Source organism: Ambystoma mexicanum, chromosome 3p, assembly GCF_040938575.1.
Source record: "Ambystoma mexicanum isolate Mex_15411 chromosome 3p, UKY_AmexF1_1, whole genome shotgun sequence".
Lineage (NCBI taxonomy): Eukaryota > Metazoa > Chordata > Amphibia > Caudata > Ambystomatidae > Ambystoma > Ambystoma mexicanum.
The window spans coordinates 1,218,312,557-1,218,384,645 of record NC_090925.1 but is presented as its reverse complement, the minus strand read 5'-3'; positions in this window follow the sequence as shown (position 1 = coordinate 1,218,384,645).

Below are 72,089 nucleotides of genomic sequence, written 5' to 3'. Positions count from 1 at the left end.
GTGCTCAAAAGCGGGAATGAACCGTGCCAGAATAACATGAGGGAGGGGACATATGAAGAATATTGCACAGGTAGGAGTGGAGAAGCTTATGGAAGGGAAAAGGAGATGAATGAGAAGGATCAGCTCCGGCCATATCAGATACTCGACCTAAAAGACCCGGTGAGACCAGATCTACCAGGCCTAGTCTTTGCAACCCTATTTTTAGATCAGGATAATACCTCCCTCAATCGACCATTCATATTGTCCCTATTGGGACAGATCCTGAATTTAAGTCTGATTGAATCGACCGATATATATCTGGTCGATTATATACATAGGCAGAGGCTGGATTATGTTTGTCTAGTGATACCTTCTCCATTGGTCAGAAACATTATGATGAAAGAAGCTGAAGAACTTTATCGTAGAGGTTTCGATATCTTTGAATATGTCCAGATCCAACCCCACCCAACAGTATCAACACGTAACACCCACAGATCCCAGAAGGACGATACTTCAAATAAGGAGGTGGGGGAAAGGGGTGAAGAGAGGGACAAAGAGGAGAAACAGGACTGGAGATGGCTTGCCTTGACGTTGAGAGAGTCTATTGACACCCTCAAAAAATTAGGGAAGCCACTTTTGCAAATGAAAACTGTAAACTGAAATTGCTAAGCTGGAACGCAAGAGGTTCGGTAAATCTCCTACATAATTTGACTTTAATGGGGGAATTGGCACAATATGATCTACTCTTTATCCAAGAAACTTGGTCAAAGGTCCCCTTATGTTGGGAGAGTTTTACGGTATGTTCTCTATGTGCACAAGGGGAGACAGAGGTCGTCCAAAAGGAGGCCTCTTAATTGCGGTAAAAAATCATTTGAAGCCCAAAAACATGGGGGAATGGGCATTTGCTTATCATTTTTTGGCTGCAGGCTTCTCATTGTTGTTCAATAATAGGGACACACTCTTTTTGTTAGTCAATATATATTGGAATCCGGCTGAACACTCAGACAGGCAACTATGGTTGGAATTATGTAATTTAGGGTTCCTATTGCAGAACTGGTTGCTAATAAATACAGGGGCCAGATAGTGATTGCAGGTGATCTCAATGCAGTCATTCATCAGGATTCTTTTAACGGGGATGTCCTGATTAGTAAATTGGGGGAACAATCCCAATCTGTTGGTAATCCGAATAGTAGGGGGAGAATGTGCTCTCACTTCTCAGAGATGTGGGACATGGAAATACTGGTAAAACTTCTTCCAAACCTGGAAAGCTAGAGGCTATCATTCGATAATTGATTATATCATATGTTCTTGGGACGTGTTTAACCGTTCAGGGAAACTTGACATCATTGAGACCACCTTCAGTGATCATTGTATGCTAGCTTTGGATATATGTATCACTGTACCTATTGAGCCAAAAAATGTGTTTAATTATAATTTAAATGTTAACCAATCAGGGAACAGAATTACATGGACGGGGAAAAAAAGCAGTCAATTTACCGCTTACATGATAGCAGATCTTGAGAACTTTTCTGATCAGCAGAGGAATAAGACCTATTCGGCTATTAATTTTACAGAATATATCTGTAGCTCATTGGCAAAACTGGGGGATAGTACTAATAGGGATTACCCAGCTAGGAAAGACCGATCCCATAATTTTGACTTGGAAATCAGAGATAAAAAGTGTAGCATGAGGAAAGAGATCAGACAGATTAAGAAATCGGGATCTACCCTATCAAATATGGTGGACATGATTAAAAAAATCAAACAAAGATACAAAAATTGGTCCATACAACTCTGAATAAACAGATCTCAGAGTGATGGGGAAAAATGTTGACTTCCCTAAGGGGAGCTAACACAAGAAATTTCTGGTATCTAATTAATAATTGAGACAAACCCCAGAAAGAGTTACTTTTGAATCCCATTAATGAAGCAATGTGGCAGGGTCACTTTTCCAATATGTACCGTCTTAATAATGATGAGGCTTTGGTATCATGGAAGCATGAACCAAAATGGCTGTTGAACTTTACCACATGGGACATAAAAAATCTAATTGTAAAATCCAAAAATTCAGGGGCACCGGGCCCAAATAATTTGTCTAATAAAATCCTCAAGTCTGATCCCGATTTATGGGCAAAAATACTACCGACCCAGAATACAAATTGTTCTCTTCACTTGTTCTAAGAGACATCCAGAAATGGATAGATGATAAACGGATCTTGGATATGAGACAATTCGCCTTTAGGAAAAACATGGGTACGGAATGTGGGGGGCTGATCTTGCACTGTCTGAGAGCGGAAGCAATGATGAAGGTGGATACTTTGGTCTTTGTTGCTTCAATGGACCTGAGTTCCGCTTTCGACCTGGTGGACAGGAACATATTGTGGATAAGACTAAGAGCATTAAACATGCCGGCAATCTTGTTAGATATAGTAAGGGCAATCTACTCTCAGACGGGTGTGAAAGTCAGACTGGACTCAGCGGGCAACGTCTCGGATGAATTTACCATTCATAATGGATTGCGCCAAGGCTGTAGACTGGCTCCCACAATCTTCAACCTTTATGTTAGTGGCGCGAACCTGGCTCTATTAAATAGTGGCCTAGTACCACCTAGACTTGCGAATACGCATATTGCCTGGCTAGCATACGCGGACGACTTTCTCCTTATAGACACCACGAAGGTAGGACTTCAACGTATGCTTATAGGCCTTCGAGGGTTTCATTGCTTCAATAGCACTAAAGATTAATCCGGACAAAACAGTGATAGTTCGTCTAGGTAGAAAGAATAAGAAATCAAATATGTTATCATGGTTATCGGGTAGCACCAGACTTAAAGCAAAATCGGAGTTTAAATACCTTGACTTTTCAATAGTTGGCGCTCATTCTAGACCCCTACTCAGGACACAACTGAAACTCAAGGCTGACATTGCCATTTCTCAAATGCGTGCCTTAGATGCCAAATTTGGGAAATTCTCAATGACCCCTCTGAGAGAATACTACACAAAAAAAGTAATTCCCCGTTTAACATACAGAGCAGAATTCCAACCTGCAAGTTGTGAAGGAGAGTGGTCTTTTATAGAAAGCTACATTTGGAAATCAGTAATGTACTATTTACCGAAATGTATACCGTATCATCCTATCAAGTATGAATTGGGCCTAAATTCTCTTCAAGCGTTGGTGACCTGGAAAAGAATGATGTTATGGAGGAAATGTAACTCTTTAGAGACCAACTCTTTGTACTTTTATGCAGGTCTGGATACAGGAAACCCTTTCATAATTGAATTGAATGAAGAAATTCTAAAAAGTCTGAAGCTATTGGGTATGTCAGTTACCTCACTTAGGAACAACCCGGTTAGGGTGAAAGAAAGTGTTTTGAGTTTTGATTGGATGTATACAAAAAATGCGATTTTGAACACAAAACTGTATCAACAAGTGTGTGCTCTAAACAAATGGCTCCCAGGTATGGAAAGTTATTTAATCAAGTACCCGAACAAAATGATCCGAAATGATTTTATGCGTTTTAGATTCAATGTATTGTCTACTAATCAAATTATTACAATTAGATCAACTGTTCAACGAGCATGGCCATGGTGTAGGTTTTGTTGTATAGAAGGTATGGTTGAGGACCTGAAACACATACTTTTGGTCTGTTCGGCTCTTAGGGAAAAAAGACTCTTATATTTTGCTCAATATGTTCACAACACGGCGGAAGTGGACAGAGAATTCATTTGGTATAAAATGCTACATAATAGTAAAGGCAATTTGAACACCAGGGTTGCAACATTTCTGAGAAATATTTGTGCTCTGTTTTAAAATTCAAATTTCATAGATCATTTTCTAACCGTTAAATTTTCCTTATCTGTGTTTGTGGTTTTATTTTTATGTAAGAGCTTTGAGGATTAACTTGGATTTTGATTATGTGATCTTGTGAAGTTATCTTATGTAAATTAATTGTATGAATTTGGTCTAAGTTTTATTATCTATTATGTTTGAGGATTAACCTGGTTCTTTGATTATGTGATCTTTTGTAACTATGTAACGAAAATGATTTTTATGAATTTTGTAAAGGTTTTCAGAAACCAAAACAAATAAAGGAAAAAAAATATATATACATGTTCTACCCAAGCTTCCCCAGTGCTCTATGCACCAGCCCTGCAGTCTGTGCTGGTTGCTTTGTATGCTGCTGTTGTATGTGTGTGCTTGATTGTACTCAGCATGCTAAGGTTAGTTTGGCATAAAATGTAGTTCGAAGATCGGAGTAACAGTATATTTTTTGTGAGGTAGATCTTTGTCCAATGGTGGGCGGATATTCTTATGTTATTTAATGTGTCAATTAAGACTATAGTTTAAATTGTATTGTGTGTTCGTTTGTTGTTGGTGTGTATTGTAAAGATATTCAGTTATATATATATATATATATATATATATATATATGTTGATGTTAATTTTTGACTTGTTATTTTTCAGGGCCATCACATTGGCATTGCCAAACTTTGCAGACTTTAACTTTTTATATGTGGTAATCTAATCTTAACTTTTTTTAAAAAATAAAACGTTCCCACTAATTTCTTTATTTTTTAAGGGAATATTTTATGATTTATATGTGTGTTACGTTAACAGATTTATTTTGGAATGAGAAATTCTTAAATGCGTGATTCATTTTTCATTTATGTTACTGAGGTTGTTTTGTTGCGTGTTAAATATTTGGCAAATGATTCGGTTTGTAGAACATAGAGTGGAAGGACTCTGTGGTGATGCATTGATGTTTGTGAGTGTGTTTTGGGAGCGGCGGATTAGTGTGTGTGTGTTTATTTTTTTGAGGGCCAAAAACGTTTTTGTTCGTTTCAGGTTGTATTTTCATGTGGCATATTTGTTCGTTTGCAGTGGAGAGCACCACGCGCTTGTTGTGTGTGAAGGATCATCTTGTTGCCTTTGTGGTAAATATTTCATTTTACGGTATATGTTTCATTTCGTTTTGTCCTTCTTGCCCTACTACGCATGTGCGGTGGCTTACTGCATGGTGGGGACAGGGCAATAATCCTGTGCGCTTTGCCAAATATATGTTATTCATTGCATTGTGTTCCTCCCAACCTTTTGCGCATGTGCGGCGGCCCTACTGCACGGTCGTTGCAGTGGATCTTCTGCTGAGTTTCGCAATGCATTTTTCATTCCGCTTTGTTCCTCCAACTCTACGCCATATGACTGAACACTGATGATTTTGTATGTTTTGCATTATTTTCATGATTCCATGTGTCTCTGTGGCTCTGCTGTGCATGTACAGATAGATAAGGCCAGATTCTCAAAACTGTTTTTGGGCACAAGTGATGAGAACTTGTTCCAAAAAAGAAGCAGCCCAGTTCACGAACTACATCTGAATGAGTGCCTCGTACATGCCCCTTTTCTCCCCTTTCCCATTTGCCCAAATAAGGGGCAGTTTCTACACATTTACAAGTGCATCCTGGATTCACAAAAGGATGTTCTTGTAAATGTACATAAATTAGAGGTATCCCCAGGGCTTTAAGTGGCCCGGGGCCTGCCGGGGCCGGGCCCCGGCAGTCTCCAAAAAGTGGGACTGAGCCGGGGCCCTGCCGGGGCCCCCGTCCCACCACACGCAACATTGGCGGGATGCATTATCCCGTCGCGGCGGCAGCCGCGACGGGAGATGCGCCTGTTTTGAAGTCAGGCGATCTGACAGAAGTGGCAGCCAACCACAGCGATGCTGTGCCTGGCTGCCACTTCTGTAAATCATAGTAACTGCCTCTGGGGACCTCTCGCGCGAGGGGTCACCAGAGGCAGTTACTGTCCCTTTGTTTCCCCAGGTCGCTGAGGCGTCTTTAACCCTCGGCGAACCTGGGGATTCCTTGACATTTTTCGAGGTTTATGAAAGATGGCTTGAAAAGTACACAATTCAAGCCATCTTTTATAAAGCTTTGCCGACGGACAATTTTGTCCGTAGTCAAAGCTTTATAAAATATGGCTTGAATTGTGTACTTTCAAAGCCATCTTTTATAAAACCGAAATGTTTAAAAAAAAAATGGCCTGAAAAGTAGGCAAACCGTAAGGTATGCACACACACACATATATATGCATGTTATATATCTGTGTGCGTACCTTACTATGGTTTGTGTACTTTGCAAGCCATCTTTTCTAAACATAGAAATACATATTTCTATGTTTAGAAAAGATGGCTTGCAAAGTACACAAACCATAGTAAGGTACGCACACAGATATATAACATGCATATATATGTATGTGCATACCTTACGATTTGCGTACGTTTTAGGCCACGCCCCCCACAAGCCACGCCCCCAAATGAGGGCCCCCCCTCGATTTCTTACCCCACTTAAAGCCCTGGGTATCCCCCTGCACCTGAACGGAACAGGTGCTGTGGGGGGAGGGGGGGGCAAATCAATCGTGTCACGCTCATTTCTGACCCTGATATGATTTTGTATGTAAGTGTGACAGCCGCGGTTTCAATCTCAGCTGTCATAATTACATTTCCATCCCCTAAATAGGGATAGAAATGCTTTTTCTTTTTTTTTTTACTAGCATTGCACAGAGACTGACCCTTTATGCGCAAATGTGAAATGCTCTCCCATGAACCATGTGGTTGCTGCGAGCCTGTCATACATTGATTTTGGAAGTGCACTCCAGAAGCTAAGGTATGCAAGGGCGCTGGACAATGGATCTTTGGGCCGTTGTGCAGCCCCTCCTGAAATGCACAGGTCACCTCTGAGAATGGTGACCTGTACATTTCAGCAATGGGCGCAAATGAATAAAAAGGGCATTCTCTGCGCTTTTTTTGTTTCAGCTCATTTTCGAGTGTCTGCCTGATAGGTTTTTTTACCTAAAAAGTGACCATCTGGAGAATGACTGATTCAATTTTGAAAAAGCTTTCAGTGTGCACAATTTAGGACTACACGTGTTTCACGAAAGTTCAAGTGGACAATTTTGAGATTTATTGCTAGAAAAAATGATTTTTAAGGCACTATGATTACCTCAAAGGAAAATATATTGGGCATGAAAATATTGATGAAACTTGGCCTTGTCGGTTATGAGTGTTTTTGTCTAGCAGTATCCATTGCATATCAAATATGGTGGACTATCATGGACTAGAACAAATGTTACAGAGAAAAACCTTTTTGCATTTTCCTAAATAAATTGTCATGTAACCTTAACTACGATATATTTATTATTCTATATTTTTTTTCGCATGGGATAGCCTATACTGTGATGCTCATCCTCAATTCTTTAGGTGTGGTAAGGTGCCCAAGAGTACCTTGCCAGGAATGCCGTCTGAATATAGATATGACAGTACAGGGGCAAAAGCACCAAAATGAATGCTTTTCAGCAATGCTTGTCATCCTAGCACAGGACTTCTCCATGGCTGTAAAGAAGTCAATGAAGACAAATACTTTATTTGATACTTAGGGCCTCATCAGAAGTTTGACGGTATCCCGGCGGAAAATCCGTTAGGATCCCACCAATGCAAATAGCGTTACCGCATCTCGGTCCAGTGCTATTAGCGCTGGATCCAAATTTGTCATAAGACTGTTACTCCCCATTTTGTTAAGAATTCATAGGACTCTATGTGGCAGCATTGGCACTATTACCACCAGCGCTAATAGCGCCATAAATGGGTGGAAAGTGGCAAGATTTACCTCCAGCTCAAAGCTGGAGGTAAATCTGCTACTTTCCACCCAAACTCGGGATTGGGCCGAGCGGTAATGCGGCAGTAAAGCTATTACCACTGCATTTTTACTGCTCCGCTCAACCCCTGATGAGGCCCCCAGTCAGACTTTTTTTCCTGATCGCAATCGATGAAGGAAATGGAAAACATACTCTTTACAAGTATGTGGGTAAGGTCTTGTAAGAATAAAACAAGTCCTCTTTACAAAGTATTCTCCTACAGCCGACTACTTAATTCCCTTTTTTATTTATATGAAATATTCCTCTATAGTTAATAGCTGTGGGTAGAATTAAAGGCAAATGAAACAAAGCAAGAGTTGAAAAGTTGCTTCTTCAAGTGTGAGGCATATGATTCAACTATTTGGAGAAGTATTGCGTCGACATAGCAAGTGAATAAGTGCTACCTTTTGTAATGGTCAGAATCTCACATAAGACATGGAGACAGCCTCAATGTAAAGCTGAAGGCACTAAACAAACACATTAGAAATATACATTTTCTATCAGTAACTTGTTTACTTGAGAGCCAGCACTGAAAACAGGGTAACTGTCCCTGCACAATGGATCTGTCCAACAAGGAATACCAAGGCCCAAATGTGTCTGAACAGTACCAGCATGAGAACCCAGCCTGTGCTACAAAAGTATTTATTTTGAAGATATCTAGTTCTGGTAAACCCAGGAATTTCCCAAAATGTTTTCATTTTTTCAAATGTATACAAGTAATGATATGCACCTGTCTATTCACTGTATTCAAATGATTTAGTTGATGTAACAGTGTATTCATTAATCCAGCGCATGTCTGATTTAAGTATAATACAGAACTGTTTAAGTATTCATACAAGAGATCAATGATATTTTATATTGGCTTTGTACATACTTGTTTAGTCAGCCTTTCATTGAACTGAGTGTAATGTGAATTCACCTCAGCTTGGTTTCAACTCGCAGGCATCACCTCCACCTTTGAGAGATATTCTTGAACAAATGTTCGAAAAACAATTGGTAAAGTGTACTAAGAAATAGGCCTCTAGAATTGGTGCGGGAGGGGGGGAGGGCAGACATTATTATCTGAGCTGAACAGAAGCTTGACTTTATAGTCTGCTTCAAACAGGTTTCAATGAGTAATTCATGTATTAGTAGTCAGCTCTCGACCCTGGCCTTAAGCACATCTGCAGATGGTTAGAGATATGTAAAAGCAATTCCATTAAGTCCTATTGAAAGGTTTTATCCATCACTGTTATAAAACACTTACAAAGATTTGTTTAACTGTGCTTGAGCACTGAGGCCTCCAAATGGAAGTACACGGCACGTCGGTTATGTACATTTCTCAGTTGATTTTAATGAAGCATCTATATTTTATCCCATTAACTCTATGTGCAAAATATTATGCATAACTCTAGACCCACAAGATATAGGTGTATGAAACCAAGTGTGTTTAAATATTAAGGACTCTTCTTTGTATATGACATTAAATCCGACTTGTCTATGAATTTTACTAATTGATAAAAATGAGAAACATTCTTAACTTTACAAAGCAATATGCCAAACAGTTGTGTCCCATATCCATACGTGAATAAGCAAAGACAGATTCCAATCAGCTTGGTTTCATTGAGTTTGCATATTACTGTCCTAAATTATGAAAGAAAAACAAAATTGCTGCCAAAAGTATTTGGAGTAGGTATTTGCCCTCACCTTTTTCTGACCACAAATATATAAATAATATTCATCCAATGAGGACTGGGGGGGTGTTTTCAATAGGAGTGTCTAACTATCAGGTATGCCAATGGAAAACTTGGGCAGTGATATAGTGACATTATTATAACATAACTATGACATAACAGTGGACATTCTGGGGACTTTGAAACAGTGTGAGTACAGAGGAGAGGGATTCAGACTCTGGAAAGGTTACAAGGAAGAACATGTGCCTCCATTAGATGAGTGCTGAATCTGGATATATTTAGGAAAATTATTCCTTGCCTTTAAAGGATCCTGAACCAACTTAACCTGGAGCAGATTTGCTTTCCAAGAAGGATGAGAACATGACCAGGAGTTCCTTTGGAAACTCATGAGGGCCCATTTTTGACTCAGTGCCTTAAAAGAACAATTCCAAAATGAGTATCAAAACCCCCAATATAAAGGATAAGCCCCCTAGAAATATTGCCCTAACTCCCTGGATGTTGGTTGTCACTGGTGGGTGCTCCTTTTAACTAGAACAAGTTTGAGATTTTATTTGAAATGCAACAGTAATATATAATATTTAAAGGGTTTATAGTCATTCCATCGACAGCTAAAACATCTAAGGCCATACTGTCATGGTCATGAAGTCAAGGGCAAGGGCATGCAGGGGTCGCATGCACAGGAGACCTGGGTGGACACTGTCTTTGGCGCCAGGCTCATGAACATAAGTAAACAAGAACATCCATTTAACACCAAAAAGCTTTTATTATGGACATAGCACTTCAGATGCATTAACCTTGAACATTCCATCCATTAAGCAGGATGCATTAACCTTGAACATTCCATCCATTAAGCAGCCCCAAGTGTATTCTTGGGTGTGGCTGCTAATGGATTGCCTTCGCACATGCTCACTCTCTAGGAGTGGCAGGGTGTGGCTGGTAATCCGGCCCTAATGGGCGTGCCCACGATCTCAGCTATATAAGCTGCCCCGATCCTCAAGACAGATGCTTCTCGTTATTCTGCACTTGCAAGCAGCGTAACGCTCACCGCCGCCTGAGGTCAGACTTACCTTTGAACATCCTGCTTCCTGCCAGCATACTTACCAACTTAGGGAAGCTGTTCCTACTTGTACATCTCTTCGGTGAACCAAGTATTCATCTTTACACTTTCCGGAACGCTGAACTCTTCATCTTGGAACCGCAGCACGACACGCTGCATCGTCGACAGCAGCGCCTGCAAGGAAAAACAGAAGACAAGGTTAGACATCAAAAAAACTGTCAGTTTAAGGTTGCGCTTCGCCATACTTTGCGTTTTTCCTTAAGCCACCACTTACCTGCCGTCGAACATTGCGGTAGCATCCATCTTCCATCCGGCCGCATCTTGCGTCTCACAGCTGCATTGAGGCTGCATTTCCATTTAAGGGAAGAAAACAGAAGAGAGACATTATTGCGGGCATAAATAGGAGCAACATATAAAGACATCAGAATGAACAGCATCACAAAAAATCATGAAAGACTTACCAATCGTAAGGAGAAGCATAGTCGCAGCTGGACTAGACTAATCCTTATCAGGGATCAGTGAAGGAACTAGATCCCATTCGACGCGCCCCTGCCAGAAGTAGCAGGGCGGAGAGCTTAACTTCCATAATTCACAGGAGCAATATCACCACGTACCAGGGAGAGGCCTGAAGGGGGTGATTCAAGTTCAGGGATGGCTGCAACCGTGCGCCAATGCCTCTGCAGAGACCAGGTGAGCGTAACACATACCATCTAAAAAAAAGCATTGGATGCTATTTAGTTTAATGCTTTTTTTTAGATGGTTTGGCTGTCGATGCTTTGGTTGTCGATGCAATGACCGGATACCATTTAAAGCACAGTGAGATTTGTTTTAATGTAGAAAATATGGCACTTCTGCCCACAGAGCACAAGGGCTTATACATGATATTCATAAGAAAGATAATAGGATATTGCGGTTTGCTAGTGTAGATAGCATTCTGATTTCATGGTATTTGAAGCTGAACAAGATTACATTCAAATAAGTATAAAACTGCTTTATTTGTGGGCAGTGCTGTGTAAAATGGGGAACGTTCCCCTGTGCTGACAGTGTAGCATTTTATAAGGTATATTTAAAATGAACCCAAAGTAGAGCAAAGAAGGGGACGTTGCCAACCAGGGAAGGTATTTAGACGCTTCCTCTGCAAACTCTGTGAGTCCTGTGCCTACTGGAGCCCCCAACACCGTCACACGACTAGCTCATTGTACTCAGTCCTGACCGCTGATATAAGAATATCCCCGGCGATAGCCTGTGTAAGTTTTGTCACCCCTAGAGATTGCCCAGGTGGCCACAGATTCAAAGACGATCTTAAGGCAGTGATCCAAGATGGCACCCATGAGATGAAATAAGGGAGTTCGACTAGAGGCGAGGGTCTAAAGACTGGGAAATCCATGAGCCTACATCAGAGTGAAGGAATGAGAGCTGTCTCTCCCTTCCCAACATTGGATTCCTGGCACTGGATTGACGGGGCCAGAGTACAACGGAAAATGTTATGTGAAGGGAAACAGAAGGTGCTTGTAAGCACCGGATCGAGGGCAAGAGAGAAGTTAATAAAAGGACCACAACTAGCTGAACTAAGGTGAGAGCCTCAGATGCAAGTAAGATTGAGGGTTGGCTGATCTCCCCTCTTATCGGAGGCTCCTGGTGACAGGGAACAAAGTGGACATTGAAGGCAAGACACAGAGCTCCCAGTGGGGAGATCTTTGCCTGAATACGAGAGGTGTAAGGAGATGTAGTGGAGCTGTGGCACACAAAGAGAAATACGATTTGGAGGGGATCTGCAGTGGGAAAAGCTGCAATAAGAGTCATCATGACAAAGGCACCAGCAAAGCAGAAGGGCCCCCAATCAGCAGACATTAAAAGTTTATTGCAGGTGCAGGAGGGCTCCAGAAAACATCAACAGCAAACTGCAGCACACATTAATTCTCTGAAAGAACAGATACAGTAAAATGATGCTCCAGCTTCAAAGACAGACCTACAACTCATGCTAACTCTGAGCTCAAGAAAGATATGATAGTATGGCAAACCTAACAAGATCTATAGCAGATTTGGACAAACATGTGCTGGCAGAAGAAGTGGAGACCACCCTTTGCGACCAAGCACATGAATAATCTGAGTTGTCATAGAGGATGATGGGAATGGAACAACAGGTGGAGTTTATAATTACAAAGCAGGAAGATGCAGAAAATAAAATGCGATGAACAACATAAGGCTACAGGGAATCCTTAAGCAAATCATGGATGTATGTCTGGAGGAATTCGTTGCAGTCCTATTTTGCCATATCTTGCACATGCCGGAACACTCTGAAATAGTTTAAGACCAAACACACCGGATAAAGTTGCCGCACCAGAAAAAGAGGAATCTGATCCCGAATGTCTTAACATGTGTCCACCTCTTCCAACTTAAAGAAATGATCATTGTGATGGCCAGGAAGCATAAGGAGATACAATTTAGAGGTGCTGTGATATCATTATTTCAATATCTGGCACAATCCACCCTACACAAGAGGAAGAGTTTGGGGCTAGATACAGGTTGGCTTTAGGAGAAGGACGCAAGATAAAGATGGGACTCCACGTGTAGACTGTTTTTTAAATATGAGGGAAAGAGTCAGAAAACTTCAAGAAAGGTTGTTGAAACCCCAAAGGCAGAGGAAAGGAGGAAGAAGCTTTAAATAGAACTTGAGTGGGCAGAGGAGACACTACTGTAAGGAGAGTCTAGGGGAACAGGATTTGCAAGAGACAGAATGCTGTTTTGATGTTATAACTGCTTTGATAGGGAATCTTAGGAACGTGGAATAGAAATGGAAGTGGTTGAACGTCATGAAGTAAGCTACAGATGACGACAAAAGCAGATAGTCTTAAGAAATGATGTGGGAATGGGTTTAAAAAAGTAAGATGTGTGTGGATCCAGAGTGGGCATCGGCTTAGGGAAAGCTGACCCCTAAATTCCTTGGAAGATGTGATTGAACCAAAGAACACAAATTAAGCAGGAAATGAAGGAGTACTCTTTGGTTATAGTACACTGTATAATTTAGTGGAGCTTTAATTTTTGTTTATATTTTTGGTTCGATTCTGGGTTGACATGCAAGGGTGGGAAACAAAAGGGAGGCATCTAATCGGAGTGCAGATGTAAGATGCCCAGAAGGATTTAGCGTATTGGGGCTTAATGAATGACCTAGGTTTTGTGACCCTGACTGTACAGGGTCTTAATTCCCCTAAAAGATATGTTCATTAATAAGACTGACTGACATGGGGACTTCCATAGTCTTTGTACAAGAAACATATTTAGTGGAACAGGATGAGGGTAGGTTGAATCATAGATCATACCTAATACAACACCTCGCCTCCAGCGGATCAAAAAAGGGAGGGGTGGCCATATTGACTGCTAAAGGGAAAAGGTCTATTAAGCAATTTTTATATAGGGACCCAAAAGGTAGATATCTAATATTTAAGGGGTTACGTGAGGGACAGCTCTATACACTGGTGTCATCATACGCACCCAATGACAATCAAGTTCAATATCCGACTTCCCCTTTGGGAAAGTTGGGAGGAAAATGTGAGGGCTATGTAGTACTTGAAGGAGATTTTAACTGTGTAATGGATCCAGAGAAGGATAAAATGCTACCTCCCACAGTTAATGATAGGCGAAATTGGTATGCTTTGGCATGTCTGCTTCGATAACTAGGTCTGATAGAGACATGGCACTTCTTCTGTCAGAAGGAGAGTGATTACACACATTTCTCTTCAGTCGATAGGGAATACTCTGGGATACACATGATTTTGATCTTGGCAACCATGGTCCCGGGAGTACTTTCAATAGAAATAGGTCTGACATACCTCTTTGAAGCTGCACCAGTTCTACTGGAGGTCCTGTCTGTCATACCACTAAGGGAACGTAGGAAAGAATGGAACTTGAATTATTTAATTCTAAGAAACGCGGCCATTAGGACTCATGTGAACTCTAGAACTATTTTACAGAAAATTAGGTGGAGGGTATGTATTTGAAGACGATATGGCTTGCAAGTAAAGCTTTTGCTTGAGGTGAAATTATAGGGAAAACAGCAGCATTTATGAAAGCAAGGGAATACACATGAATTGAGCTAGAGCGGATGGTTAAGGAGGCTGAAGAGAAGCACAAAGTGGTTCAATGAAGGCACTTAGGGCGTTTCATGAAAGTCTACAACCAGTTGGAGGCACACCTAGCTGATCGATCGACACAGCTGATCTAACAAGCCAAACAATGTTATATAAAAATAAAGAAAGTGAATTAATTTCTGCCAGGAAAACTCCCTAAACATAAAGAAAGGAATTATATTGCCTAGTTAAATAATGAATCTGCTGTACTATAAAAGGGGGGAATCAGATGAATTAGGGATCAGAGAGGTGTATTATAGGGAAAGCTTAAAGGGTGGAAAACTGAACCTTGATGACTGAAAATAACAATTAGAGAGGGCAAATCTACCTAAAATTATGGCAAAAGATAAGGAAATGTTAAAGGCTAACATAACCCCTGAGCAAGGGAGAGAGGGGATTGTTGGTTTACCCTGCCATAAAACTCCAGGTCCAGATGGATTTGGAAACAGCTACTATAAAACGTTCCAACATCGGCTTCTAAAACCACTAAAAAAATAATTTTGTTACAATAAACATCTGTTATCTGTCAATAGTGCCAGGATACCCCTCTGGGGGTGAACATGGGCTCTACAAATACACCTGTTATGCAATGTTATTTAATGCAATTAGTATATCGGGAGTGGTCTCACAGTATATGGCACTTTTAATGACTAACTTGGTCCTCAAACCAGGTAAGGACCCCAAGGAATGTGTGCATTACCGACCCATATCGCTCCTCAATGTGGATGCTAAGATCTATGCAAAGATTCTGGAGTCCCGTCTGATGAAGGTTCTCTGTAAATTGGTACACCTTGACCAAACAGGTTTTATTGTAGATGGGAATACACCAGACAATATCAGGAGGGCTATACATTTTATAGATTGGGGTAGGAGATCAGGACAGAAGATGACAGTAATGGCATATGATGCCCAATGGGCATTTGAAAGTATGGACTGGGTTTACCTGATGCAGGCCTTTGAATCATATGGGTTGGGACCCAAATTTATGAGTATGGTCCCAGCAAACTTCAAAATCCCAAAAGCAAGAATTAATGTCAATGGAATGCTCATGCGCCCCATTAAAATATTAAGAGGCATGCGTCAGGGCTGTCCACACTCCCCATAGGTTTTTGCATTGGCAATGGAGCGCTTGGCTTGCCTTATAAGACAGGATAGAGAGATTTTGGGGTGACATGTCATGGTCAACAGTATAAAATTACATTATACACAGATGTTGTATTATTGTTCTTGATGTAATTGGTGTGGTCACCAGTGTTGTCATCATTGTGGTCATACACTGCAAAACACGGGGCGCATAGTTAAGGTGGACTTGCTTGAAATAGGAGTGCTGAATTTTAGGGGATTTGTTGCGTTAAATCTGATCACCTTAACTTTCTCGGAACTAATGTTTTTTCACTGAATTTCAAGGGTTAGATTCTTAAGAGCCCACTAATCATGGCCAATGGCTGTGGCCACTGTACATGTTGCACCAAAAGGTTTCTTTGGAGCCCACTTGCCATGGCCTTTGACCATGACCAGTGGCACAGCCGAACTGTACCTGTTGCACCAGCAGGTTTTGTGTGTTATTTGTTATTTATTTGTAACACACCGATGCGCTTAATACAAACAATTAAAAGTTATGTTGAGCGCCCCTTAAGCCTCCTGATCAGTGGTGCGCGGTATAAATATAATAAAGTAAAGTGAAAAAAAAGAAAGAAACTTGAACAATGACAAGGGAGAATGTTTATACAAAATCTTTAAGAGGAAAGAAGGTGGTCTTTAAGATGTCAATGAAACAGAAAAAATGAGGAAAGAGAACAAATAGAAAGAGGAAGGGTGTTCCAATGAAAGTGAGCGAGCAGAGACAAAGGGCCTCATTACACGGTATGTGGTAACCATGGCGCTATTAGCGCCATGGTTGCCGCCGGTATTTTACCGTGTCCGCCTTGGTGGATGGCCGAATTACCGCCCTACTCCAAGGTGAGCGGGGGCAGTAATTCCACATTCACCAAGGCACTTCCCCATTCCCATTTTTGCCCCCATAGGGCTCAATGGGAATGGGGAAGGAGCTAATTACGGTACCATAAATTGCGGTACCGTAATTAGCACCAAGGTCCCTTTCTGGGCCCGTTCCTTAGCCGTTGAGGTCGGGTCCCGCAAAGGGACCTCGTAGTAAGGCGGTAAGGGTTCACCGGTACCGGTGCCCTTACCGGTACCGGTAAACCCTTACCGCATTCTTTGTAATGAGGCCCAAAGAGTAGAAACGGGAGGAGGCACAGGGAGGTTGCAGACTAGCAAGAAGAGAAAGATTCAGAGCATAACGAACGTGTTTGGGAATAGAATGATATGAGCAAAGAAAGATAAGTACAAGCAAGACCATGAAGAGATTTCAATACAAGATAGAGAAAATTAAAGCGTAAGTGAGAATGAAAAGAAAGCCACCGCAAAAAAGTTAAATCTGGAGAAATCGTGTCATGACATGATAAGGAAAAGAGACGATGAATAGAGGAGTTATAGACAGAACGAAGACGGTCCTGATGAGTAGCAGGAAGTCCAAGAAGAAGACCAGAGCAATATAACAGAGGTGTAAAAATAAGGGAAGATACAAGAAGCTTAGTCGCATGACATGAAAGAAAGGGTATAGCTCTCAGACTATTGAAAAGATGGAAGCGAGAGGAGCGAGAAAGAGCAGCAATCTGTGAGAAGAGTCAATAAGTGCAACAAAATTTTGGGCAGAAGAGGAGATTGGTAAAGAATCAGCAGGAAATGAGATAGAGTCAGGAGGAGAAAGAAGAGGAATGGTGGTAGCAGGTTAAAAGAGAACTTCTGTCTTGGCTGGATTAAGATGAAGAAAGTGAGCCTCCATACAAGATTGGATAGCAAGGAGACAAGCAGTAATAACACTATGAATGGCTGGTGTAAACGCAGAGAATGAAAGAAAAAGTTGAGTCATCGGCATATGTAGTAAAAAGCACTTGCGTTAACCTACTGAGCTATCTTGCGTATATTTAGAGCTTATTCGAAGCGTGGAGGAAAATGCTGACCAGCCAGGCCTCTCGAACTGAGTGAGCCAGCATGCTTGCGAGGGGTTAACTGCGAAGGCCCTTTTTTTAGACATAAACATCTAGTTTTGCAAGAAGCCCTGCGCAGACTTTAGGAGCCCGGCAAAGCCTTCCTCCACTGCGCTCTGCGACTCAGGTGCACTGATAACACAGGAATGTAGAAGGCGCTTCCCAAAACAACGTACACAGTGCCTGGGAGCCAAGACTGGCAGTTTCCAGTTGGAACTTTCCAGGCGAAAACATGTTTTGCTGCATGGAAGGTTTGGCCTAGAAGATTCTCGAAGAGCTGTACGTCATAGTGATCGACATGCAGCCCCTAATAAGAGATCTTTATCTGGGCCAGTTAAGTGGGGACTCTTCCTGGGCTGTTCGAGAGAAGCGACCACGTAGGAAACAGCACCTGGACAACCAGCCAGCACTAGAGGGCAGAGGCTCCTGCCATCACATTCCCGCTCGTGTGCGGGCTTAAGGGGGCTAGGCCAGTCCCAGAGCAGTGTCGGGCACAGAGTGGCGTGGGTCCTGAGTGTGATTCTATCATATCGGCATCAACGATTCCTAGGAGCCTAAGAATAATTGCATATTCATCTGTGACTGATAATTTGTATTACTCAGCTTGCACTTTAATTCCCATACTATTTAAAACTGCTGCTTGATTCTGTTTAGTTTATGTAGTAAATAAATGGAAGCATAAAATCTTCTGAATGAGTGGCTTTCTTCCAGACTGAGTTCATTGTGTCTTGCATAGTTTCTTACTTGTGAGGGAAGGTGATTAGGAGGTATATTGCACCAAGGGCTGGCCCCAGGGGGGTGCTGTTTCCCTTTTCACTACAGCATAGAAGTGATGTGATAGCCTGAATGAAGTGATGATAAAAGCAAGAGGAATAGTGTAGAGTGAGAAGAGAAGAGGTCACAGTACCAAACTCTTAGGGACACCATGGTGAAGAGGTAGTGTAGGAGAAGATTGGCCAGCCAAGTGACAGAATAAGTTTGATTAGAAAGATAGGAACCAAACCAGTGGAGGACAGAGTTGGTAATACCAAAAGAAGCAAGAGAAACAAACAAGAGAGAGTGGTCAACAGTATCAAAAGCTGCCAAGTCTGGAAGTACAAGAAATAAAGAGTGCTTGGTATAATGGGCTAAAAGGAGTGAAAGAGAGAAGAGCAGTCTATGTAGAATGACACCAACAGAATCCAGACTGAGGGAGAGGAAGAAGAGAATTAGAGTTGAGATGAGAGGAAACCTGTGAATAAACAATATGCTCAAGGAGCCTAGAAAGTTAGGGATGAAGTGGTATACGTTGGAAATTGGAGGGAAGAGCAGGGTTTAAAGAGGGTTCCTATAGTATGGGAAGGATTGTGGCATGTTTGACGGTTGAGGGGAAAGTGGAGGATTGGAGAGAAGCATTAAAAAGAGAAGTGAGCTGAGGAAGAAGAAAAGGACAGCAGTGATTGGAAAGGGCCTGTAGGAGTAGAGGCGGGCTGAGCTTTAGAAAGAAAAGTAGCAGTATCATCAACAGTAATAGAGAGAAAGGAAAACAAAGAAGAATACATGGAAATTGAAGAGGGCAAGATAGAGGACACAGGAGAGCTACTTTAGAGGAAAAATAAGAAGCCAGCTCAGAAGCAGAGAGAGGAGGTGGAGTAGCAGGATCACAAGAAGGAGAAGAAATAATATTAGACAAGGTCTGAAACAAGCGGCAAAGGTGGGAAGTAAAGGAATTCAGAAGGTCAATGTAATATTGTTCTTTGGTGATTAATTAGGCAGCGTCAAAGGAGGTATGGAGAGAAATGAGGAGAGCAAGACTTGTAGGAGAATTAGGTTTCTGCAAACTGCGCTCAGCATGGCTGAGGGTATGACGCAATGAGAGTCAGCTAGAGTTGCAGGGACGTACGCGAGGAACTAAATGAAGAAGCAGAGTAGAAAGAATCAAATCTATCAGAAATAACTGAAGAGAAATGAGAAAAAGCAGAATCAACAGATGAAGAGAAGAAATCTTATAGTGGAGGAAGAGATGAGGTTACAGCAGAATTGATGACCGATAGATTGAAATATTGAAATTGCGTTAGTCATGACAAAGGAAATTATGAGCTGAAGGTAAGAAAGGAGAAACAGACTGAGGTATTGTAATTTGTAAATTGTAATTGTTTATTTATACAGCACTTATACACAGGTGGAGTGCTTCAAAGCAGGAAGGGAACACAGAAATACAGTAATCATTCTTAGGCCTTGAGGTTTCCGAATGATCCAACAGAAAAAACTAGCATACTAGGCCGGACAGCATTTCTCCTAGTGCAAGTGAAAGAAGTGTTACAGTAGTGACCAAGCTAGGGAGGGGGGACAAGAAAAAGGGGGGGGCAGATGAACGAACTAGTCCTAGTACATTTAGGTCATGCATGCGTACAGACGGAGGTGAGAGGAAGGTGATTGGGAGGGAACAAGCGAGTCCAGTCCAGCATGGCCCTGCATTAAGTGCAGAGAGGTTTCCCCCCTCAATAAGCGTAAGATGAAAGTGCAGTAATGCTGAACATAGTGCAGCAGCTCAGAGGCAAGTGCAAAAGACTGGCGGGGGAACCTGGGACCTGTAAGGCTCTTGAGGTGAACCAGGCAACCAGTCAGCAAAAACTGAACAGAGTTGGGGAGGAGAAGGAGGGTGGAGAGAAAGAGAACAGAGGTTAGCAAGGGAGAGGGAGAGAGATGGAGGAAGAGAAGAGTAAGGTCTTGAGGAGTATCCAGAACTGAAGGTGCTCCGGCTCAAGACGTAGAGAGGCAGGAAGGCACCTGCAGAGGATAAAGATCTACCCACAAATCTCTGTTTGTGAAAGTGTCTCATCTGCAGAGAGTTGGAGGAGGACGAGCGGAGGACTCTAGAGGGAGAGTATTTAGGAAGAGAGCGTTGAAGTTAGTGCAGACCCCAGCCCCAGAAAGCCTTGTGGATTATGCAGAGGGTCTTGAACTTGATCCTTGCAACCACGGGGAGCCAGTGGAGGGATTTCAGTGCTGCAGAGATGCAGTCCCTGGGCTTGAGGCCAGGGATAAGTCTCACAGTTCTCTTCTGGATGAGTTGTAGAGAACAGAGAGTAGAAGTAGGAAGAATGAGAAAGAAACTGTTGCAATAGTCCAGCCTAGAGAGAACCAGGGCTTTTGAAGTGGTGAGCCTCTGGGGGAAAAGGGGACTTTTTGGAGATGTCTGAGATGCGAAAAGAGAAGGAGAGAATGGAGTCGAAGATGACCCCTAGATCTTTTGCCTCATTGGTTGGTGTGGGCGCAGGGCCAAGGGAGGCCGGCCAGTGTGAAAGTGGGAAAGTGGGAGCAGGGGTCCCAATGAGTACAGTCTCTTTTTTACTACCATTCCGGCAGAGAACGTTAACAGCACACCAAGACTGAATTGCGGATAGGCAGTCAGGAGGAGGCCGAGGGTGGCCTGAAAGAGAGCTGCGTGTCATCCGCATAACACTGAAAGTTAGAGGTAAATGGAGAGATCCTGTGGGCCAAGGGGGCCATGTAGATATTGAAGAACCAGGGGGATATATTAGACCCCTGGGTACACCACAAGTAGAGAGAGTGGTAGAGGAGAGAAAGGACCCAAGTTCCACCTGGGAGGGCTGGTCAGAGAGAAAGGAGGTGAGCCATGCCAGGGCCTGATCTGTGATGCCCAGGGTATCACAGAGATGGGTAATCAGGAAGTTGTGGTTTACCATATCAAAAGCAGAAGAGAGGTCGAGAAGAATGAGGACAGAGGGAGTGTTAGTTGTGATTTGAGAGCAGGTCTTCATGGGTGTTCAGAAGAGCAGTTTCCGTGCCTCTGGATGCTCTAAAGCCAGACCGATGGTCATGGAGACAACCAACAGATTCAGTGTGGAGGGTAAGTTGAGTGATAGCCAGTTTCTCCAGTAGTTTTACCAGTAAAGGGGTGATTGAAATCGGGCGACAGTTTTCCGATATGGACGTGTCGGAAGAGGGCTTTTTGAGCAGAGGGTGCACAAGAGAGTGCTTGAGAGGAGAGAGGAAAACTCCAGTGGTCAAAGAGAGGTTGCAGAGGTCAACCAAGGATGGAGCGAGAGAGAGTGAAAGAGATAAGAGAGCATGATCCGATGAGTAAATATGAAAAGTCAAGGATGGCCGAGAAGAGAAAATTATGTGCAGATAGCCACAAGAAATGTGTGAAGGAGGCAAAAGAACAGAAGAGAGAAAAAAAAATCGAGAAGGGATACGAGAGGAACAGACACATGTGTTGTGGAAAGATGGAGATTAAAATCGCTGAGAAGAACCAAAGGGGTATCAGAGGGAAGAATGGAGGACAAGAAAGCCTCATGTTGTACACAAAAGACACAATGTAAGCCAGGAGGGCGGTAAATCAATAGAAAAGCTAAAAGAAAAGGTTTAGAAAACAGAAAATACTGATATTCAAAGAAAAAAAGAGGTAGATTATTGGAAAATGGAGTAATAGTGTAAAAAGCACGATAAAGAATACCAATACCACCACGACGACAAGAGTGTTTTGGGCCCACTAGCATGGTCTTCGTGGCCACTGTACGGATTGAAACATATTGCACCAATATGTTTCTTTGGGGTCCACTAGCAAGGGTATTCGGCTGTGGCCACTGTGCATGTTGCACCAATAGGTTTCTTCGGGGCCCACTAGCCATGTGCTTCGGCTGTTGCCGCTGCACGTATTACACCAATAATTTCTTCCCAAAGAACATTTGCACCTGCTTAGTAGTTATGATCTGCGCCCATTGTAGGCAGCATTTACTCATTTGCACGTCGGAGTGAAAATGTGCTGGGCAAACGCGGCATAAACATGTGTTTGCCCGGCACATTTGCACTCCGCCGGTCAAATTAACATAATTTGGAATTGGCGAGCATCCTATGTGTATGTCTTCAAGTAATGGCCCCCTTCCACCAAATTATGATTTGGAGCCAAATGAGGTCCTATGTTGCTTCTTGATGGTTTATGTGGAGTGCGAGTTTGTATATAGCAAGCCCAGAACTGAATCCCACTTATTCAATTACTGAAAATAATGTACAGTGAGTTAAGGTTATACCCTGAGTGGGAAGCTGGGATTTGAGCCCCAGTTTACTGGTTCGCTAGTTTACAATATAAACAGTAGACCACACAATCTTCCGCTGACAAGAAATCCTTATAGAGCTATGTTTGGTTCTCTCTGAACAGGATCAAGCGCACAGCAGACAGCACATATCTGCAAATTGATTAAAAGTGCATCCGTGCTGAGCACCATAGCAAGATATCAAAACATTATTCATGTTAAAACCAGTCAATTCCAATAATCTATCACGAATACCTGTTTGAGAAGTTGACAAACCCGTTAAAATATGCCATCCTTCCACATGTCAACCAACAGATGTTCTGATCTGTTAAATTAGCAAATCCATGGTCGAGGTGTTTTGAAGTTGTGTAGGCTGTCTTGTTGACCCCTCTGCTTTTTTCGGACTACAGTGACCTCTGGGTACAAAGAGGGTACAGCTGCATGTGATCAGTGGAAGACGGGGATTCCCCTTCAAGTGGCAGAGTCAGCACATGCAATAAAGGGAACTGCTCTGAGCCTTGCGGCAAAGCCCGTGAGGACAAGCCTAGAAGCTGTTTGTTGCTGTTCGTTGGGTGTTTAGAAGTGAGAACTACAGTCTTGCATGATTGCTATGCTGGTGGCTCCTTTCATTATGGAGGTAGAGTCAGTCGCAGAGTCTTAGGGTTTTCGGGCTCTGAGCGTGACTCCGCGACCCGGCACTGCTGCGGTTGTCTACCCACGTGAATAACCTCACCAGACTGCTTACAGAATCTACATTGTGTTCGGACGTGACCAAGAAAACCGGAATTTTAAATTTGATTTTCTTACCTCCCCAGAATGAGTCACAAGAAGATCCCTCTGCTTTGAAAAATATGAGAAATATGTGATAACATTAGCACATCTACGATCTACAAATCCCTCAGTAATCCTGAATCAGCCAAATGTACTGTGACTAAGGGGAGCAATCCCAGATTTAAAACACATAAGTTCGCAGGACATAAAGCTGGTCAAATTCTTAGATGACCATGCCCTCGACAAAATTGAAATAGAAGTAAAAACTCATGCAATAATGAGCGAATTTTTAAAAACAGCCGATCAACTGAAATGTATTGGCTTTGAGTGCAGAATGACGAGGGACGCCGAACAGAGGACACAAGGAAAGTCACCGGCGAAGGAAATGGATAATCACAGACCAAACAGGTGAGAGCCAAGAAACGATTATATAGCCATTGACTCGACAAGAAATGAAGAGTCGCAACTTACAACAAGGTCCTACAGGTCCCAGGATGTATACCAACATAGGCAAGAGATATTGATGTACAGATACATTCGAAGAGAATACTCCTTCCAACAAAATGAAAGTCAAAGCTTCTCCTCTGAGTCGTCATAACAGCTAGAGGAAGAAACAGACAGCTGACCACGTGGAATACAAGAGGTCATAGCCATCTTTTCTATCAAACTCACTTAAAGCTCCAGCAATCTCCTATCATCTGTCTACAAGAGATGTGGTTGGTTCAAGCTCCCACATGTGAAAGTTATAATGTTTTTACTAATCCTGCTGTAATTCAACCAAAAGGCAGACCTTCTTCGGCACAGATAATTCTGGCGCAAATAAACTCTAGTTGGCCAATAATCGAGTCCAGAAATCTGAACCCATGGACTCAATATATAATACTCCAGAACATAAAATTTTCAAACCTAAGCATAGACCCCTTCAAACAAGCTGTGAGGACAGCTGTCTTCATATGTATTGGAACCCTCTTGCTGTAAATGAGTCAGTCTTTATTGATTCCTTCTTAACGGAACTAGACCTGATCATATCAAAAGATAGCACTATCAACGTTATAATTTGTGGCGATTTGAATATCCACCTTTTTGATAAATTCGGCAGCCGGAAAGCTACCAGTGACCTCTCAACGAGAGCCACAATGTGGATCAAAGAAATTAACTCAAGGAACCTCTCTTTGATTGGCAATTTCCAAAACTCAGACCTACAAATAATCCCCACCTGGTCTCAGGGAAACGCCAAGGCTACATTGGAATATAATGAATTTGAACAGTGACCACCATATGATCTCTTTTACATGGTCCCAGTATGGACGTAGACAGAAGAGGTTGAAATTGCCACCCTTGGAATTGAACGCAAAAACCTCTAGACTCAGACTAAAAGTCTTCAACTTACCTGGTTTATCCAAGAGATACCAAATATCTGGTAAAGAAGACAGCGAAAAACTGAATTATGAATGGTTGTTCGATCCATATTACCAACAAACAAAAGGACAAAATAATCAGAACAAGAAACACAACCATTGCTACGATATAGAAATGAGGAAGAAAAAAACAGAGCTGCACAAACTGTGCAGACATCTAAACAAGCAGAAAACACAGGCTTCCAGACAAGCAATCAAATCAGCAAAGCAGACCTACCATAACTGGTTAAAAGCACCTAAAAGTTTGATGCTTCAACAAGACGCAGAAAAAATGCTGTTGTGCCTTAACAACCGGAACACCCGAGATCTATGGAACCTGTTAAATCCAATACAGACAACCCAGCACCTGCTGATACAGAATGTAACTGAGTCAAAGTGGCTAGAACATTATTCCAACCTATATAGAAAGAGACAAATGGAAGAGATCACAGATACACCAAAAACGATCAGGTGGCAAATCACAAGATCGAAAAAAAAAACAGATTGAGCAATTAATTAAGAACTTAAACCCCTCTCGAGCACCAGGACCAGACAGTCTATCGAATGAAAAAAGAAAGGCGAGACCTGAGATATGGGTGGAAATCATGGTACAGATTCTAAATCTGATTAATCATTTGCAGCAAATTCCATCGACATGGAGACAGGCGATCTTTATACCAATATTCAAGAAAGGAGATAAAGGAAACCCGGTAAACTACAGGCCAATTGCTCTTCTAGACCCTCTAGGGAAAATCTTTGCGATAATGTTACTGAGGGATCTGACAGATTGGGCCATTCAAGAAAAAAAGTTTGTCCCACGACAAACTGGTTTTGTCCATTCAGTGGGAACTAACATCAACCTCTTCCTGCTAAATCTCGCAAAACACGAAGCAAAGATCAGCGTTCAACAGGTATGCATGGCCTTTGTAGATCTCAATGATTGGATAAACACCAGTGAGCATAAAAACCGATACAAAGATAACCTGGTGTACGAAATAGAAGTGAGAGCGATAAACGAATTACCATCAAACCTGTTCCTCTTCCCAGACACAAGAATAAGATCGATATTTCTGAAAATACTTTTAAATTTCTTAACAATGGGAGAAAGACTATCAAGAATTAATCAAAAAAATACAAAGGCGAACCACTGCAGAGCTTGTAAACAGCAAGATATCATAGAAACTCTGTATCATCTTGTAATGGCTTTCCCTGCTCTCCAATACGAGATAAATATATGCAGGACCTATTTTGAGAATGGAAACGAAACCCTGAGCCCTGAAGAGAGATGGGCCTGGATTCTATCGGACAAGGACAAAAAGATGATTTTTATAATTTACAACTTTTGGAACAAGATTATGGGAAAATTTCCCAAAGACGAACTACAACAAAATGAGAAAGTTTGACTATATTATCTTAATGTTCATAGATAGACGATTGGTAACACAACATAAAAAGTTTATATTTAAACTAAATAGTTTTTACAAAAAACCCCCAAAAAAACACCATGGCATCTTCTGAGCTTGTTCGAGCTTTCCATGTTAAAGATCTCTGCGAACAGCTGCACTCAGACATTGATATCTTAAGCCTTCCAGCACTGTGCACTTGGTTTTCTACCTTTCGTTATGAGGTCTGGGGACTGCAGACAAAATGGACAGGTTGGATGGGGCCGGCAGGATGACCTGGTATGGGTCATCATCTATTGCTGATTTTGCCACTTCTTACCTTTGCCCCTGTGACAGAGAGTGGTGGCAGGAGGGAAGGAGGGAGGAATGACTCTATAGGTGGCATGTGTTCATAAAATGCTGACAATAATGAATACCCACAACCGATCCGTTACATTTGTTTCTGGGAATCTTATATGACAATGGGCCTCATTCCGAGTAGGGCGGTAAGGCTTAACGGTCATCGGTAACAAGACCGGTGCCGTTAAACCCTTACCGCCCCACTACGAGTTCCCTTTGCGGGTCCTTCCTTAACGCTTTTAGCAGGCGTTAAGGACAGGACCCGCAAAGGGACTCCGGGGTCAATAACGGTACCGTAATTTACGGTACCGTTATTGCTGCCTTCCCCCTTCCCATTAAGCCCTATGGGGGCTCAAATGGGAATGGGGAATGGCCCTGATGAATGGGGAATTACCGGTCCCTTCGACCTCGGAATGGACCGGTAATTACCCCATTCACCAGGCCTGAGTTTGGACGAGTTCGGAGGCAGCCATGCTGCAAATAGCGGCGTGGTTATCTCCAAACTCGGAATGAGGCCCATAGATTGGAATATAAAAAGAAAGCATGAGAAGGCCATCACCTTAAACATTGCCACTTCACCCATTAGTGACCATGACCAGCTTTTAGCATCGTCCAAGAATCAGTCAGGTAGGCGTTCCCAATGCAGCCAGTGAAACCCGTCCCTATTCCATGTGACCGAGGTCAATGGAGTCGCTGTCGCTTGACGCACACATGTAGATTAATCACATTGGATCCAGATAGGGGCCTCATTACGAACCTGGCGCTCAGAGAATGAAGGGGGCCGGTACGGGACCGGCACCCTTCATTCCGTCAGCGCCAATTACGAGGTTCCCTTTGCGGGACCCGGATCAGACGGCTGGTAAAACCAGGCGTCCTTTCCGGGTCCCGTGAGGGGAAGAGGGAGGTAACAACGGGACACTCGTAATGTGCCCGTTGTTACCTCCATCCCCATTCCCATTGAGCTCAATGGGGGCTCAAATGGGAATGGGGAATGGTTCCTGCAAGGAGGAATTACCGGGTCCTCCTATGTCGGAATGACCCGGTAAGTCCCCATTGCAGGAACCCGGTAATGGAGCCCGGTTTGGCTAATAGCACCATGGCTACCTCCAAAATCGTAATGAGGCCCTATGTCTCCAAAGTTGCTAATGATATCCGTAGCCATCGGGATAGATAAGGTTGGATCACTTAGCCATAGCCATTTGTTGGTTGTAGTTTTGTGTTTGGGGGATCGGCTGGCATGTACAGCGTGGAATTGGTTCCCCATACATAAGGACAGAACACCTATCAGCAACATGCTAAATGCTCCATGGGGTGCTAATAATGTTACTACCTGCGTTCATGGGTGGGCCTCGCCCTTAACGCCTCACCGATCTCGGTTTGGCCTATGCAGGGCCTTTAACAGCCAAGCCCGCTTGCAAACATGGGAGTTAACACTATGCTATAACAAATACCAAAAGTTATGTTTTTAGGATACCAGCTGTGTGGTAGGTGCGGATTCATGAAGACATACTGGGCCTCATTACGACCCTGGCACTGACGGAATGAAGGGGGCCGGTACGGGACCGGCCCCCTTCATTCCGTCAGGGTCGATTACGAGGTTCCCTTTGAGGGACCCGGGTCAGACATCTGGTAAAACCAGACGTCTTTCCCGGGTCCCACGAGGGGAAGAGGGAGGTAACAACGGGACACTTGTAATGTGCCCGTTGTTACCTCCATCCCCATTCCCATTGAGCTCAAATAGGAATGGGGAATGGTTCCTGCAAGGAGGAATTACTGGGTCCTCCTATGTCGGAATGACCCAGTTATTCCTCATTGCAGGAACCCGGTAATGGAGCCCGGTTTGGAGGCAGCCATGGAGCTAATAGCTCCATGGCTGCCTCCAAACTCATAATGAGGGCCACTCATGTGCTTACAGTAGGTGACATCACATGGAGTCTTGGCACACACTTGCCCTATAGCAATATCAAAATATAGTACAATACACAGATCTCATAAAGTCAGCCCCTTCTTCTTCCACACCATACCATGATTTCTCAACACCCGTTCCCACTAATAACAGTTCATGCAGTCTGTTCTTCCCTGCATCTTGAGATCCACTTCTGTGAGAAGATGGGGTGCTGAAACAAGAAATGTTCTAAGATCTTTGGGCCTATATGGGGAGGGCAGCAAAGTTATGTATTGAGCCTTTCGCTTTTCACGCAAGACTAGGGCGTTCAGTCCCACCTCACACGTAGGAGCAGAGCCCCTATACCATGAGCTCACTACCAGGGTTTTAACCACTTCAGATACTAGCCCCAGTAACGCAGGACTAGGGCGTTCAGCCCCACCTCACACGTAGGAGCAGAGCCCCTATACCATGAGCTCACTACCAGGGTTTTAACCACTTCAGATACTAGCCCCAGTAATGCAGGACTAGGGCGTTCAGCCCCACCTCACACGTAGGAGCAGAGCCCCTATACCATGAGCTCGCTACCAGAGTTTTAACCACTTAGCCCCAGTAACGCAGGACTAGGGCGTTCAGCCCCACCTCACACGTAGGAGCAGAGCCCCTATTCCATGAGCTCGCTACCAGGGTTTTAGCCACTACAGATACTAAGTACAGATACCATTAAAGGTTTTCTTACTACGTTACGTGTAAACAAATACAACAACCATATCTATGGTGCAACAGGAGCGTGCTCTTTTATTATTGCCTGAATAGTGCCTACGTAGTGTGATCTAAATCACCCTAATGTAAAAAGCTGCCGGTGATGCCATACATCTAGGGCACACATCTGGAACCTTAGCAGTGTGTAACTTCATAGCAATTTGGTTAGATTTATGGAGATGCTCTCAGTAAATGAATTTATATCTTTAATTGGGGGAGATGAACTTCGTTTGACCGCACGATAAGTATCGCTAGTCCTACCCTTTTGGCATTCACCATTAAGACAATGTGGGCGAATCTGGCGGATTTGGTATAAAGTGGGCCATTAGCCAGATGCGGTTCCCTTGAGGTGCTTTTTATCTACACCCTGAAACTATGGAGATATTATAACATTGTCCGGGCGTTAACCTCCCTGTTGGCCTTTAGTTATTGCAGAGCTATGACTCTGCCATCCACCTATACATCCTCCGGTGTATGCATCCCGCGTCTGTTAGCAAGGTTTGGAAACCGCACGTCAAAGGTGAAGTCCACTCCTTCTGTCCTTCGTAGGGTAAACGATGGAGAGTAGAGCCACGTACTGTGGACTATTTGTGATACATGGGCTTTTGTATACCCTCATTTTGCCCGGTTTGTAGGTAAGCAATAATTCCAGGTGCATTGCAGGCAAATCTCCCTGTGTATATATTAGGATTACAATATCATATGCTACCCTGGGATAATTGGATACCAATATAAGAGTTGGCATCAGTTTCTGCAAGCGGTCCCAATAAACACTCTGGGCAGGGTAACTGGGGTATTCATGAAAATTCATAAAGGTTTGGGAACCAGAGAGATCCTTCCAATCAGAGATGGACAGCTAGATCCATTGTGCAAGAGTTTCTAAGCTTCTAATATAAATTTTATGAAATAGTCCTTTATTATCTGTAGATATAATTGTACCCATTTACAGGACTCAAGATGTCTGCCATCTTAAGCATCGATCCCCACATATTTTCACAGTCTCTAGTGATAGAGGCGAGAGCACCAATTTTCCCCAGTTGATTTGTTGGCCAGCCAATTCACAGAATCTTTTGAGGTGTTTCACCGCAGGCGCCAGATTCTGCTTTGGGTATTTTGTACATAGACGCATATCATTGTCATATACAGAGATGCAGTTAGTGGAGGAATATATGCAAGTGCCACACTGCTGATTGAATTGTCTTGGGTAACACGCTGGGTGTTTTATGGTGAGGGCAAAGAGCAGAGAACTTAGGAGACAGCCCTGTTTAAAGCCCCTTGATGGATAAAATGGCTCAGGATTTTGTTCATTACGACTATAGCTTTTGGGTTTTTTATTCAGGAGTTTCACTGTCATAGTACATTGCAACACCACGCCCGACTCTTGCTGCACCTCCAATAGAAATGTCTGTTCCTTGGAATCAGAAGTGTTTCCATTGTTGAGGGAAGATATCACGGCGGGTGCATCTGAATCAATGTTATGGATCAAGGAGAACAGTCTGCAAAGATTATTCTGCGTTCAATTACCTGGGAAGAATCCTGCCTGGTCCGACACCATCATTGATGCCATTGAAGGAAGCAAGCACTGTGCAATTAGAATCATAGGCGGAACATTTGCAGTGTGTCTTATTAGCTTTGGGAAGAATGAGTATCGTCTTGGTGGAATTAGTGTGACTGCCCATTTGGAGTGAAACCTGAAACATGTTTAGCAGGTCTGGATCGACCCCTTCTGCATGTTCCTCATAGAATCCTGCTGGAAGGCTAACAATTGCATGAGCCTTCCCATCAAGAAGTCATCTTAGTACCTGTTTGATCTCTTACATTGTTGTAGTTGAATTCAAGGTCTCCCCTGTGCTTGTTCCAACCAACCCAGAGCCACTTGCTCCAAAGCCTTTGAAATGTCCCCCAGAAATCATGCACATTGTGAATTGTATAATGACTGTAACGACCTGTAACATAGTCACCTGCTTTGGTCTGGAGACTTCTAGTGCGGTGACAAAATAAGAAACTAGGTCCCACCCCCAAGCTAGTGGTTCTGTGCAACCAGGTTGGTATGGTGAGATTTCCCTGGTCACACTCAATTAGCTGCTGCCATTTGACAGGGGACAGCCACATTAACAACTAACATGCTACTGCCCCATTAAGATATGCACAATTGCTTGTGAAGAATCAGTACCCACCTGATGTTTTATGATAGCATAATTTGGGGAAGTGCTGCACAAACAATCTCTGCTTCTGGACTGAATAACTGAACAACTGCACACAGGTCCTGAACATCGCGCTGTCTTGTTTCAAAATGGTGGACTGGGCTTTTAAAACTGTGGTATGCCTGCTGATGAAAGAAACTCTAACGAATTAGATACATCTGATCCAGTTTCCACAATTATCGGGAGACACTCTGCATCCCCAGAAAACCATGCTGCACCGTTGCAAACCCTCGGTTTGAGCCCAACCCAGCAGGAGGGGCCCTCAGAGCATTTACGCCCCAGCTCAGCAGAGAAGAGTGCAGACTTTCAGAAGGAGAGCTTGTTGAAGAAGGGGGTTGGGGATTCAGGTAGAAAGGAATAGAGGAGAAACATCAGGAGATGACTGGGAAAGAGATCAGGAGTGGAAGGAGAAACAACATGAGAAGGTGGTTGGGGAAGGAAAACAGTAGGTGGTTGGGGAAATAACAGAAGGTGATTGGTTGATTGGGTAGGAGTTTAGTTAGAGCTAGGAGAGAAATGTCAGGTGATGGTCGGAGACGAACAACAGGAAAAGCTAGTAGAGAAACATCAGAAGGTAATGGGGATGGGCTGCTAGAGGTGACTGAGAGAAGAGATCAGGTGGGACTTGGAGAAAGCCATCAGCAGGAGGTAGGATGAGGGTACTTGAAGGCAGTTGGGAAGCAAGCCATGAGACAAAGGACTATTTAGGGAGGGATGAGACGGTATGCTAAGTGATATGTGTAGATCTATCCATAGTTACATTGATTCCATGTCATGTATGCCGTAGATAACAATGATTTATACAACATTCCAATGTAGCTTTATTGAACACACTCAACACCAGCTGTAACCGCAGCTTTGGGACAACAATCAAAGAGCAATATAAAGCCACCACTTCTAGATGGTGGAATGACAGGTCCGTTGTCCCACAAATGGTGGTCTTGTAATCTTACCCAAACGTATTGGAAGGAAGTCTTGGCTATTATTAAGACTATAGTGGGGATTGACCTCCTGTTAGATCTACTGCTAATTTTATTAGGATGGGGAGGATGGGGAAGGACTATATAAATTGGCTGAAAGGGAGCATCTAAGTTGATCACCCATTTCCTGGTGGCGGCAAGAGTCATTGTGGCTCGTAATTGGAAATCCAACACCACTCTTGATATTTGGTAGTGGTGGGAGAGAAAATGGTTTGAAGCCGCTTTGAGCAAAATAGGAGTGTCCTTGAAGTGTGAGATGCCACGATACCTCGAAACCTGATTTCTCTTTATTCAATTTGTTCAATCGCAAGATCACCAAGCGGTTCATCACAAACTGCAGAATTTAGAATCATTCACCCTGAGTAGATTCCTTAGTGTGGCAACCTATAACTTTTTGATAATCCCCAAAAATTTGAATAAAGAAAAAATCCTTCTCATTCTCCCACCATCACCCCACCCACACCACTAACCCCAATTGACTGGCATTTCTCTGCTACCCCAACCAATACAATTAGATTATGCGCTTGGGGGAAAGTCAGCGACTACTCTGACAGCCACACATGACTGTAGAGGTTGACTGCATATATAATATTGAAACTGGGTAACACCAGCACTTCATGAAACAGAGTAAATTATTTGAGCCATCTGTGTAGTTGGTGATGATCAGTTTCTTGTGTCTTTCTCTGGAGATGGATGGCAGGAGGTTGGCCTACGTCCATGGGACAGCTCTTTGGCAAATATCAAGGATTGTTTTAGATCTATCCGTCAACACTGAGAGTTTCCCCGAAACAGCATTGGATACTATAGGCCTTCTTTCTGCAAGATAGTTTTGTCCTCTATGAAACTCTTCCCAGCCTCTTGTTCGGTTGGTTTGCATTCTGAAAAGAAATGGGAGCATTGAGGAGGCATATTGTAATTCATAATTTTCAGGAGAACATCCTGGTCTCTGTAGTTAAAAATACTTGCAATGATGGGTTGCGGTTGGTGCCAGAGATGGGGGTCTTGACCACTAGGAGCAATGCCAGGTACGTTGGGGGTGGTTGGACTGGTGCACCTCCTGTTATTCTTTGCCATCATTGGCTGCTACTGTGCTTACCTGGCATTTTTTATTTTGTAGATCTGGGAAAGGGTTTTTTATTTACTCTTTTTGAGGTCTTTTCCACTCATTCCTTTTGTAAATATCCTATGTGCTTATCTTGTAAGGAAGCATTGAAGGCATCTAAGAAGGGTTTCATGTGGGATTAGCACCCTGACATCCCTCCACTATTGTGCCATTCTATTTATGAATGAAATGACCATCCAAGAGCGTTTTAAAAGAGCCTGAGTTCACTGACACCTAATTAACTCTGATAAAGGATATTGACATTAGAAATGGATGTGTGCAAATTAGATACACTAATTAGATTACTCAACTATACTTCTGTTTACACATTTGGTGAAGTATGAAGGGCTGTTATACCGGACAACTGTCATGCTTGATGTGTCAGCTTGGGCAGATATGCTTGCACAGATTCAGGTATGTGGCAACGTGAGATTACAAGGCAGGGCACTAATAAATAAAAGAGTGTTCCTGAGCAAAGCTCCAGTTTTCCCACCTCCCAACCTGAGCATCTGGCCCTCTCATCCCAAGACCAAGTGAGCAGCCACAGTATGGGAAACATTGAGCCCAGGTCCAACAATGCCATCACATCAACAAAGTCAGAAGACAACCCCCAGTACCATTTTTCACCTTCAGATTTGGACTCTACTGCTCAGGACCCCCAATTCCAGAGAATGGTACACGCTGAGATAACAGCAGACAGTGCACCACTCAAAAATGGGTAGTGTATTTAGCATTTGCCACAGTGTATGCAAGTGAAGAAACCACTGTGATGCTTGAGGCACATTGAAGTAACTTTGGAAACTGCACCAGTTAAACCTTGAGAGCACATTCTGTAGTGTCACGTACACCAGTCAGAAATCCGTAGCGGCTACTTTGAAATCACTACAATGTCCTGACACTACATAGAGGCTGCAGAACACATTTTCAAAGACTATGGACCTCATCATGAGTCAGGAAGTATTCGAGAGGTAAATCCACTAGCATACCGCCCAATGCAATTACCATTACCACCACTTGGGATGCGGTGTTACCGTCAGATTACAAGTGGCCGTGTAAGTCCCCATTTTTTTGAGTTTGTGGGACTCAATGGTGTTTTTCCGGTGCAATTACTGCATCAGTAATTGTGCCAAAAATGGGCGGAAAGTCAGTGGATTTACCTAAGGGAGGAAGCCTGTCGACGCAAATTAATACTGCAAGAAGGGTTAAACAGGGGTGCCCCCTCCCGACCAACCCTTTTCAACTCGTACTTATGGGATTTTGAAGATGTGGAAGCTAACGTTAGATCATTTCCACCAACGATAGGAGCGGCGAAAGTTTCCCACCTTTTGTACGATGACGACTTCATACTCCTGGATTACACGGCAATCGGACTCCAGCGCCAGTTAAACAACTTGGCTAATTAAATTACTAAAAACAATTTGGAAGTAAATAAGAAGAAAACAAAGGTTATGATAATGGAGAAACCATCGAAGAATAAAGAGACCTTCAACTGGAAACTAGAAGGCCAAGCAATCGAACAAGTCAAAGAGTTTAAGTATTTGGGGGTGACTCTGAGTAACATCAAACGACAAACACCAAGACAAGCAAATTTAAAGGAAAAAACAAGGAAGCTATTGTCACAAGCCAGAGCGATTGATAAGAAATATGGTCGTTTTTCATTGATCCGTGTTATCCGATTCTACAAGGGGAAATTAGTACCATCACTGACATATGGATCAGATGCGATGTTTGCAAACCCAAAGGAAACTTGGCAGAGACTCGAGGGCTATTTCTGGAAGACAGTATTGAGTCTGCCAACGTCGACTTCAACAACATCATTAAGATACGAACTATGTCTACCGTTACTGGAAGCAATGGTAAAAAGAAACACGCTGATGTTATACAGGAAAACACTCACGAGTAACGCCAGTAGTGTTCTTGGGATCATAAACACAGAAATGGATAGTACCAAGAGCAAAACCATGACAAGCTGGAAGTTGGTCAATCAGGTGTACTTGAAAGAAGTTCACTCCACGGAGGCAGAACAAATTCAAAACCCGGACAAGGCAAAACGGAAACTAGCAGAATGGGCCTGGATTTAGACAGCCTCTGTGAGTTCGAGAAATAAAATGACGGGATCTCAGCTAATAGTACCAAGGAAACTTGAAGAAATTCCTGTGTAAAGCATTATGCAACATCTTTTTATGAACACGTTTAAACTTACACCTAATAAATGAGATTAGAGCTATTAGATGCCGCTTCTGCAAGATAGCAGGATTCCAGGAAATAATTAGATACCTGCTGCTATCCTGTGTTGGAGTAACCACACTGAGAGATATCCACGTAAGTCACCTATTTAAGGATTTACATACGTTGTAACGAAGAGGACTGGTGTCACCGGCTAATGGAGGGAGGAAAACCATCTTATGTAATAGCGGTTGCCTAATTCTTCCAAAATCTGCAGCTGGAGTCAAAATCAAAAGAAGAGCTCTAAAAGAGATCTTATATGGATATGATGTTTGGTGTTTGATGTCTGGTGTCTGATTTTTCATATGGACAAGATGTCATACGTAACGTTTTTTGGAAAATACTTGTAAAGATTACATGTTAATTAAATCAAGTAAATACAAAAATAAAAACAGTTACAACTGCATTACCACCACCTGTGGGTTTTGAGGTAAAGTGGAGGAAAATCGTCCAGTAAAATGCTGGAGGTAAATCTGCCACTTTACTGCCCGAAAATGGCAATTTTGATAAAATTGCTACCAGTGGTAATTCTGCCAAAACCTCCATCGAGTTCTACGGACTCCATAAATGGGGACTAACACCACCATACTGCCACTTGTAATCCAACAGCCAACTGGCGGGAACGATAAATCCATTTGGTGGTATCTCGGCGGATTTACTGCAGAGATAGCACCAAACCTGTAATGAGGGCTCCTGTTTCTCGATTCTAGGCCTCATTACGAGTTTGGTGGTTATTCGGCCATACATCTGATGAATTACCACCAAACTTGATTACATTTACTGCCACTCGGTCCCGTGGGTTTAACACAGGATTACAAGTGGTGCTAATTCCCCATTTTTGGAGTCCATAGGACTGCATATTTATTTATTTTAATTTGTATTACGCGCCACATGCCCGTGGGCCTCAGGGCGCACATGGGGATTTTTGGTGAATTTACCACTGGCGGATTTAGCCGTGGCCTATACTATGCCTCCAAATATATAAATTGGTGGTGCAGAAAAACAGCACTAATTCGGTTTTCACAAGAGAGCTTATTTTGTGATTTGGAGGGTTGTCAGACGGTCCAGCATTCCCTTAGTTCTGACACAAGCGAAATTATTCTGGATCTCTGTCATGCTTGACGTGCCAGCCTGACAAGACACACAAGCGTGCACGCACACATGCAGTGACGTGTAATAACATTCCACTGCAGTAATAAATAAGAGTGTGTTCCTGCGCACAGGCAGGAAACATCCAGCCAGACCCTGTCTCGGTCTCAGTTATTTTATTAGCACCATTGGATCATTTTGTGCTGCGAATAATACTGTTACAGGTTACTGCGGCTCAAGGAAACACCAACACCCTAAAAAAAGCTGTATTTTTCTGAAGGACACCAGTAACTCACTGATAGTATCTTTAAATGACACTATTCAAAGTCTAGTACCAGGCTTAGCAATCAAGAATGACCTCAGTAAAAGAGATACACTTCATTGATAACTTGGTGCAGCTGTAGAGCGATTTAGCTCCAGCTACTTTGGCTCTGCACAAGCATGGTGGAAGAGCTTAACAACCCCTAGGGGACAGTGCAAGAGGGATCCCACGCGGGTGACTCCCCCTTTGGGACAAGGAATCCCCACAAAGGGATTTTATTAATCCTCCCTTATGTGAAAAGGGATCTATGGGATTTTTCCGTCACGGAAAAGTCAGCAACGGAAATGTTTGCATGGGAAATGTACGCACTACAAATGCTCGTACATTTCCCATGCGAACATCCAACAGAAACCCATACATACACCCCCATCCACACCACAACCCCACCCACACCCACACCCCAAACATACCCCCAACAACCTACTTACCTTTCCTTCCTTCGCGCTGTGTCCCTGTAGTGCTGGCTCCCTTTTACTTCCGTGATGGGGAACCGGCGCCGTAGAGTCCTTTTCTTTTTTTTGTTCTTATTTTTTGGCAGCTGCGGGGTGTGTCTCTCGCAACACCCCGCTCACTATACTATGTAGTATAGTGAGCGGGGTGTTGAGGGGAACACCCCGCAGCCCCCGGCTTTTTTTTTTGTTGCTCAGGTGAGATGCAGGGGCCACCCCCCCCAGCCCCATACCGACCCCACTGAAACACCTAAACACATACCACGAAAAGTTCAAACTTTTGGTAGTTAGAACTTTTCGTGGTGTGTGATTTAGGTCTTTTGGCTGGGTCGGTAATGTTTATTCGGACATTTCGTCCGAAACCGTGAAAAGTCCCATTTGTTTGTTGGCTATATTTGGATTGACCAGTACAATTGTATGTGTGACCCTTTAGAAATGGCTGGTGTGGTTTCCGAACCTTTTACCAGACAACCCTTATGACAAACACAGAATCAATGGATCATCCAATCTAGTTTCAGCTTGAAACATAAAAAACAACACTGGAGCAAGACTAGAGGAGAAGGAAATGGAAGAGGAAATCCATCGGGGCGCACCACAAGAAGGGCATCCTCCAGCAGGGCGGAGCCAGGCAGCAGCTCAACGCAGAGGATGTCTTGCACAGTTTGGAGCCAGTCGAACTCGACAAGCAAACAGAAAAGTATAGCCCAAATCAGAAGCACTTCACCGGCACCCACAGTCCATTGTGCAGATGAACCGGTGAGCTTCAGGCCGACCAGGGGGCAGATGCAACAAACCGAGGCAGGGAACCCAGGAAGAGGCTAATCCACAGGTCTTACCTCAGCCAAGTAGATGCCTCTTTCGAGGTACGTCGCCACGACACAGAAGGCACGCAGCTGTTTTTGGGAGCAGGGAGGAGGGCAGAGAGACCTGAAAATACCCCATGGCAGGGTGAGAGACCAGAGAGGACTATGCAGGGAGAAAGCCAAATGACCCCAAAAAGGGGTATGAGACACAATTACACACAATAGGGGGAGACCAGTTAGCCCTAGGTCGGTGAAAGCCAAACAATCCCAAGCAGTGGTAAGAGAAACAATACCCCACATCGGGGTGAGAGAACAGGGAGCTCTAGGCAGGGTGAAAGCCAAACAACCCCAAGCAGGGGTAAGCAACAGAATAATCCATGGCAGAATGACTGCATCCAGACTCCAAGAGAGGGTGGAAGAAACAAAACCCCAAGAGGGGGTAAAAGAAGCAAAACAACAGGTAGAGAGAGAGAGAGAGAGAGACATACAACCCCAAGGTCGAATGAAAAAAACCTGTCTCCAGAGTGGAGGAATCGCCATTGAAATGTCATAGCCAAAGACTGTTATACAAGGAAACAAGGACCACATAAAAGACATTCTTATTGGAACCGTGAATTATCCAACCAGGCACAAGGCCTGGAAACTGCTAGAGAGACATTTTGGTGGGGTCAGAAGCCAGCCACCATTTCAGCGATTGAGAAAGAAACACTTTACAGACCCATTGTTAAGATGGATTTCTGAACTCTGACCTGATGGGCAGAGGTTCAGAAGGCCAGCCTAGTTTCCTGGAACAGGGTAACCTTCTGGACAAGCCAGACCAATGAAGATAGCATTGGCGGCAGTGAAGACTACTTCTATGGAGGGCTGAGGGTGATCGAAAGCCCACAATGAGCACACACAGTAAACAACACCCGAATTACTCTTAGTCAGGTGCATATATCAAAATACATGTACATTTATTACCTTTTAACTCAAACACAAAGTAAAGCTCAGCAATATTAACAAAACTAACAACACTAACTAGGAAACATGTATGCAGTAAGTATTGGCCTAAAGGAATATTATACAAGTAGAGATTCACAACCTGCAACAGAAAGGTGTCACACAATGCGAATATACTTTGGGCAGTCCTTCAACAATTCAAACCCTAAGTAATAGGCAGTCCTAACGAAGTATGGAGCCTTGTGCTCCAAAGTACGTTCAGTGGCAGAGCACTCGATTGTGCGGTTAGGTTCAAAACGGGTCTTCTTCAAGTGGCTGTAGTGACTCAGGAATGTGGGTAAGGTGATGAAGAATAGAGTTCCACTATTCAAGGAGGGTCTCCACAAGAGGGCAGAGCGATTAACAAGAATCCGGAATAGGTTGGTAGCACAGGCTACCTTAACAAAGGAGAGTGGCCCTCAGGGGACACTTGTGCATAAAAGTCTATGGATGCACCAGGGGCCTCCGATAAGGGTTTCAAGTACTTACTGACCCTTGACGCACTCTGGATCAAACTTCGCCAATCAAATTCAGTTAGTTTGCAGGTTCAAATCCTGCAGTTGCAAGTCTCTGCGGCTTTCAGGGGTGGTGTTCCGGGACCTCAGTCTGTGGCATAACGGTGGCGATTTCTCCGCTTCTGGTGAAGGGATTGGGCCAGTTCCACTGCATCTCATCTTAGGGCACAGGGGGGCACAGCAGCAAGACACCGACAAAGATCGTCACCAGAGGTTCAGGGGGACACTCCTAATTCCAAACCTAGAAATGCTAGGCGTACAAAACCTGGCGGGAGAGTGCTTTATATCACAAGCTCACAGTCCTCAAAGGCTCAAATCGAAACGCAAAACAGCAGCGGTTCCAGGGCAAAGGTCCCGTATGAGCTGGTCAGTTCACTGAGCGGTCCAGGAACACTTCTGAAAAGGCTTGCTTACAGGTTAAGCACGAGGTGCCGAGAGTAGTTAGGCCTTCTACGATCAGTGAGAAACAGGGGCTCTGATGGGACAACAGCGGGGTCAGGGTGCCAAACCTTCCAGAGGGTCACCAGTGATTCCACTGATGTGCTTCTTCCATTCAGGATACTTGGCTCCTTTACTAAGTTCAGTGTGAACTCAGAAGATCGACCTGGAATGGGTGTAAGGTGTCTTCTCTTATCCAAAATCTCCTTTGTGCCAAAACAAAGAGAAATCAATAAGAGATCTGCTCACATTCTGCCATCCCAGTCGTGGATCAATCACGGACCACGGTGGTGTCAGTCATCCCAGCACACCAGACATCCTGGCACCCAGGATGTGTATTGGAACTAGACAGCTCCAGCCCACATCCTGGGCGCACACACACAAGGCATCCAGAAGCTCGCAGAAGCTTCGGTTTTCTTGCGGGTCTGCATGACCAAATAAGGAATTTCCTGAGTCTTCTCGACCTGGGGAAGGCAAAGGGACAAAATGTCCAAAGGACAGAACAAAGGACCTTGTGGCATGGCCATTTTAGGCACTGCCCACTGTCCTGGGCCAAACACAGTCAATGCGGTTTGGAACATAGAAAAGAGTCAACAATGCTTTAAAAGTAACTGCTGCCACCAGGTCACCAGTTATGCGACCCCCAGATCCTTTTTGGCTTCTCTGTTTCTTCCTTTTCTCGTTGTCAGCCCCATGAAGCCTTTGGCGAAAGTGCGCTCTAGAAGAAACAAATTAATTGATAGATTGAGGTCTGTCTTGGACACACTTGTCCATTCAGCAGAAATCCCTAGAGGGTGTCTAGGTGCGTTAAAAATGAAAAAGGTAGCCCAGGGCAAGTGACTGGAAGGTACATTGTGCACTGATAAAATGTTACTAAGAAATAGCAACAAAGTGAAAGACTAAGGGAAAAAATGTATCCCAGTACTGACAGTCTTAAGGGCATGTCAGTTTCCCCATAACAAAATGAGCAAAAGCCCAATGGAGTGCAGCAGAAGGCTGGGCTCCACAGGTAAAAGTCAGGCTAGGATGATCAAACAAAAGCTAAAAGTTGGGGGGGTTCACAACTGGAGGGGAAATTACCCATAAATAGAACTCTTCCCTAACACCCATTCTGGTCAGGTTTCTGAATGATGATCACTGAATTGATGTGCTGGACAAAGTTAAAACACTCAGAGTTATTTTTGAGGCTTCACTTGGTGGGGACGCCCAGGTCGACATTACTATAAAAAAAATCACAGTACCCTTTGAGGCTAGTTCGATTAGTTAAACCATTTGTATCTTTAAAAAACGGTAAAACCTTGGTGAGGGCTACCATTATGCTGAGATTAGACTGCTGCGATGCCCTCTAGAGTGGTGCCAGTAAAATCTACATTTGCAAGCTCCAGACTCTATGCAATGATGTAGTCCATATTATTAGGAGCATGCCAAGAAGAGAACACATTCCCGCTCATAGGAAAGACCTGCACTGGCTGCCTGTTGCAGCCGGAATTCGTTTTAAATGGAATACTTTGACCCATAAATGTCTTTATGGGTCTGCTCCCTCTTATCTAGGAGAGAGCTTAGTACAACACACCCTGGCAAGAGCCACACGGTTACACAACATTATGCATCTACCTTGCCGTAGAGCTAAAAACGCATGAGGGGAATTGGCCGCTCCTTCCCAGTTCAGGCAGTAATAGCCTGGAATGGACTCCCAGTTGAACTGCGTAAAGAGGAGAATCTGTTCACCTTTTGAAAACATCTCAAAACTATCTTGTCTGACTAATACTCGTACTCATTGGTGCTATTATGATGTGTCAATAGTGTTTATGTGCATCCTGATGTCTGCGGGCAACGGAGCGTATGGAAATAAATAAAATAAATAAATATCAAACTTTACGCTAGTTCTTTTTATTAGTGGTAGAGTCAGCACTTTGGGCCAGAGAGAGTTGTAAGACTTAGTAACGAGCACTGTTTAGTCTTTTTTCTTTTTAGATAGGGTGAAGGTACACTTTCGAAATAGGGTAACAATAGGCCTATGTTTAAATAAAGCACACGTTTTGACCATGACCTCTTGTCAACCTCCTGAGGCTGACTTAGCACACATCCCAATTCACAAAGGATAAGACCAGCTGCCGATAAGGTGACCATCTCAGGGGTCCAATGTTCCACAAGAAGTGGGCACTTGGTTGTGTAAGAGCTGTATAAATGCAAACAACTAGAAAACATGCATTATCTGTCTAAGCCCCCAGGGTGTGGAACCTCATATCCGTCAACATTAGACTGGCACCCACCCTCATGCAATTCAGAAAGGAACTCAAGACCCTTCTCTTCATCCTCATATCCATCAACATTAGACTGGAACCCACCCTCATGCAATTCAGAAAGGAATTCAAGACCCTCCTCTTCATCCTCATATCCGTCAACATTAGACTGGAACCCACCCTCATGCAATTCAGAAAGGAACTCAAGGCCCTCCTCTTCATCCTCATATCCATCAACATTAGACTGGAACCCCACCCTCATGCAATTCAGAAAGGAATTCAAGACCCTCCTCTTCATCCTCATATCCGTCAACATTACACTCGAACCCGCCATCATGCAATTCAGAAAGGAACTCAAGGCCCTCTTCTTCATCCTCATATCCATCAACATTAGACTGGAACCCCACCCTCATGCAATTCAGAAAGGAATTCAAGACCCTCCTCTTCATCCTCATATCCGTCAACATTACACTCGAACCCGCCATCATGCAATTCAGAAAGGAACTCAAGGCCCTCCTCTTCATCCTCATATCCATCAACATTAGACTGGAACCCACCCTCATGCAATTCAGAAAGGAATTCAAGACCCTCCTCTTCATCCTCATATCCGTCAACATTACACTCGAACCCGCCATCATGCAATTCAGAAAGGAACTCAAGGCCCTCCTCTTCATCCTCATATCCATCAACATTAGACTGGAACCCACCCTCATGCAATTCAGAAAGGAATTCAAGACCCTCCCCTTCATCCTCATATCCATCAACATTAGACTGGAACCCACCTCATGTAATTCAGAAAGGAACTCAAGACCCTCTTCAGGCAGAATCTTCTTCGTGCACTGTAAACAACACTACCCCATCTGCCTGCTGTCTCCCACTTTACCTCTTATTACTACTCCTGTTGCTTAAAGGATAGTTCCGGGACTTTTTTTTTATTGTCCCTACGGTTCGGCCATGTGTTTTTAAGCATAAATCGGTAGATCGTAGAAAACTTTCCTATGGACCTTACCCGACTTTTCGTCCATTAACGCACTCGAAATCAGCCACCATTTTCTGATAATCCTATCATTTCCCCCCATCGCCCTGGCTCACCTGCTTTTGCGGCACTAAATCAAATCCCCCGCCCCTGAAACAGACTTTATCAAAACATTCATATTCCCCGCCTCTATCCGTGACGTGACTGTGCTGCGTAGGCAAACGCGCCCAGGCGTCTTCTAAGCGACTACACACAGAACCCGGAAACCAACACAGATCAGCTCACAACACAGCGCGCCACAATTGGGAATATGAAACTGTACTTTTAAATCAAACCGCAAGATTGTAAATTTGGTAAAGTACATTTATTTGACATCAAATGTTTAGAGAATATTCAGCGATTTGCATTTTTATTTGCTCTCGTTCCAAAAAGTTCGTTTTGAGGCACGCAATGTTCCTTTGCTGTACACAGGGTCTTAGATCATCTCACAATACAGCGCCACAATTCGGAATATGAAACTGTGGTTTAAAAGCAAACGGCAAGATTGTCCATTTGGCAAAGTACATTTATTGGACATCAAATGTTTAGAGAATATTCTGCGATTTGCATTTTTCTTTGCTCCCGATCCAAAATAGTTCGTCTTGAGGCAAGCGATGTTCGTGTGCAGTACACAGGGTGTTGGTTTACGATAAAATAAGCTCTTCGGTCGCACTGATAATCGCATGGCTGTTCCAACAACGAGGCACTAGGCCACCACAACGGTCTGTATGTTGCATCTAGCCGTTAGTACCGCGTAAGGGCATACTTGTACTTGGCGATCGTCCCATAAAATGGTCAGGGTGCTAACGTTGTTCACGCGGAGAAGCAACTGGCGGTTATAAAAGCCATCCGCCGGTGTCTGGTACTCGTGACACATACAATAATGAAGGATGTACCTGTTTTAAAAACATAAAAAATGAAAATAGTCTCACCATTAGATCTTTATTAAAATTATTCATTTTATATATTAGGTCGGGAAATTATTTCATAGCTAGGACAGTGCAACTGGGTATTATACGTCAAGGGGGTTGACAGGGAGGCAGTGCAGGTGGAGAGTGGAAGGGCCCAGGACCGAGGTCGCAGACAGTGGACCAGTTGTAGCAGGGGAGAGGGAGAGAGAAAGCAGAAGCAAAGAGGAAGGTTTTGAGGTGCTTCCGTAAAAGGAGATGGTTCTCCTCAAGATAGTGCGCGGTACAAAACAATATGCCACATAGAACGAACAAGTACAACTTAACCCGTCTTTAAAGCTACTGTATAGTAATTAAATTGCGGTATAAACTCATCTAAAGAGTTACTTACATTATATTTGCATTTTCCATTGTGTCTGTTCGTAGGGCAGCCCCGAAATACCACTCCTTCTATGCCGACGTTATTTCTTCTAATGAACGAACATTAAATGGCTTTCGTTTCTGAAATTATATTCATTATTGTTTCTTACGTTATTGCCCCACACCCCCAAAAAGAAGTCTTTTGGGATGGTCCCGGCCTGTCAAGGTCAAATAACAATAGAACCTTATACTGAGTCGTGGGCCATTCCGGCACCCGAGAAAAAAATCAAAGCAGCTGACCTTCACTTTGAACGAGCACACATTCCTAGTTAGCTACATTCAGTGCAAGGCCATCTCACAGGACTCACAGAGCAATCACTTTTATTTACACAATACATAGCTACACATATTCAATGGGCCTGCGACATGAGGAGACTCGAGAGAACAGACAATCAAATTACAATCATTTAAACCGTGATGTGTATTTCTCAATGAGCTCTTCTTTAGGTGGACATGGAACAGAGGCAATGTTGGGTGGCAATGCAGTTGTCCCCTGCACAGGTTCGTTCACAACTCCATGTATGTGCCTATCTAGGACATCAACAATAAGTCTCTCAATAAAGTCATATTGCAACCCATTGCTTACTTCTTTTTGTGAAGGCCTTATTCTAGCGAAGTGTCCCTAAAGTTCCGGTCGTCCTACTTTGTTGACGGCCAACATTATGGTTATGTGCCAAGACCGCTAGAAGAGTCCGATTTATCATGCCCTCCATGCCAAAATGCAATCGTTTTGGCCTGTACTTTAGGCACATATTGTGGAACACCTCCAAATCTCCTGTGTGGCAGAATTCCGTGAGTCCCCTCAAATCTCTTGTTATAGTTTTATCAAATACAATCTTTTCAATGGCTTTGTGAGTGGGTGATGAAGGAATCAACCACTTCTTCTTCCGTGCCTCCTCTGTGGACAAATGGCCATGTTCACAATTGTGGAAATGTTGGTTTGTGGTCCAGCGGTGAACGTTGCTACAGTGTAGCATTACTGACCGCCATTTTTCCAGTAGAATTTCCAACGACCCTCCACATGTTTTTGAGCTCCACCAAAGATGGTTGCTGATTGACTTGGACCACTGTGAAATACCTTGCATATCTTTTTTTTTACCTGTTTTTGCAAGATGCCAAACGTCAAATTGGTGATTTATATTTTTGTACTCTTCTCTCATTGTCTTGGCAATTGAAACGTGTCTGTCCGTGGCTATCAGGTCGATCACCATTCCCCGCGATTGTAGTTTTTGCAATGATGCTACAAAGCCAACTTTCTCCATGGCCACTGAGGATGTACTTTGTGACACCTGCACGACCACCGAACTCACAATTTTCTTACTTTCCATGTCCTGAAAGTGGTAGGTGCAGTACTTGGCTGAAAATCCTGGGCTGTCGCACTGTCCATCACCGGCTAGCCTGAACCGTTTGCCCGCGAATGTACTATCAATAGACATTTTTTCCATTCTCCAAGCTTCGCTAATGGCTGGAAATAGATAATCGGTTTGGTATTTGTAGAACTGAGTTTTCGCAATGAAATGGATTCCCACAAACTGAAAGAAAGACTCTAACTTTTTAAAACTTGAACCACTAAAAAGTGCAGCCACTGCACAAAGTAGATTGCCTGCTGGCAGTTGCCCCAGCATGGGTTGTGCAGACCATGAGAAAGGATGATATTTTGTAAGGTGGCATGTATTTTAAGGTTAGTGCCTCGAATTGCACGAGTCACATTAATCAATGGCTCCCCACATACTTCCCCACCAACCGAATGCCCACATTTCATCCGAATAATAATATCAATCAAACAACTATCGAATACAATGAATTTGGCCTCTTTCCTTATACTGTCACTCTGCATCCCAGCTGGTTCGGCCTGTAACGTTGAGGACATGTCACTCACATGAAAGGTAGAATCTCTGATATCGTCTTCCGCTATGTTCAGTGATATTGATGGTGTTTCATTGTCGTCCACTTCATTCTCTTCCATTGCAACATCTGTTCCTTCTCCGGCGATGGGTGAATAAAACAATTTCTTCAACTTTCTCGCGGTCTTAGTTTTTGCGGGTGTGGATTCTGTGAATTGATCTCCGACTGCATCCGAACTACCAGGAGGACATTCACTATCAATGGCTGGATGTGGTATAGCTCCGTTGTCAATCACTTCATATTCTTCCCATTGGCACGATGCATCTCCAGTCTCAAGTCCCTGCCAAAAGGTTTGACAAGCAACATCTCTCGTTCGCTTCACTGTCTGTGTAGATCTAGTTCGTACACCCACTCGCAACTAGAGGACAGATTGGAAAAGGGATGTTCAGTTTAAACACAACTTACAGTATTGAACTATTAACAGTGAAAAACAACATAATATAGTGACCAGGACACTAACCTTCTTTTGCTTTCTTTTCTTTGAAACTTTCTTGCCTCGAACTTCAACATCGGGACGCTGTTGCTCCGACTCGTGTGTGCATGTCTCCACTTCCTCTTGCGCTGCAACGACTATATTTTCATGATAAGCACATCCATCACGCACTGACGCTCCATCGACTCCCTGAAACATAGAACTTTCATTAGTATGTATAATAATATTGAAAACACAAAATGTACTTGGGGACCAATACCCACGTACATCTCAATAGCAAAACACGAATGAACGCTTTGTGTAGAACATTCAAACGACAATTATTCACGCAATGTTAATCTAGTTAGATGGAACTGTCAAGATCCATACCTCAGGCTCCTCATAGACTTCCATTGATGATATTATTGAAGATGATGCTTCAGTAACTCCCTGAAACACAGTAATTGCATTAGTATGGTTTTCTATTTTGTTAAAAAGAACATACACTTTGTGCAGGCGTCAACGGCTCATCTAAATAGACCTGCACAAATGATCAGTTGTCTAAAATAAATAATGGATATCTAAATATGATTCGATTTGCTCGATCGTTGGAAGTGTCACCACCCAGATATCTGCATCAACTACTAGGGGTGATGTTCTTGTAGAAGAAGCTCCGTCATCTCCCAGAAACATAGTACTTGCGTTAATAAAGAAGGAAGTATAGCGGATGTAATCACGTCATATGATTTCGCTTGATCGAACTGTCAGTATCCATACCTCGAAATGCATAAGAACATCAAGGGACGATGTAACTGCGGTGCACACTTCTGCAAGCTGTTGCGCCGACCCGTAACTGCATGCTCCCCCTTCTTCTTGGACTAATGCTCCATCGACTCCCTGAAACATAGGACTTTCATTAGTAATGAACACAATATTGAAAAAAGAAGACACATAGGAGGGCGACGACAGAAGGACATATCAATAGCTAAAAACGAAAGAAACATTGTGTGTAACAATCACGCTACAAGAATGCAAGATCTGATGATCTCCATCGATGGAACTGTCCGGAAACGTACCTCGAGCATCTGAGTGACATCAACGGTTGTCGTCAATACGTTGGACTCCTCAGCATCTCCCTGAAAGACAGTACTTGCATTATTTTGGATAACAATAATTATAACTGAAAACAAAGACTAGAGGACGAGTACAAGGGTGTACCATTAGGTAAAATAATCACACGATAAATTAAAACTATTGATTTACATGCCTAAAACAAGTCAGTGGCAGAATAGCTAAGTAAGATTACCCGATAGGCGCTTGAAGTGGCTGATGACTGCAATAACGACACGGATGGAGAATCTTCCGCCTTCATATTGAGTGGATACATAAATGGGGAAATTATTGTTAGCTAATGTACACACTACCGCAAGGCCGAGAGATAAATACGTAAACTTGACTCACCAGTGGAGGGATGTGGACGAATAGAGTGGGAATAGCGGTTGAGAGCAATTTTCGCCTCGCTCGCGGTGTGTTCTTCTTTATTAGCAATGATGTGGAGTACATGTCTGAGCTAAAGTGCCTGCTGCAGATGCGGTATCGATCACCCCTCTTGTCCGCAAAGACTTCTAGGACTCTACTTTCAAGCTCAGACGGTGGATATCCGCAATATCGGACCAATTCTCTTATCTGATCTATTGTCTTAGGGAAAACTGCATTATAGTACCTTCAGATTTATTATGGGTCTTCGAAGGGCAACTGCCAATGGAACAGGCAGGCATTGTGGAAAGTTCTGAAAAGTAAAGATCAACAATTCTCTATGAATACCAATGTGTTAAAAAATTAAATGACACATAAAAGGTTCAATGCAAGGTTCGTTTTGGTTCTTGGAACTATACACGTTATTCGCATGCGGATAAGTATTTCAATAACGTTAAAAAAATAGAAAGATAATTTGACTAAACTCAGAACATGTGACTAGTTCCTTGCATGTACTGACTTGAACGAAAAGAAATTGGACGCAAAATGATTATGGTACATGGCCTTACCTTGACGAACAAACAGTTAGATGCAGGGATCAGAGTAGTTTCTTGTCGTAGAACAGGGAGCAGTTCACAGGTTGCAAACTGACGAGTTTCCTCGAAGTGGTCACGGAAGTTCACAGAGACGAAGAGCAGATAACCAGCACCTTCGCGGGTTGAATAGCAAAGCGCAAAGAAGTTCTCATTAGAATATGAAGTGGGTTATAAAGAATTCGAAACAGGGGTGTGTTTGTGAATGAATGACGTGTATATGTCGTGGCATTATGCGGTTTGCAGGGGGCCGTCCAGCGTGAGGGGGGATGCTTGGCAGGAGACAGGGGTTTGGAGGTAGACATGGGAACAACAACCCATGCTCTATAGACCACTTTGAAGTGTACATGGTCTTTGGCACCTCTTGGCCTTTATCGCTCCCTGACAGCTCCACTTGCCAGCACAAGTACCCCCGTGTGAGCTGCCTTTGATAGGGCGGGGGGGGTGGATTGGGGCGGTGGTCGTGCAGACAAGACACAGGAAGACTTGTGAATGGAGACACACTTATGTGGATTGCAGGGGGCCGTCCAGCGTCAGGGGGGATGCTTGGCAGGAGACACGGGGTCTGGAGGTAGACATGGGAACAACAACCCATGCTCTATAGACCACTTTGAAGTGTACATGGTCTTTGGCACCTCTTGGCCTTTATCGCTCCCTGACAGCTCCACTTGCCAGCACAAGTACCCCGGTGCGAACTGCCTTTGATAGGGCGGGGGGGGTGGATTGGGGCGGTGGTCGTGCAAACAAGACCCGTTTGCCGCAGGGCCTCACCAAGGAGAAGCCATCTAACTGCATGTAAGAGGCAGGCTGCAGGATCTAGTACATGGAAGGCAGGGGGGTGAGTTTATAAATACCTCACCCTCCCAGGAGAATATATGGGTGCAGTTTACCCTGGAGACCCTGGATGCCTAGGTAGTTAGTCAGCAGCAGGCTGGCCTGTGGTGGCAAGGCGGCACGGGCCAGAGGGGGTCATCTCTGTACCCGGTGCCCAAAAGGATAATTTATTATGATCAACCATATGGATTATTTACCTATAACCATGTTTTGTATCAATAAAATCCAACGGCCTTCCTTTTATTGCCAACGCTTGAACAAAGTGGTGTGGTAAGTATTTTTGGGGGAGGAGGCAAGGCCGGGAGGCTTGATGCCAACCCGCAAAATAACATATGTATGTCTGCTGCATATGGGTTCAACGGTTATGTGGATTGAAGGTGGGCGGCCAGCGTGAGGGAGGATGCTGGCCGGAGACATGTGGTGTGACAAGACAAGGCACAGGAAGACTATTCAATGGAGACACACTAGATTCATTTAAAAAATCAAAACAACCATTGTTAAAATATATGTTGGCTTTTATTTTAGATCTTAATTTCAATTGAACATAAATAATAAACATTACACATTGTAAAGTTCCGGTTGCAGCACATCCAGGGAAAATCCGCGGTATTGTCCACTGTCGCTGGGGAAATGTTGTCTAATGGTAAGTACCGCACAGGCAGGTATTACTCTCCGAACGCGGTGTCCGAGCCTCCCGTGAAGCCACCAAGTGAAGCAACGATAGGCCACCAGCCTGTACCACCTGTGAAAATGAAAGATGCAAACTGTATTAAAATGACAAAACTTTCTTATCACTGTCGATTCAGGTAAAAAATGTCATTCTGCTTTGAAAAAAATTCTATCTAGAAAATGCACAATATGGAACCAATTTACATGCGTTCGAATGATATGTAGATGTAATGTTATATGTGGGAGACGACCATGAAATAGTAGTGCCATCACTGACATCACAACCAGAGTATACTTACTCGTTACTCGGATTACGCGGACGAACAGTGCCGCGAAGTTCGTGCATAAGCACCATCATCACCCTCAACACGGTCCGTGAGAGGCAGGCTTCCCTGAACTCTGGCAGCTCGGTGATGCATTGCGGACTTGGCTCGCCTTCCGAAATGTAGGCCAAGCACCCGGAATTTTCACGGCAGCAGCAGTTCTCCTCCTCAGTTGGCATTAGCTCGCACCGATTGCACGTGCACCAGGTGGAGACGCCGTCCATGCGACATGGTCCAGGCTCTTCATCCATTGACTGGTCCTCCCAACTGCCGTCCGAATCCCCATCGTTTTCGCGTGCTTGCCTTTCCAGTAGTTCTTCCTCGGTGTACTCAGGCTCGTACATATACGGCATTATTGTAGCCATTGTGTGGTAAAGAAAGTAAAATAATTTACAGAGATGGTACAGGTGTTCACAAGGCCTAGAAGCGGCGAAGGTAGCTGACCAGAGCACAGAAACGAGTCACAGAATACTCAAAGTAACACAGAGAGAGTAATGGAATCGAAAATCTGCTGCTGTGTGTTGTGAAACGGTGTGTTGATACTTATAGAGGAAAGAGGCGTCCTGCCATTTCCATGGCGACATTTCATTAGCTGAGGCGCAGCGATTGTTGACACGAAATGTGCTTTGGCGTTGGGAAATGGGCGGTACGCATCTGCTGATGTCAGGCTCAGGGGCGAGGGATTTGATTTAGTGCCGCAAAAGCAGGTGAGCCAGGGCGATGGGGGGAAATGATAGGATTATTAGAAAATGGCGGCTGATTTCGAGTGCGTTAATGGACGAAAAGTCGGGTAAGGCCCATAGGAAAGTTTTCTACGATCTACCGATTTATGCTTAAAAACACATGGCCGAACCGTAGGGACAATAAAAAAAAAATCCCGGAACTATCCTTTAATTGTATTACACCACTTCGCTGCTGTAAGTTGTTCCCCCTTAGTACCCGGTTTCAGTAACGCATGCTGCGGCTTCTCAATGCTCGGTCCACAATCAATAAATACCACGCATCAAATAAATAACATCATATTTGGTAGCAAAGCAGTTGGGTTGTTCATAGGTTCATGAGAAACATAAGGCCCTCAGTGTAAAGCTGTATTTTATGTTGATACCCTCTGGTTAAGACACCCTCAATATCAAGAATAGTTCTAACTTCATGGGCACTGGGTTCTATAGAGAGAGCAAAAACCAAGAAAGCATGGAGAGACCCCCGCCTAGAACTTCTATGAATGTTGATAGCTGGTGATAAGAACGAATTCACTTTAATTTTGGTTTGTGGATTAAGGTAATGGGTAATACCCCCACTTTGTGAAATTAGAACCAAAATTACATTTAAATAAAGCAAAGTGAAGGCAGGGATATTCTATTGAGTCAAAAACGTTATGCACCTCCAAAGACAGTAAAGAAACGGACATGTAAGACCTCTTGATGATAGTGCTTTAAGTGGGATGTGAAATTGAGGGGCTGTAGCAAGGGGTATTGCCTCAGTGATGGGTGTGGTCCAAAGTGTGCTGGGCATGACCGAAAGGGAGACAGGTGGCTTAGGCAAGGATCGCCTGCCCCATAAATACGTCACCAGAACCTAAAAACATATATTTTGGGTCACTCATTGTGGGATCTGGTGGTCTTCTTTGCATCCAACCTGCATATTGTAAATACATCTCTCTCTCTGGATCAGTTTTCCAATAATTTGCTTCCTATAAATAAATAAATCTCAATCAGGATAGAAACAATTCAGTGAGCAATCCACACCACATTCTGTAAATACATCTCTTTTTTTAGCAGAGGGCATCACCAATGTGAGCTCCTTTGCATAAAATCAAATAGCATTCTGGGAGCATAAGGATGGGCCTATATTTTTGTTATATCTGACAAATATGTGTTTGACAGTGATTCAAGCATGCAACCCTTCTGAGTGAGTAACACTTGATGGACTTGTGGACTTGGTGCTGACTTCATTTGTACAAGCAATCATCCTAACAGTAAAACGTTTGCACACTATGTGTCATATATATTCATTTGGTTAGCTTTGGTTTGGATATAAGGCTTTGCTCTCCAGTGTGAGCAGAGGATGGCTTCTAGTTTCCCTAAATGTGTTTCGTTCACTCATTGTAAATGATTGCTGGTTCCCAGTTGCACCTCCTTTAACGCATGATCCTCGTTCATGCTTTCCCACCCCTAGTTGCCCCAACTGCCCAGCTTACAGATGCCAAATCCACACTCTAGGGGAATGGGGAGACAGAGAATTACTTGCCAATGACAGTGGGGCTTCCAGGGAGAGGAAGGAAGACTCCATGTATGACCATGGCCTCCCTAGAATCTAAGATATGATATTATTGGTTATTTATAATGCGCTTAATACCCAGAGGTTTCTAAGCGCGGACCCGGGGATTGAGCCTGTGTTGCTCCGTGTCGTTGCCCCTGAGCTATCCTCCCGAGACATGTGCAAGAAAAGGGGAGTACTGGAATAGAACTCACCGAGAATGACCCCCCAACACACTCAACAGTGCCAGCAGCAGAGAGTCAGCAAGTTACTCTGTTTTGCTTCCAAGGCAAGCACGTTGCCCTGGAGCTATCCTCCCGAGTCCTTTATGTAACCTCAGGCCAGCCTGTCTCCAAACGACATGACCACCCACCCAAAATCCAATAAAAAAACGACACATCTCTCAATATGCAGTAGTCCTAAATATGCCTTCACATTACCCAAATGGAGGAAGGAGCCCCCTACGTAAAGTAGCATGCGCAGTCTGGCAGCGTGGGGAGTTTGAGTAGGAGTTGGAGGAAGGAGAGTGGTGATAGAGGAGAACTGAGGGAAAACCGTATTAGAGTAGTAGCAGGAGAGTCCTGGAGCTGGGAGGCAGGGAGGTCTTAAAGAAGACTAAAGGAAGACATATTTGTAATCAGGAGGAGATTTTGTGGGTAGTGGAGTCGGTAGATCATAAGAGGGAGGGAGTGCTTTTTGGAGGAGGTTGGAGGAAGTGCACCAAGGAGGTTGGAGGGACAAGCTTACATCAAGGCAGATGGGAATTGTGATCTTGAAAAACATAGCTGGGAAAGAATTTGGAGGAGGATTGGTGTACTCTTGGAAGACATAGGTGGGAAGGGTGGAGAACAACCATCAGGGAGGCAGCAGAATAGAAAGAGGAGGCAGGGGAAGGTTCTTAACACCTGGAGAGAAGAGAATTAGAGGGGGATGTACAACTACTATAACTGAGGAGGTGGGAAGAGAACAAGAGAGATTTGGGCTGTTGCGATGGACCAGGTCAGTCCAGAGCAGAATTTGTTAGAGGAGGTAAAAGATGGTGATATCTCACTAGGGATCAGGAAAGAGTGTCATATGAGGGGTTAAAGCGAGGGTGCCCCATGGAGCAAGACCTCAGACCAGGGAGCCACCCTGTGGCTATGGAACCCCCAGAACCCAACTGTGAGAACTTTGACATCAAGAACTGAGACAAAAGTGTACAGTCACTGTGTAGACCTTCAGGAGGAGTTCTTCTGGTGTGAGCGGTGATGCCACTGAAGTCCTGAGCACCATGTTGAATTGTCAAGGGCTTGGAAATGCCACAAAACTCTCTGCATATTAGATATTTTTCCAAGCAGAGAGTGGGGGGTAGATCTCTTTCTTTAGCAGGTCCCTTCCTGCCTCCCTCAGACTTGAGCTAGACCTGGTTAAGTTCCGTAAGCTTTTCAAGACCCTGCTCTTCTCTACTTCCTTCCCTCTCGGCCTCCCTTGCGAATGCCCCCATCTGCCACTGCAACTGGTGGCCTGGTCCCTTATGAGTCTTACAGGACACCAGGCCCTCCTTGACCAGTCTATACCAGCATCCCCCAAACCAGCACTGCCCTACTGAGCCCCCTTCCCTGAGTATCCTGGTGGGTTGGGCATCCCTCTGGAGTCTGCCCACCCCCCCTTCCTCACACTTAGACGGTGGTCCACCCGGGCATCCCCTGGCACTTCCCCTCATGTTTCCCCCAGAACTTGACTTGTACCTGGGGCCTTGTACATCGCATCATTCCGATTCATCATTTCATTCCGATACATCATTCCGATTCATCGCACTCTGTAACAGACCCAATACATGTTGCCTTCGAATTAATTAAAGTTCAGGCAACCTTTTCAGTTCCTGATGTTATTTAAAGTCTCATTTTTGCTAATGGTCTGGATCTTGAATTGTATGTGCAGATTTCTAATAATGGTTCAACGCCATTTTGAAGCAATCGCTGACATTTTATTTTCTTTGTCGCTGGTTCATATCAGTTACTCAATAATCTATCCGGGCTGCACAAGTGGTGAAATGTTTTCGTTGCAACCTTTTATTTAATTATGTTTGGAGGGTTTCTAGAGGCTAAGCATAGTCTTTCTTTTCCTGCGGCAGATTTTAATAAGCTCCATGAAAAAATACCATGTTGAAGGACAAATCTCAGGTTGCTTGGCAACAGCACACCTTTATGTCAAGGATGCAAGGTTACTGCTATTATCAAATGCTGAAAGAAAGGAGAAGCTAAAAGAAACATAATATTGGAACATGTAGCCGTAAGACATTATAATGTCCATGTACAGTGTAGCATGGCTTGTGTTAGTAGATCAACACACATGAATGTAAAGAATACATGATAGAGCTGTTCCTATAACAAGGCACAACACTGCTTTCATTAGAGGGAAAAACTCCTCACAGGGTGGAAGGGTAGGAAGTAATTACACATATGGCAATTTACTGTAGTGCATCAGGGCTTTGACTGTAAACAGGTTATTTCTGATAAGCTCATGCAAAATTAATAAAATACTCTAAAATGTTATCCATTTAAAGGAATGTTTACATTCCGTGATGACTACACATAACATATGACATCAGAGTTCTTAAATGCCAAGGGGCAGATTCTTAACATTATTTTAGGGCACACATCTAAGATGTGTAGCAAATGTGCATGAAATAGATGCAAATTGCCAGATTCTGAAAACATCTTTTTTAAAATATAACTTTTTAAAATTGTTTTCATGTTAATACATAACAAACAAAACATTTAGCATTGCTTGACCAAATAACTTACACATGTTATAATCAACAAGAGAGTGTCACAGAAAGGGCACAATCGGAGTTTGATAATAACGTCGAGGAATGACAGGTAAGAGCTGGCAGAATTCTTCAGCCCCCTCCCTTCCATTTGCCCCAAAGGTTATGAAACTTGGCGAAGCACCCTCTTTCATTATGCACCCTTCTCTCCAGGGCCATGAACATGTCCACTTCAGCAGACCACCGGCTCATCCGGGGACATTCCGACGCACCCCAGATTGAAGTGCTAATCCTTTTAGACAGCCCCAAAGTTACAGGCAAAAACACCTTCTCACATTTAGTGAACCCAACTTCTCCCCAGATTCCAAATCTTTCGGCACATCAGAACCAATGACAGCTGATAACCCATGGATACACTTGCCAGAGAAAACGTGAATCCAAGTTCACTCCCATAATGTGTGGGAAGAAAGTGCCCTTCGGTCACCTACCTCGTAAACAGCAATCCCTGTCTGTGCTCCCCCATTCAAAAGGTGCTGTTGGGGAATAATAAATACGGTGTAACATATTATACTGTATAAAATGAAGTCTAGCAGATATCCCAATCTCTCTGGGAAACATTAAAGATTCCACCTATTTCTCGGGATCTAACAAACCAATGGCTCTTTCCCACCTGTGACTGGGACAAGTCAATTCTTTAGACCCAAACACAGTTAGAACCTGGTATAAAGTGGAAGTAACCGTAGTGTCAATGCAGTCGGGAAGGATATTAGCTTCCAACAGGGGAACTCTGGGGAATATCCCACAGAGATGAGATCTGAGATTTAGTAGCGTGAGATAATTGCACATATCTGAAGCGCTCACTGCTAAGGAGTCCGAACACATCTCGCAAAGTCTCAGGGAGGAGGGATCCCTCTCGCACCACATCAGCCAGGGTTAATATCCTGCAGTTCTCCCAAACCCTAAAGCGTCCAATTTTGAGTAGCTCGGGTAGGTGCCCATTATTGCAGAGGGGCTGGTCCAGAGTAGACATTCCCCCCACCCAATGCATGCATTTGCTTCGGCCCAGCCCTGCTGGACATGCCGAATCACATGAGGGAGTGCAGTCTTCATCCTTCTACCCCCAGAAAGCACTTGTATACGAGTTTTCTCCATCATCCAGCCTTGGTCTAATTTAATATGGGGTAACCTGGGGTCTCCATGCAACCAATCATTCACCACATTCAACGGCGCCAGCCAATAATATCATTGCAAATTGGGGAGGCTAATCCCACCTTCTGACACTGAGTGCTGTAAGGTTCCCAGAGTTATGAGCGCCTGTTTCCCACCCCATAACAACTCCCGGAGATCCATCTCTATCTTGGCAAAAACTGATTTCGGAACCAGAAAAGAGGAATTTTGCAGCATGTAAAGGAACCTAGGCAAAGATAACCTTTTGAAGAGAGCCGCTTTACTGAGTAAATTCAATGGGAGGGATTGCCAATGGAACTCATGAAGCCTAAATGTGTCTATCAGCGGATGAAGGTTTAACAAGCGAAACTCAGAGTGAAGAAGGCCCATCGGGATGCCCAGATACTTGAAACCTTTTGCAGACATCTGATAGGGGCAGACCTGTGGAATTGCCTCGTGCTCTCCCTGCATAGGGAAGAGAGCTGGCTTCTGCCAGTTGACTTTTAAACCACTGAACGATTGATATTCATTCAGTATTCAGGTAACAGAGTGGCAGGAGACCGAAGGGATACCCATATAGATCAAGAGGTGATCTGCATTTAGCAAAACCCCATCTTCTCCCCCCCCCCAGGCCACTTGAATCCCTGCTAATCGGGGTCTGTTCTAAGTTTAATTGCCAGAGGTTCTCTGACCAGAGTAAAACGTAAGGCATAGAGGGGGCAACGCAGCCTAGCCCCGCGTTCTGGAGGAAAGGTCCTTGAGGTGACCCCATTGATTCTGACCACAGCCATGGGAGAATTGTAGAGCAAGTGCATCAAACTCCACAATTCCCTCTGAACCCCATACCTTCCATAATTCCCCATAACAAGTTCCAGTGGGCGGAATCAAAAGCCTTCTCAAAGTCCACAGAGAAAAGTGCCAGTGAATCTGGTATTGCAGAGGCCTGACCTAGGGTAAAATGCACTCTGCGATAATTCATACATGTGGATCTAGTGGGCATGAAACTGCATTGGTCAGGGGGAAGCAAGGAATCGATTTCTTCTAATAAGCGGTTAGCTAAAACTCTTGCCAGCATTTTTGCCTCTCTATTTATGAGCGAAATTGGCTTGTAAGAGGTGCAGTACTCTGGCGGTTTACCTGATTTAGTGAGAACTACAATACATGCTTTCCTAAGGTCCATGGGGAGGCACCCATCTTGTCTACATTGAGTGACTAAGTGGTGGAGTGGTCCAATGACAAGCCTCTTCCAAACCGCTACTGGGAAGCCATTCGGGCCTGGGGTCTTCCCAGACTGAAGCTGAGAGAGAGAGAGCTGTGGCGATTTTCTCCTTTGATATATCCAACTCCAAACCCAGTTTCTACTGATCCGTAAGACGTGGAAGGACCACCTGCTCAAAATCTACCGCCCCCCAGATATAGGAGAAAGGATAGCTCAGGGGCAACACGTTTGTCTTGGAATCAAGATAACGCAGCGCAACACAGGTTTGCATTCCCGATCCCGTGCTTGGAAACCACTCACTGGTGTTAAGCGTGTCATAAATGAACAATAAAAAAAATATAGGCTGTTCCCACAGGTCACCATATAATGACTGGTAATATGCAGCAAATGCTTTGTTGATTTCGGCAGTGGCCGTTAGGACATTCCCATTATCATCCTTCATAGCTCTCACCGATCCAGAGATATTATCTCTTCTCTCCAACCATGCCAACATCCTTCCCGATTTATTCCCAGACTCATGAACCCGACTGCATGCTACCCAGTGCGCCGGTCGAGCATTATCAAGGGCAACATTACGAAGCTCGTCTTGGGCCTTCTGGAGTACCTCCTGTGCCGCTGGGGCTGCCGCAGTCGCAAGAATATCCTCCTCGGCCACTATTGAGGCATATTTAGCCTCCCTTACCGCTAAAGTGTTGTTTCCGTTTTGGCGACACCAGCGAAATTGACTCCCCCCAGAGAACCTCTTTGTACCCCTCCCACAAAGTAACTAGACCAACCAGTGATCCTTTATTAAAGGCAAAGTATTCCGATGTCGTGTGAGATAGCACCTCTGTGAATTCAGGGAGACCCAAATAATACCCATTGAAGTGCCACATCGCATTGGGTTTTAACTTTTAAGTTCAATGAGAAGCAGAGAGTGATCCGCGATCCCTGTAGCCAAAAGCCTTGCAGAGAGAAGCTGATGACTACTATTATGTGGGATGAAAAAAGAATCAAGTTACTACATAGAGCTATGAACCCCGGAAAGAAAAGAAAACCCTTTCTCTGAAGCATGCAACATTCTTCAAGTGTCTAGCCAACCCATTGCTGAGGCAAACAAGCACAGCCTAATGGGCGACACAGGGTTTCTACTGCTAATGCGGGACCGGTCCAAGCCCAGGTCCATCGCGTCATTGAAAACCCGCCCTAGAACCCATGAATCAGCCTGACTGTGTACTGGTAAATTCGGAAGATCCTTTAATAAATCCATGTTGACTGGAGGGAGTGCATAAACCGCTACAATACCCAAGACAGCCCCTCACAGATCCCCAACCAAAAAAAACCACCCCCGGGGATCTTGCCGTACCTCGATGAGTTTAAAGGGACCCTTTTATGCACAGGAATCGGAGTGCCGCGTGCTCCCTTAGAGAAACATGCCTGAAAGGCCAATTTGTAATTGGTTCTCAAGAAGAACTTGCAGTCGGTTTCAGCCAAGTGAGTTTCTGTGAGAGGGGAGAAAATCTGGCAAATATCTATCAAGAGACTGGAGCACCCGACTCTGTTTGATGCTAGAATACAGCCCATTCACATTCCATGTTAATAGAGAGACCGCCCAGCATATGCCATTCAACCCAAAAACCCATTGCGGAGGTTGTGTAGTAAGAGTTCCTTTACCCCCGTCTAACTGCTAGGAGTGAAAGAAGCCCCCACCCAACCCAGTCCTCAGGCGACCGCACCCGCATTATAGGTAGATCGTAAAAACAAAACATTTCCAACCCCTTCACACTCAACTGCAACACCTGTTGCCCTAACCCCATGAAGAACATACACGAGCTAACTAAATCAACTGGATACAACTTTTTGGTGCAAGTCATGAGACATGCAAATGCAGCTCATCACTTGCACTAAACAATGTTGCACCCTAATCTCAAAAAGCATCTGAATGTGTGCACAAGTAGGATGTGATTTGAAATGCACAGAAATGAAGCACTTTCATCTGCGGCTGTTTGGAAGAGGGCCAGGGGGATATGCAGGTCATGACAGTCCTGTCTGACCATGTCATGCATTTATCATTAAGAGTTTAAACCGTTGCTGTCACACTAGCAGTTCTATCCCCCAAAAGGGGAGAGGAATATTTTTTTTTATTTTGGTTTACATTTCATCACTGTGAAATGCTCTCCCAGCACCCATGTGGGTAATAGGAGTCTGTCATTCATTAGTGTTGGGAGCACAGCTTAACAGTGCATCATTTGCACTGCTGCACAGCCCTCACAATATGTGGAGGTTACCTTGGACAATAAGCTGACCTGTGCATTTCTAAAACGAACACGAATGAAAAAAGTGCATACTCTGCTTTTTTCATTTGTGTTACTTTTTGAGAATCTACTCCGAACAATTCAAATAAGTGCGCAACCTAGAGATGCGTAAACACCCAGAACATATGTAAAAAGAGTGCAAAAGATGCACAAAGAGGGCGGATAATATGTAAATGAAGTATTAAAGATGGGAGTGCCCACCAAAGGCATGCAAAAATACTCCAAACCCCAGATCACCTGTTTTGCTCCAAAAATGTTCTTTAACATTTGCTTTAATCACAAAGCATCGTAAGTGGCCCGACAAAGAGTGCAACGGATTTGACCACCAGAACAAGTGACTCCAGTAGCAGGATGCAACATATTCTAAAAGGCTGGCACAATGAGGCAGACACACATCTCCAAAATGGCTGACCCAGTAGTCATCATGCTGTAGATGTGTCTGATGAGCAGGAGGAGGAGGAAGAGGAGGAAAATAAAAATTATGATGAGGATCAGCCTATTTAAATTAGCAGGTGACAAGGTCACCCAGAGGTACAGATTCCCAACCCATGTAAAAAAGGTGAGACAGTTGGATGGAGGTCTTATCACACCCAGAATTTGAGGACTTTTCTTATCACCACTAGTAATGTAACTATCAACTAGTCTTGTTATGCCAGAGGCTTGTTTCAGAGGGCCAGCGGCATCACCTTGGGGATCCTCATGCACTCACAGTTAAGGGCAGTACCAGGTCCTCAATGTGATCCTAGCATCTGCTAGGCAACATATAGGCATGCCCCATGATGCATGCTCAAGCACAGGCATAGTGTGGGCATTTTATGACATAGCACAGTTCACAGTGACTGCACCCATGTCGCACGTCCCCCGGCAGTCACACAGCACTTAGACAGGAACAGGAGACATCTGGACGTTGAATGCGAATGTACACCTCCCGGGATCAACACATGACCTTTTAATCTGCGTTCATTCACACTGCCATAGCACATCAATTTGAAGAATGAAATTGCAGAGACCTGGTTGCTAGGTAAGTCTTCACACTCTACACACATATATCGAAACAGACAACGGATGATGCCTCTCTCATCCACGTTTGACGGTGGGTACTCCATGAAAAGACACCTAGTCACCCCTTACTGGAGGGGGTATTATTATATTATTACGCCCTGCCCATATACTACATTGGTACCCAGCGCAAGACAATCAGATTGTTACACAAATGAGGAGGCTCGAAACGGGGCAATCCCTGCTCTGAGCCTCCACACGACTCGAGGCTGCCATCCTCCCACACCGGGGATTTAGGTGTTTTCTTTCTTCCTCCCTCTCCCCTGCAAACAATCCCATCCCAACCCCACATACCTTCTTTTTTCTCCTTTCTCGGGAGCAAACGCGATGGGAACACTTCTGTCCCCAGCTCGTCCGCTCTTGATGGCTGCCTTGGAAAGGGAAAACAGACTCAGTTTTCCCTTTCCTGGGGGCCCTTTTTTTGGACATTTCTTTTTCCCTGTTCGGAACAGAAAATAATGCCATTAGTACCCCGGTCTTGTGGGCCTGGGTACTAATAGCAATAAACCCCTCGCTGCGGGGGCATTACTGAGTCAGGTAATGCCCCAGAGCCTTCGTTAACTATGTAACTGGGGCGCGGGGCATTACATGACACGGTAATGCCCCCGCGGCTCGGGGCTTATTGCTTAATTATAGTTGTCTGTGCAGTGCTAATATTTATTATTATTTTTGCATTTTTAAAGCGCTCACACAGCCCAGGGCCATCGAGGCGCTGTTACAGGAGTTTTTGTCTTAGTTGCGTATAACACACTTAAATCCCCAGAGGTTTCTAAGTGCGGACCCGGGGATCGAACCTGTGTTGCTCCGTGTTGTCTTGCTTCCAAGGCGAGCATATTGCTGCTGAGCTATCCTCCCGGGACACATACATAACATGGTGCTCAGGTGAGGCTTAAAAGCCGAGATATATCCATGTTTGCACCCATGGATGCCTGTCCACATGATGCAGGCAATGGGCAGAGGGAAGTGGCCATTGGATTACAGGGTGACATGGTTGTGGGATGTTTCAACTGAGCATGCATCTGTGTTGCATTAGCCCTCTGCCTGTGACAAAGTCAACTCTTGGACAAACAGAAGCACGCCACCCATATATGATGTCAAAGGACAGCCCGTCCGCCATTTGGAATCAGAATACCTGGAAATAGAACAGCCAGGGCACTGTAGCTATGGTAGCCACACAACTGCAGCAACACATCGAGACCAACAATCTCCTCCAGACCTATCAATCCGGGTTCAGACCCAGATGCAGCACGGAGATGGCAACCATACAGGTGGTCGACTACGCCCTCAACATCCTTGACGATGGCTTCCCCTGCCTCCTGGTTCTACTTGACCTCTCGGCCGCTTTTGACACAGTAGAGCACCAGGTGCTGACGGACATCCTACATCAGCGTATGGGGAGCAGCAAAATTGTCCTACGCTGGTTCAAGTCCTACCTCGCCAACCGCCAGCAGTTTGGTCAGATGGACTCCTCTACATTGCCAATGCTACCCGTCACCTGTGGAGTCCCTCAGGGTTCTAGCCTCCCCTTAGTGATCTTCAATCTATAAATGGGGCTGCTGGGAGCCCTCCTAGCCACACACAACATTCACATCCACTAATATGCCACTGACACACAGCTATACCTCAAGATTGACTCCATCAAGGACATCAACAGGCTTAAACTCTGCCTCTCCCTGACAACAGCCTTGGATGTCCAGTGCATACTTGAAGCTCAACCCCGCCAAGACTGAATTCCTACTCCTTACCAACAACACCAAACATGCAGACATACAGACCGGCCTATCAATCATGAACCCTGAGGGCTTAACATCTGAGCTCATCTCCTGCACCAAGTCCCTCAGGCTCCATATCGACAAACACCTCTCTTTTGAGACACAAATTCACTGTTCGAGTACTGGTCCTAGCCCACTCCTCAAAGACCACCCATCATCCTCCCTTGTGCCCGAGAGAAGTGTCCTACACGTGGCCCCATGCCTCATCAAGGGTCTACGTGGATACGACCACATCACCCTGGCTCCCACTGCACGCACAAATCACCTTGAAGTCTTGCTGCATCATCTATAAGGCAGTCGCCAGCAAGTCATCCAGCTACCTCACAGAGAAACTCACCATCTCAGGCGGTCAGTGCACCACCAGAAGCCAGGACATGTGCAGGCTTGAAATCCGCTGCTGCAAAAAGGAACGGACCATAAAACAAGTCTTCTCTGCCTACGCTCCAAGACTATGGTACCTCCTCCCCGTCAGCATCAAACTCGTCCCCATGCTCCTACAATTCAGAATAGAACTCAAGACCCACCTCTTCAATTAATCTCTCCTCAACACCGAGGCCATCATGTCACCCCCCCATAGCCCCTGACATGCTAGATGCCATTTCCCCTCCATGCCACCATGTACAGCTGTAGCCCTCCTCTGTGTCCCACTGTATTCAACCCCCGCTGTATATCTGTTCTGTTGTTACCTCTGAAAAGCGCTCTGTAATGCATCAGTACTGTTGTAATACCTCTGTAAAGGGCTCAGTTGTGTGTTGTTGTATTCCTCTATAAAGCGCTCTGTTGCTTCTCGAAGCTAGGTCCGCGCTCAATAAATACCGTAATAATAATAATGGGCCTCATTACGAGTCAGGCGGTCCGGAAATAACTGTGGCGGTAAACCCGCCGCCACCGTTGTTTCCGGATCGCCTGATCTGGAGTCCTGCAGGCGGAGGTGTCATTCCCGCCAGGACTGACCTGGTGGGTTTAACACCGCCCGCCTGCAGGAGGACGTGGAAACACCGGCACCATCACAAGATGGTGCTGGTGTTTCCATGGCACCCATTCCCATTGAGTCCTATGGGACTCAATGGGAATGGGGATTTACCGAATTCCGCCTCCGGAATTCTCGGGTCACCAGGGTTGTAATGCCCCGGTAATTCCGGGAATCACGGAGGCGGAATGGTAATACGAGTCCGGCGGGGTTACCGCCGGACTCGTAATGAGGCCCAATAACTGTACAGGCACCATTGATCACACCACTTTCCCTGTGCTCTGAAATTGATGAGTCAATGGGGGAACCTTTCTCTCCAAACCTTTAGATACAGATCTGCGATTGCACTGCACTGCTAAATTGACATACGCAAGATCAATATCCGTGAAGTGATTGGGCATGGAACCACCGGAGACTATGGCAAAGCGTACCCCTTTCCTCTGAGCACGGGACCTACACAACGGATGAAACACGCAACAAAGCGGCAGGATCACAAATATATTGGTCTTTCCATAAAATATGATAATGCAGAAAAGAATAAATGACAGGATCAGCCCCAAAATGCCCACATCAACTAAACAAAGAAAAGACCAAGGAAAACAGAGGAGCATTTCTCTGGATAGTGCTTGCTTCGTCTCAGGGATGCCCCGTCTCTGGTTGCAGGTTGCGCTGATGGTGTGGAGGTTTGTTGGTCAAGGGTTGGAAGATGTTGGTCCACTGAGGATACGCGGGATGTTGTGCTCGGACATCTGGAGCCTGTGACCATTCGGGCCGCATATCCTGCCCGGACGTCTGCAATTCTGTTGACTACCGCCAGGCTCTCAGCATGTCGCTTCACCTGCACCCACACCTGTCTATGCACTGTTCATTTCCAGCAGCTCCTCCTGGTTTGCCCTGAACGTTTCCCAGTTTGCTCTTGTCTCCTGCACCATGGCCTGTCTCCTCTCTGCTATTCCCCTTGACACGCCAAGGAGCCCCTTGCCCAGGGACCTCCAAAAGGAAGTGAGCTGGGTGCGTATGGTCAGCTGGTGCTGGCACGCTGCCAAGGAGGTCTACGGAGTGGTGCAGGGACTGTTGAGACGGGCCATCCTTTCCATACGTTGGGTGTATGGCGTGTTGAGGTGGACTGTTCTGGGAGTTCCGTTTCTGTGGTCCGTTCCTCATGTACCTGGGTCTGTCCCTCTGCACGATGGGATTCCTGCATTACAGCCTCCACCCCCCCCCCCGTGGCTCACCATCTCCTTCCAGCGGCTGCACATCTGGGTCAACCATTTTATATATGGCATCCTATTGCGCGGCGTCTGTCTATTAAATAGAATATGTGTTGTCTCGAATGATTTGCTTGATGCATACGTTGCATTCAGGTACACTATGGTTCCAGGTGAATACGGGCTCCTACAGTGGTGAGGTACTTAGTTAACGGGTCAAAAACCCACTACGACAGCAATGACGCATATATGCCTCAAGGACTCCCACACATCTCTGCAATGCCCTATAAGATTTCATGTCCAGCTGCCATTGCAAGCATGACGCAACATAACGCTCATGACTATATGTCGTCATATGGGTCTGGCCATACACATGTATGTGCCTTGCATACACATATCTGTACGGATCTACGTTGTTTTGCCGATTTACATTTCTCCAAGGGTAATTTAATTCGACATAAATTACTTTGAATCTGAAAATGATGGGGTTGGTGGGGTAGGGGGGTAACCCCATGCCCATTACTACCACCCCTAGTCCACTTACCATTACAAAACAATGTATATTCACTTCCTGAACTAAGTGATTTGTGTTGAAGTAAATTACCACAGAGTCATTTACTTTGGCAAAGCAATGCTATATGACATGGGTCGCATGAAGGTTTGGGAAGCCATGTTCAGGGGCGGCAGAGGGGCCTACCTAGGATTTACTTGCAATGCACATACTATGCGGAGCACGTCTGAGTGACTCTGCTCTTTGCCTCTCTAAAGTAAATGTGTTTCCACACAGATACATTCCTCTCCATGATCCAATCTAGCTCGGATATATCTGCGAACATTAACCAAATAAACGCCCCGCTCTCCAAAGACTCCTATACTTGACTATACCACACTTATACCTTATGCCCCACAGGCGCGTTTTGCTTTAGCTTGGATCTGCTTTCCTTGGCAATGCGTGAGGTTACCTGCCTTATCCTTATGCCCACGAGTTTTATGTCTGTTATAATAGGAATAACCTGCAAGCACTAGAATGTCTGTACCAATGATGACTTAGCAACGGTACCCCCAGAAATAATCACGAGAAAAGAACTGAATGGGGAAATGACTGCATCTTTTTTTGTGATTATTTTTCCAATTTTGGGGAAGTTTTTAGGAAATAAAGGGGTGGGGTAAGGGAAATAGTTAAGGTGGGGCGTACCGGGGGGTCAGAGAATCTCCCACGCATTTTTACACACAAAAAAAGGATGCAGTCATTGTTAGATTCGGTTTTTTCAGGGATATCCTTAGCAACAAGATGAAACTGCTCTATGTAACCGAGCTGTCAGGTCAGGTGTCTTACACCGAGCACTAAGCAGACTACTTGGGTGTCTAACCTCATACTATGCGTCCTCCTCCTTGCATATATGTCACATGTGTGCATTGTACCCAATATCCTGTTTCATTTGTCCCTGGTGCTTTGAAGCGACACCCACGTTAGCTAACGCATTATACAACTGAGAAATAAAATAATAAAATAAATGTAACACTGCAAGTCTCACCTGGAAGAGGAGTTGCTGTATCAGGACCACCAGAGCCATATACTGAAATAGTGTGCAGCTTGGCAGCTATGGCTGACTTCACTGGTGTCTGGGTGTTCTCGGAAGGTGCCCCCCCCACCCCCAGGCGTTGGGCACGCACGTGGAGAACTGCCCATTTTTCTTTTATCTGCCTCTTCTTGTCACCTCCACACTTTTTGATTTCTTTTGGGGTCCGTGTGGCAACTCCAGGGGCTTTGACATTGGTAGTTAGTTCGTACCATAGGACTGTGAGGCCGGCTCTTTGCCCTTGCAGGTTGAATCGGGTGTCTCATGGTCGTCATACAGTTCATGATGATGTGTCCTTGCCAAGATGGGATGGGAACCCCAAGAAGTCGGGGGTGGAAGGCCTACCAGGGGGAAATCCAGAGCCAGTCCTAAGCTAAGCCTGAGCTAGACAGTAGCAGTTGAGAGGGTAGTAATTACTGCCCTACCCCCACCCCATTCCAGCATGTTTCTATGTAACCTTTTCCTCCGGCCCTGCCTCAAATATCTTATATTTTTCAGTGCCTCTCTTTTTATTGAGAGACAACTCATCCACTCATGGAGTCAAGCAGAAACACAGACGATTGAAACCAGATGTAGCACCATATGTTCCTTAGCGGGAAAACTGAAACAGATCGGCCGCACAGAGAAAGAGACTCCCACAGAAAAGTAGCGACCCTGCAGACGTGCACTGCCGGCTTCAGCAGTTTACATCCAAGAAAGAGAGAGGGGACGGGAGGAGCTGCATACCTAGTGGGGCAACGGACAATCATCGCAGGGTGGCTGAAAGACTCTGATATGCCTACACATCTAGACATGAACCAACTAGACCGCCAGAGACTAAAGAGGAAGAAGGGTCCACCCTTTCCCAGTAAACCTACCTTGGGTACGCTCCAGAGTCCTGTAACACAAAGACAAACACTTACCGGGTCCACCATGGCTGCTTTGCGGCAACCACACATGAGGTGGGTGCGGCTTATCCCACAATTTATGACCGTTACTTTCACACACATGCCTCAGGTGGGGAAGACAGGACCAGATTGGCCAGGAAAAGAAGACCAATCCCAGGAGAGAGGAACAAGAAGCAGGAAGTGAGGGTTATTCAGGTATGGTCAGATAAAGACGTGGAGAAAGACCAATTGACCAGCAGGGAGGATGAAAGAGCAGCGGCCTGTGGAGGAAAATTGTGGAGCCGGTGAGGCATTTGCTAGAGAGTGGAAGCGGTACTGCAGTGTGAGTGTGCATGTTTGTGTGGTGAGTGTGCTTAGGAAGCTTAGTATAAGGTGTGTTTGTAAGCAGATGGTACTGAGTGAATGGAGGGTGTTTGAGTAGTAGTGATTTGGAAGGAGGAGGAGTGGTTTAAAAGTGGATTAGTGGCTTGGAAGAAGAGGTAGTGGTTTGGAGGGAGGAGTAACGTGGCGGAGAGAATGGTCGAGTACTGAAGAGAGGAGTAACATAAAAGGGTGGAGACAAAACCTGGGAGGAGTGAGAACATGAAAGGGACAGGAGATTGGAGGGAGGAGGGAAGTGGCAGAGTAGCAGAAAGAAGAGAGCGAGGTTGTGCATTTTAGGGGGAGTCTCAATCAAGCAGGGTATTTGGCAGGCACAATCCCAAATCCTGGGAGAACACTAACTACTAGAGTAGGGAGAGCTAGGAAGTCCCTAAGGGAGCCACAGTTAGAGACGGCAAACCTGCATGTAGGTCTTCCCTTCTAATACTGGGCAGACTCTATACAGTAGGGGTCAACCTTCTTTATCTACTATCCTGGAGTCAGGGTCACCTGGTTTAGAGTGGAGGTTCGATATAAGACCAGATGGAAATGGATGGCCCTAGGGAGTTCGATTTAAGACCAGAGAGAGAGGGATGGTCCTAGGGAGTTCGATATAAGACCAGAGAGAGAGGAATGGTCCTAGGGAGTTTGATATAAGACCAGAGAGAGAGGGATGGCCCTAGGGCTCACAAAAATGTCAATGAGAATCCTTGAATGGCCTCTGACACTTGGAGTGACATTGTTGTGTGAGATTCTTGTGCCATCTGTGACACTAACCTCCAGCTCTTCCTGCGTGAAGTTCTTAGCATACCCTATTCACGTCTTGCCTATCCTCACTGTCCACGGATACCATCTCTTTTCCCAGCATGCCTCTGGATTTGCTTCCTGGCTTGGCGACAGATCTTCTGGTTGTGGATGCTCTCGAATGGTGCTTAAGCCTTAAATGTGTGGCGCGTAGACTGTTTATACTGTTTCGATTAAATATGTTTAAAACCGCTGACCGGCTTCGCCTATGGAAGGGTTACGATCATCTGTCACCTGAATGTAGGTTGTGTGCGAGGGAAAACAAATCACTTAATCATTTAGTGCTATTTTGTACTAAATTAAGATCTGAGAGGACAATTCATTTGGGACCCTGGAGCTTAAACCATCCCTCCCTATGTGCAGACGATTGGTGGAATCTGATGTTTCAGGGTTCTGACTTAAAGTTAATACTCCCTTTAACGCGATTGTTTGGAAATAATCGAAACTTGCTTGACATCAACAGAAGGATCTTCCGTAAACAGTAACACTGGGTGAAACAGTGTCCATAGACATTAGAAATGGAAATTATGGAAAACGGACGGATTGATGGTGATTGTCATAGGATACATGTTAATATGTGTGTGTATGTGTATGTGTTGTACTCAATTTAAAGGTTTGTAAGAATCAATAAAATAAAAAAAAAATAAAAAAAAAATAAAAATGTGTGTCTGTGCTTTTGAAGGTAGTTGCATCCATTTTGGGGCCTCTGACATCAAGCAGACGTGTGTAATGCAATGTCGTGCGCTTTAATGCACTTGCCCTTTGCGCACATCTGAGAGCGCGAGTGCGGCAGGCTCATCGCATGAGATGTCACGTTCTATGCCCCATTATTGGCACTGTGCTTTGGTGTTTTTCTGTGGGTGCATGCAGCATAATCACATGCACAATGGTGCAGACACATCTTTGCTACATAGCACAACTCACAGAGATGCTCATGTTTTTGAGAATCTGCCCCTAAGTATTTTTTATATATTTAATGGGTTTATAGTTAGTACAGGTTTTTGAGGTATTTGGTGTATTTTAGTTTTGGATTAATGGCCTCTGTTAGATGCAATACAGGCAGGGGCCGGGCCAGGCCATGCTACACTAAATAGACGGATGTGCCTCCGTTGTGGTGTAGAAGAAACGTCTGCAGAGGCTTTTTCTTCTCAGCATATTCATTGGACATACCGATATTAGGGTGGGGTGACATTTCCAGCCCAACATGAGGGGGCGTCAGCATCCCATAAAGACATCCCAGAGGAAAGGGATGCTTGGTCGAAGCAGCCCTCGATCAGAAAAGCTGCATTTATGGAGAGGGCAGAGGGCAGCCTGTGATAGTAGTGTTGCCTCGACCCAAACCAGCAAAAGCCTACTGGTGCTGCTGGTCTTAAGACAGCAGAGATTGTTTGAGAAGAGTGGCGTTCTGTGGCATACAGTAGTGAGGAGATATCATTTTGGGGTTAGAGCGTGTACCCCGTTGACTTTTGCAGCCTTGAATGTGCACTCTTCTCGGCAGGGGAGGGTGGGGCAGCTTCCACACGTGTATGGGGAATAGTTGCATGGCTTCCTCTGCCCTCTCATGTGGTGGGGAACATGGGATGGACTGCACTAGTCTCTCTCTCTCTCTGGCAGTGATGAACAGAAGAGGTGCTATGCTATGTACACCGGGGGAAGCTCTCATGCCCATACTGTCTCACAGAGTGCCACGCAAACCCATTCAATGTCTCCCACTGCACCCGATTTAAAAGATTTTATGCCCGAGCATCTCAGATTTTCTCCTGCTCCCTCGTACCTCTTTCACAACGCCTAAAACGAGGGCATTTTGGGGGCATCTCTGAGATGCCTCTGAACAAATCTTTGTGAATCACATTTGCACATGAGCATCTCAAAGATGCCACAGGCAGCTACAGATTTACTCCAGGGGTCATCCTTCTGCTTAAGGTCTATGGCAGAGTAAGCAAATATGAGATGCTCACGGTAGCTTCAGATTTTCTCCAGTGGTCATCTTTCTGCTTAAGGTCGATTGCAGAATATGCAAAACTTAGATGTTCGGGGAAGCTCCTGATTTGCTCCAGTGGTCATTTTTCTGCTTAAGGTCGATGGTAGAATAAGCAAATATGAGATGTTCGGGGCAGCTCGAGATTTGCTCCAGTGGTCATTTTTCTGCTTAAGGTCGATGGTAGAATAAGCAAATCTGAAATGTTCGGGGCAGCTCCTGATTTGCTCCAGTGGTCATCTTTCTGCTTAAAAGTTGATGGTAGAATAAGCAAATCTGAGATGTTCGCGGCAGCACCTGATTTGCTCTTAAGGTCGATTGCAGAATATGCAAATCTAAGATGTTCGGGGAAGCTCCTGATTTGCTCCAGTGGTCATCTTTCTGCTTAAGGTCAATGGAAGAGTAAGCAAATATGAGATGTTCAGGGCAGCACCTGATTTGCTCTTAAGGTCGATTGCAGAATATGCAAATCTGAGATGTTCGGGGAAGCTCCTGATTTGCTCCAGTGGTCATTTTTCTGCTTAAGGTCGATGGTAGAATAAGCAAATATGAGATGTTCGGGGCAGCTCGAGATTTGCTCCAGTGGTCATTTTTCTGCTTAAGGTCGATGGTAGAATAAGCAAATCTGAAATGTTCGGGGCAGCTCCTGATTTGCTCCAGTGGTCATCTTTCTGCTTAAAAGTTGATGGTAGAATAAGCAAATCTGAGATG